Raw genomic sequence first — 60,948 nt, forward strand, 5'->3', positions numbered from 1 at the left:
TAACAACGCTAATGAACTAGCCTAACTAGCTCCTGGCACGCAACTCATGGGGGCGAGATGAGCAAGACTATATCAATAGAGAAACATTTATACCCAGCTCTGGTTAATCAGCAAGTGCTCAAGCATAAATGAGTAATCAGAACCACAACCATATCCACACTTTCTTTAGAGGAAAAAAGGGTCGCAATCCATATCTGTACCAACCAAGTAAAACCACCAGATTGGAAAGGGCTAATAATGTTATATCTCGACAATCGTGGGGGCAAGCATGACAAGAAAATCAAGTATCATGCTAGAAAATAAGTAGTGTATTAAAATGACCTTTATCGAAAGGGTGAAGATGACGTTTTATTATTATGTCTTGGCCCAGAAGAAGTTGCTCATATCATTAAAAAAGTACATGAAGGGATTTACGGTGCTCACCAATTAGGGCGAAAAATGTGGTTGATTCGGCGTCATGGTTATTTTTGGCTAACTATTCTAAAAAATTGCATTGAATACGTAAAGGACTGTTTGCAGTGCTAGTTACATGGTCCCATACAACGCATTCCAATCGAAGAACTCCATTAGGTAGTGAAACCATAGCCGTTCAGAGGATGGGCCATGGACATTGTCAGTAAAATATTGCCGACCTCAGGCTTGGCAAAGCATGCATGGATCTTGGTAGCCATAGACTACTTTACAAAATGGGTCGAGGCCAAATCTTACACAGAGTTAACGGCAAAGAATGTATGCGATTTCGTTGAGGAAAGTATTGTCACCAGGTTTGGCATTCTAGAAACGATCTTCATGGATAACAACATCGTTTTCACAGCTGACCGTTTCAGGAACTACATGTCAAATCTTAAAATCAGATTAGAGCAGTCAACACCGTATTATCCTCAGGCCAATGGACAAGTCGAAGTGAGCAATAAATTTTGATAGGCATCCTAGAAAAGATGGTAAAAACAAAGCCAGGTATGTGACATTGAACCTCAATGAAGCATTATGGGCATACCGAAAAACACAGCGTTCGGCGACCAGAACTACTCTTTACGCATTAACATATGGGCATGATGCGATCCTTTTAATGAAAATAAGCATTAATTCTTTGAGGGTCATCGAACAGAGTAATTTAATCGACAATGATACAGGAGTTGAAAGACTTAGAAGATATACGCCTCTATGCGTGTAATTTGCTCATAACTCAAAAGACAATCGGTGAAAGAGCTTATAATAAAAGAGTAAAACAGAAGACTTTTGGCAAAGGTGATTTAGTATGGCAAATCATTTTACCTGTTACAACAAATGATCCCAGATATGGGAAATGGTTGCTGAATTGGGAAGGTCCTTTCATCGTATATAAAGTCCTCGACAAGGGGGCATATTACCTTAAGGATCTTAAAGGACAAATACATAGGTCACTGAGTAACAGCAAGTTTTTGAACAAATATTATCTAGTGACTTGGGAAATGAGAGAATGATTTTTTTGCAAACAAGAAAAAAAAAAAAGGGGGAATTCTATTAAAAGAGAGGAGAAGTACAAATATCACTTAGCTATGCCACAATTTGGCGCCAGATTACAATATGTAAGTTAGGCATGAATGGCCATTTTGCCTTCCTGATTGAGATCTTGGCCTGCCGAGTTCACCTATCAGCCCTTAATTGCTAAATCTTCTGCATGCTCAGAGCGTACTCCAACAGTTGAGGTTTATGGGTCTCATAACCCTGTTCCAATTCTAAAGAAAGCACATTACGACGGTTCTCGATTATTTCATTTTTCTGCATTTTTATCACCTCAAGGATTGGCTTGATGGCCCCCTGAGCAACCGCCACCTCTTCTAAATTCTTTTCAGCCTGCAACACTTCTTCAAAGATACAAAAATGATGTTATGTGAGTGATGCCCTCGTTGCTAATTAAGCCTTCAGCTGCGAGATCATTGTTACCTTCACAAATCAGCCGAATGCATCATGTTTCAATATTTCTTAGGTTGAGAAGGACATCAGCTATTGGAGTTTAGCAAGAGCAGGCAATAACACCATGCAGCCTGTAGAATTAATGATGATAAGATTGCCCCCTCACTTGATAGGTTTATTTGGTCGGTTTTAGTTTCGCATCATATAAGAAATGATACAAGTAGAAGAAAGAGGTAACTCAAATAAGCTGAAGTGACATCCTGTTTTGAGATGCCAAGGTCTTGCTCTTAAAGGTGAGGTTTTGTCTTAGTAGTAGCTTCTGGGGCCTCGTTTTCAGCCAAGACGGGAACATAACCGATAGGTAAGTCCACTTTCCCTTTTCCTTTATCCTGTGGGGGTAGTGTCGTCTCTTTCTCAGCCCTGAGTTGAGGATGATGTTGTAGAGGAATTTCATCCTCGTCTTTGTCCTAAAAGTTTGACGTTAGTACAAGGGGAAAATAGAGTTTCAAAGAAAAAAGTGATCGAGATTCATCTCATCCTCCAAAATAATCACACGGCGCGTAGGGGTAGTTGGGTTTAGAGGAGTTGATGTCATGATAGGGTCTGCTGGTGAAACTGGTGTGCTCGCCACAGGATTCCCCTTCGGCAACCAAAAGGGTAGTGGCTGGACAATGGGGAGCCACCGATATAGGTTTGAGTCTACCGACCTGAATTACTGGAGCTGTTGAAGATTTCACCTTATCAGCTTTAAGAGAAGTCGCCAGGGTTCCTTGACTTGTCGAGGGATTCAGGATTTGGCGCTTCCCTTTTTCAGCCAATTTTTTAACTCGCTTTGGAGTGGGCTTGGTTTGAGCCAAAGGGCTTCTTATTCGGTAAGAAGGAGCGAGCTCTTTTTACTCCTGTTTGGGTGAGCTCCACCGAAACAGTAGCAGCCGTTGAAGGCTGGAAGGTTTTCTTCTTTTGCAGAGTCTTTTTCTTTGCTGTTAGAACTGCTACCACCTTTGAACTCTTCATAGTTCAGCCACCTAAATGAGGAAGGATAAATTAAAACAATAGAGTTTGGAAAAGGAAGATATAAGGACAGCTTACAATAAAAAGGCCTTGGCAGAAAGGTACAAGGACAACTTACATTAAGAAAGCCTTGGCGTAGGTATTCTAGGATGATCGTCGAAGATTGTTTTGACTTCTGCAGAGTACGGCCAAAATCAAAATTGGGAGCAACGTTCGCCATGTTTGTTTTTGGCGGTGTTGCATTCTTGTTCGATGACCCTGGTTTTTCTGTTATGCTCAAGGTGAGAAAAAGAAGTTGCCAAGATTGAGAAAGCCTTGGGGTGCAAAGAAGTTCGGCTGGTAAACTTCGAAACTTGCGCGACGCGATTCACAGCCAAATTGAAGATCTCAAGAGAGTAAGAATGATCCCAGTTCGGCCGGATTCTATTTTCTGTGGCTTTATCCTAGTCAATCGTAGGGAGCACTAAAGTCGACGGGTAGGATCTTTGGCAGCAGATCATAAATTCATCTTCGGTTAAAGTTTTTAAGCCGAATAAGAACTGGAAAAATTCTACCGCTGAATGATCTAGCGCAGTGAGGGAAGCCAATTGAAAACCCATGGCTTCGGTGTTCTTGAAGGGAATATTGTCAGCTCTCAACGGTGTGAAGTAGATTTGGAGCCACAGGTGAAACACCTAGAGAGGACCACCTTGTTGGGGGTCCATACAACTTGAGGCTTGGTGACCTCCTATATGGACCAGTCTTGGTTCTTGAATAAAGGAGATAGACGATGCGTTTTCATCAGGGAGAAAACGGACTCAGGAATTTTGGTCTTGAAAAGTGGATCAAGAACTTTGTGCATTGATTTTTCTTCATCTAGGAAGCGGAAGTTCTTGATGACATGCTAGTCCATGATTTCGGGAGTCTTTTCAAATTCTTCAAGGAGTTGTTGGCCAAGAGTAGTGGAAGCCATTGTTGGAAAATTATAAGGTATGCTGTTGCAAATGATTTGGAAGCTAGGGATTCTGAGAGTTTGTTTCTAAGCGTAAAATACTGATTAAGAGGAGCTGGGATTTTATAGGCAGAAGGACAAGATGGTTTCGAGAATAAGATCTTAAAGATATTGTGTTTAATCAGTTAAATTCAAAAGATGTAAGGTTTAGCCGTTTTCACGATGTTCCATGTAAGCACGATGGTGTTAAACCTGATTTTCAAGGCACGATCTTTGAGACGTGGCGATTCCGTGTCTACGTGCTTGGAGCATGGGATAAATGAGATAGCCGAACATGGAGGAGATTCAAACTTGCGTGAAGCATTGTCATAAATTACTCTAAAATATGAAGAGGAAGAATCGAACTTGCGTGAAGCATTATCCATACATCAATCCCGAAACTATCGATCACCGGTTGATTTTATATTTTTAGGGACCCACCGAAGGATTCACGTTGAGGCATCCCTGTTGAAGCACAAGAATTTTGCTCCAACCAGGAGGCCAATCACAGTGCAACACGTTTCAACATTAGAATAAAGCTCCTAGAGTCCCACATCGATTGCGGACGAAAGAATGTGACCCTCCTCAACTATAAAAAAGGATCATTTTCTACAATTAATCCTAATGCCATTACTATACTTAAACTCGTCATTAGAACTCACTAATGATGATTGTGCTTGAACCTATGTATTGTGTAAACTCTTCACTATTAATGACCCTCGTGGACATAGCCCAACTTAGGAGGAACCACATATATCTTATGTTTGCTTTTCTATCACTATCTCTTTATCCTCACTAGATGACCAGAGCAACCTTACAAAGATCTTGATACTTTACGTTATTTCAAAGTTTCACTGATTTTGCCATCAAACAAATTCCAAACCAAATAAACTCTGAAACCCAATAAACCTGATTATTATTCAGTTTAGTTTCGAGGGTAAAGCGAACTAGACTGGACCGCGGCCACCCCTAGGTGGACCCGGTGGTTAAAACAAAAATATACCGCTATGTTAGTCATCTAAAAGGAATGGAACCATATTTGCCAAGCACGTACCTTACACTGCTAGACTAGTAGTTTATGCCAAATGCAAGACATATATTTGTCTTGTAACAAATTGTATATCACTTGTATGGTGAGGGACACAAGAGATATACAACCGAATAAATTATAGGTAAGAATTTTCCCAAGGTGTGATTAATATTACATGCCAAAAATGAAGAAGAACAATGTGGACCCAATTGAGGAGGATAAACAGTACAACTTGTGCTATAGTAGTTCATCAAGCATTTCCAGTGTGTAAAGGCTCCCTTTGGTAATAGGCAATTCAATCTCCTCAAGTGAATAGTAACTGTCTTTAATGAACAGTAATTGTCTTTTGCATCTCCACCCGTAAACTGAATAGCCATGATAATAGGTAATAAAATATTAGTAATTTTTATCTTCTAAAATAATAAAAATAAATTTATTTTTAATTTCGGATAGGATAAACGATCTCGTCACGTCACGTGTCATTATCCGAAACCAAAGTACAATTTTTATGGATAGATTTCAATAAAAAATTTAACCAATTCCGTCGCGCAATGTGTCCTTCCATGTTTAGAATCGTTGAAAATATTGAAATGTAGTGTAAGGTGGGAGAAAATGGTAAGGTATTTATAGAAAAAAAAATATATATATATATATATATTTTTTTTTTTTTTTTTGAATTTTTTTTTCGAATTTTTAATTATTTTTAAACTTTTTTATTAACTTGATTAATCTAAACTGTTGATTACAAAACTTTTTGAAATCCAACAGTCCAGATTGTGACACGTAGCCCACCATAACATTCGTGTTTTTTTCTTATTTTTCTTATTTTTTTTAATTTTTGAAGCAAAAAAAACCTGGACCATTGATCTGGAAATTTAACGGTCCAGATTCAACAGCTACTGAGTGGGCTGCCACGCGGGCCCTACCGCCTGAAATATCGTCGGTAAAGTACCCCCACACGCGCATGTTATGCATGCGCCTAACACAAAAATTTTTATAACGTGGCTGACGTCATACTGATGTTAGCCTTGCATCACTCCCCCTCAGGCGTTCTGGCCTTGGACTTACGCCTGAGCTCTCCCACGGGCTCCCCCTTAGCCCAATTGTCCATATGGACTCGCGCCACTTTGGCAGGGGATTGGATTGCAAATGGGGCGGGTCCACAGGGCAAAAGAGCACGTTGGAAGTGCTCTCAAAAGAAAAGTGTTTGATTTCGTAAGAAACAAAGTATACAAAATTGCAGAACAATTCATACAACGTTTGTAGCATCACAAACAGATTGCCAAACTCACTTATTAATAATGGTAAAACTCAATTACTCGGTAACAATGTAATTAGAAAAAAGTCATGATACTAATCGGATATTAACCAACGACTAATGTTGTTATTAATCGTTAGATTCCCATGTCCTTGTTCAAATTAAACGCTTTTAGTTGATGTATCCCCAGGTGGGGCCAGGGCTAGAAGCAGCATTCTCTTTCTGGTAGCTGTATGATCTGTATCCCCAGGTGGGACTAGGGCTAGGAGCAAAGGATGATGGAAACACAGTTATAGCAAGCTTCTGGCCAGCATCTAAACAGTGCTGAGAAACACCACAAATGTACCATTTTCTTCCTGGGGTTGCAAGGTTGATCGCATCCTTTCCACTTGTTAATGGCACAGAGTCTAATGGAGAGCATTCTTAAAAGCCTGTGCCGTTCAACTTGAACACATTGTGGGCGCCTTTTGGATGGTTAAAAACTGCATAAGATCAAAGATATAAAAAAAACTCTTCGATGAGTTCCCAAACCACTATTTATAATAATAAAATTAAACAAATATACGTGGACCTAAATCTCCACAACTGAAACTATATGGACTGAAGCTGAACTTCGCTCATCCAAAGCACAAGGACCATAATAATTTGGCCTAAATTTATTGTATGATATAACTTTTAATGTATGATATAACTTAGAGATAAGTTAGTGTCTTTGGAATTTACCCAGGTTGTCACCAACATAGAACATCTTTCCCCGAGCCCCAGCTTGGTAATCAAAATTAATCGTCCACCCTTTGTAGTCGCCAAAAACATAATCTGTTGCTAAAATTGAAGGTGCAAAAATTGCTAGAATGGCTAGGATTAGGAAGAGCTGGGAAGTGGCCATCACAACTAACTAGTATTGAGCTACTTTTAGGTTCACTCTCTAAAGTTGGTTGTTGTTTAGATGATGAGCTCGATCGATTTGGTTGCCAAAATGAGTTGAAAGTTTGCAAATTTATAGGGCTGTAATTGACATGAGTACTCTAGTCCAGCATTGGGTGTACGAAAAGATTTGAGAGTTAAATACAACATAATAAACAAATTATACTCTCTAGCACATCAATCTTGTTTTTGTTGGACAAATTTAAAAAATTGGTTGCTTTGTGTGACCAGGAACCTTCCATGAAGTTATATGTGGCGTGCCCTACGAATTGGTTTTCCTGCACTATTATGGATGCCTAATGAAAAAGAAATATCGTAAAAAATTTGTAGGTCAATTGGTTAATAGCATTTATCAATATACCTTTTTTTAACAAACGATATTATCTATACTAAAAGGGTGAGAGAGTGTACTTAGCCTCACAATGGGCTACCAATAATATGGTGGCGAGAATATCACTACTTACATTTTGCTAAGAGTGTTATTAATTGTCCAAATTCTCATGTTTGGTTTTGATTACAAGACTATATCATAAATTATTCTAATATATGAAGAAGGAGATTCGAACTTGCGTGAAGCATTATCCATTTGCATTATATGAATGTATTGTAAAACTTATGATCGTGGTATATAGACATGGCTATTTCTTGGACGATCTGTTAACTCAAACCGAAATGACACAAAACTAATGGGTTCATGGAAGGTTTATCCCACGAAAAACCCCACCTTGTTTGGTGGATTGGGTTGGCCATTTAAACTGGTACACTGAACCAGAACAAACTAAGAAAAACCAAAAAACTCAGTGTTGGCCTGACCCGAATGGGGATTGTTGATTTTGACTAAACTAATTCGATTCTTGGATTTGTCACATGATGTTTTGTATACATCTAATACTTGAAAGAAGTTGGGGCTTCACTATAAAAGTAATTGGTAATAGGATGATATCCCAACTAACTTATAAACTCATGTAAGATTCCCTCTCCCATGAATGTGAGATTCATTTTCAACAATACCTAAGTAGCCCTCCTCATTTCTTTTCCTCCCTCATCTCCCTTGTGGTCTCATATTCTCTCGTCTCCATTGCAACCTCAACCTTCATCATATCTCTCATGATCTCCCAACCTCATGCACCTTCAAAACCGTCATCCACTATATTATTGTTGTCCTTCTTTAGATTCATTGATAGATTTGTGTAGGAAGTTGATTACTAGGTTTGGAGTTTAAGTGAGGATGGAAGGAGTCCAACAAAAAGAGTAAAATGGGTTTAATTCCGTTTTTACCATATACCGGTCAACGTCATATCTTCAAGGACCCACTAAAGAATTCGTTTTGAGGCACCCTTGCCGAAGTCACAGAGCTTCACTCTAACCAGGAGGCCAATCATAATGCAGCACGTGTCAACATTAGAATAAAGCTCCTAAAATTCCACATCGACCGCGAATGAAAGCTTGCGACTTTCATCAACTATAAAAAGAGATCATTATTCTACAATTATCCCTAATGTCATTGTCGTACTTAAACTCGTTAATAAAACTCACTAATTAATGATAATTGTGCTTGAACCTATGTATTGTGTAAACTCTTCACTACTAAATAGAACTCTTTTACCCTCATAGACATAGCCTGACTTAGGCTGAACCATTGATAACTTGTGTTTGCTTCTCTATCTCTATCTCTTTACATATTATCCTCACTAGATGACTAGAGCAACCTTGCGAAGGTAACAAACTTGACACTTTACGTTATTCCAAAGTCTCACTGATTTTAGTATCAACACACTACTATGATTAACAGTTTGTGTGACGAAGCACAGTTTGTCACGCAAAGACAAAAACATCGCCTAAGAATTAGCACGACAAAACCTTCGCACAAAGGTATTGTTATTTGTTTTATTTTCTTCTAAAAATATATATATATATATATATATATAATATTTAACTATAAAATATATGAAAATGAACGTACAAGCTATCCGAATAAAAAAAAAAAAAAAAAAAAAAAACTACAACAAATAGTTGTTCAGGTTTGATGCATCAAGATACTGGCTATCGGCTGGGTGAAACAATTGGGATGTTGAAGGTGGAGCAGGATCAGGTGGTGGCATCGGGATTTGGAGGCCTGACAACTTGAAGGCCTGTAAGATCATGTTCATCTTCTGGTCCTGGGCCGCAATTTGGGCTTTTAGGGTTGCCACTTCCTCCATTAGGGCAACAACCTGTCCCATGGTTAGTCTGGAAAAGGTGGCACCCGTCTCACAAACCCGCACTTTCCTCATCTCCCTAACAACTTTGCCATGACGATGACCGAATGTCTGATTTAGGGTCTCAGTCAGGATTTGAAGACTCGCGTCCTTGGGTACAGTGACGTCCTCGATTGGGGTATCCGGGGGAAGCTGTGATTTCGCTTGTTAAGAGACTGTTCTCCACCATAGTAGCCTGTAATAATAAGAAAAAATATTAATATTTAATAAAAATGTAGTTAATATTTGAACGATTCATAAATACAAGAATAATAACAATTACATATACTTAGATGGAGCTGCTCAGTGGCCTCATTGACAGGTCGAACATAAACGTCCTTGAAAATGTCGAGCTCTGGGAATTTAGAACCCTCCTGAAGAAAAAAAAAATTAAGAAAATGTTATTAATCATAATAAAAAAAATTAAATTGTATAAAATTTAAAATCAATATACTTTACCTAACGTCGCACTTCAACCCTATAAGAGAAGGGCATCTAATCGAAATGGTGGAGAAGTGTCTTTGACTCCTGAGCTTTCTTGCCAGCAATAGATTTCTTTTGTTAAACACACAATATACATGTTAGTGCGACTATTTGAAAGAAATTAGTAAAAAAGTTTTTTTTAAAAAAAAACTAAAACAATAATAAATTATTATTAACATATTATGTACATACTTACCATAAATCTTGTGTCCGTAAAATGTTTGCAGAGCCACTCCCAATCCTTCAACCGCTCCAACAACTCCGTTGGGCAACCCTCTAGGCAAGTAATCTTTGGATCATCCCATTTCTTAAAATGCGCGTGGAGTTTGCAATTCCAATGTTTGTACCGGGTTGCTATGTTCTCCTCTAAGTATGTGGTGGCCTCGAGGGATATGTCCTTAAGATTATAATTGAACTACAAATATAAAAATAATAAAGTAATAGTAAGAAATTTAATAATATTAAGATAATATACTTTTGTTTATAATATTTGAAATCAAAATTAAAAAATAATAAAGGCTAAAAATGAAAATACAAACCGACAACTCATGCCGCACCAATTTCTCGTCTCCTCAAGAATTTCTGCCCAAGACTCCCACTGTATAGCACAATGCCAATTGTCCACCGAATAACAAACCACAGCTGGTAACGATGCTGCTATGTTGCTGTGAGGTAACCGCTCCACGATGTCACGAGTCATACGCTATCTTCATCAATTCGTTGGAGTAAGTTATGTTCCTGCCTTCAAACAGCTACGATTAGATTATGCTAGCCCATTCAGTGCTCATCAACCCTGCAGCCTCCGACTACTTTTTCATCAATTAAACTCTCAAGAAGGAAACACAACGAACAAAAAAACTTTCTATTTGTAAAATCTGAAGGTCTACCTCCAGGAAACACAGCACACGGACACCCATGTGTCCACACTCAAAATTCCAGTATACAAAGGCATCAACCATAACTATTTTTTAGGTGATCCACAACACTTAATTACTAATCTAAACCTCGCTTAGACTCTAAAGAAGCTGCCCCAAGAAAGGATCGACTTTGTTACAAATACAATTAGCATCTGTCCAGAAAAAAGTCTGAAGATTATGTTAAAAAAAAAAAAAATTAGACTCCTAAATTTCTTGTTGGGCTTTATCAGAAAATTGTCAACAAAAATCAAATTCCAATCCAAACTCAAAAGCCAAAATTTGCCAAAATCCCATAATAATATGAAATTACCCAAACCCATACACCCTTCCAAAACCTAGCAATCAATATAAATTTGAAACCAACAAAAAAAATTGAGGGAAATTGATAGATAATCAAATTTACTTGAGGAGATGAAGAGGGTAACCTACTTTCGATTAACTTCAGTGAATAGGAATTTGGAAAACGGAGTGCTGAGGTGCGAGTGAATTGAAATTAATTTGAGTGAGAATGAAATGGTGGAGTAGGGAAGAGAGAGACTGAGAGTGAAACATTGCGAGAGGGAAGAGAGAGACGGAGTGAGTGAGAGGGCGAGAAAGGGAGGGGGACTTTGATATTAAAAAGACCTTGCGCGACGCACCAGTGTCGCGCAATAATTTGGAAATTTTTTTTAAAAAAAGGCCCATATTTTCTAATTGAACTACCAAAATTTTAACAAATTGTGTGACACATGTATATGTTATGACGTCACACTATAGGTGTTTGCACAACGGCCTCATTGTGGCGTCGCGCCAGTTATATTTGAAAAAAAAAAAATTTATTATACATACAAATTAAATAAAATTTAATGCTACTTAATAACTAAATAATAATTATAAAATGTATTTTACGTACAAATTAAATAAAATTTAAAGCTCCTTAATAAAAATATACCATTAAATTTAACAAGTTTACATTAAACCTCATTCGAACTACAATAATAACTATTGCTACCCTCACTACTATCATTTTCGGATTCCCATTCATCCTAATCTTCGTTTGCCTCTTCTGGTGCATTGTATTGTGGCAGATCACCAAGGTCAATTGTAATTGACTCTATTGGTATTTCAATTTCGGGAACTCTAGCTACTTGAAATGGTTCTTGGACAACATTAGTATCTCAGAGTGTTTCTTCACCAATTTCTATCAAAGATGTTAACTATTGGTCAGCGATGTTGTCGTTGTCATCATGATCTAGTTCAGGAATATCATATAGCCCTCTTTGATCAATCTTTTGAACAACTTTCCAACCCCTGTTGGCCTTTGGGTTGTCTAGATAGAATATTTGTTTCGCCATAGTTGCCAAAATTTATGGGTCTTCATAGTACCAACGCCTGGTAGTGCTTACTGATAGTAAACCATGGTCTCGCTTATCACTTATTCGGTTACGTGGGTTTGCATCAAACCAAGGCACTTAAACAATATTACTTGACGCATGTCTTTGTAAAGCAATAGTACTACACTAGTTAGTTTGCCATAAAAATCAATGTCTTCACTGTTGTCGACACCTGGGACAAGTACACCACTATTTTGAGTAGATGACTTGTCATCATGTGCTGCCCCCAAGAACTTGATCCCGTTGACATGACAAATAGTTTTTCTTTTGTAACACCACCATCATTATTACGTTAAGGACGATTGAAAGCCGTCTCAACATCTTCAAGATACATTGTACAAAAAGTAAGCGACTCATATGCAACCCATGCCTCCCTCCATAAGTGTTTCTTTGGGCTTTGCCTAGTTTCAGACACTTTTTCAACTCACCAAGAAATCTGCACAAATAAAAAGTATGATAGAAATGATTCGAAGCGTTTGTTGATCATTGAATTTATTATATATACGGACGCTTAATTAAGTACCATTTTATTGGATACATCCATAGACAGTTGACTAGTCCAGCAACTAATGCCTCATATGGCAAGTGAATCATCACGTGAATCATACTTGTAAAGAAAGCTAAAGGAAATATCTATTTGAACTTGCATACAACTTTCATAATGTCGTTCTGCAATTGTTTAACATCTAACTTCCACAAACACCTTGCAGTCAATTGCAAAAAAAATCTTGACAACAACATGATTGGTTTCACCACATCAAGAGGCAATAGGTGTCGAATACCAACCGGAAGAAGGCATTGCAGTATCAGATGATAGTTATGACTCTTCATTTTAAAAAATTTACATCCCCTCACATTCACCCAAAGCAAGATATTGGAAGCATACCCATCTAGAAACTTTACAAAAGAAAGAAAGTTGAAAAACTCTTTCTTCCCATTCGGATGAATTGTAAAAAGCAGATGACCTTTTTTTAGTGTACTACCGACTCTGTTCCTCAACAAGGATGACCTAATGCCCATTCATTCCAAATCGAGGCAAGCTTTGATTGTGTCCTTCACTTTTCCTTCAATGCTTAGAATTGTCCTGACCAAAGTATTAAACACATTTTTCTTAATATGCATAACATCGAGGTTGTGTCTCATTTTTAACTTTGACCAGTACGGGAGCTCAAATAACATACTTTTGTGCGTCCAGTTCAAATGTGTAGTTGGTCTGGTCATACTGACCCATTTACAGAAATGACCAAATTCCAAACGGTTTAACTCATCCAAAATCTCATATCTAGACAATTCTCTTGGTCTTGGACGAGTGTCTGTTATGCCATGGAAGGCTTTCTCGTTCTGATGCCATGCGTTGTCCTAAGAGAGCCATCTACAATGACCAAGATAACAAACTTTTTTGGCATGCCAAGATGATGTTACGTTCTCTTTGCATATTGTACATGCCAAATAACCCTTCATCATCCACCTGAAAACAAATGCATACGCGAGAAAATCGTTTCCAGTCCACATCACTGCTGCTCACATGGTGAACTTCTGCCCAGTATACTTATTGTATGTACAAACACCATTTTCCCATAAATCTTTTAGCTCATTAACCAATGGTCGTAAATGAACATTAATGAACTTTTTGGATCTTCAGTAATTAATAGAGTCAACATCATGTATTCTTTTTTCATGCATTTCCAAGGCAACAAATTATAAAGAAACACGATGACTGCCCAAGTGTTATGGGTTTGGTTTAGAACCTTGAACAGATTAAATCTGTTAATGGCAAGTCCCAATCTGATGGTGCGCCGATCAGCTGCAAAATCAGGTTGCATTCGATCAAATTCTTTCCATGCCTTTCCGTTTGCATGATGCCTCATGACATTGTCATTTACTCGTCCTTATATTATCTCATGTCACTTGTGATATACATCGACATGTACAATTGTTGCAACCTAGGCTTTAATGGAACATAGCTCATTACTTTTTGTGGAATCTTGGTCTTTCTATTTTGTGATGTCATTTTAAACCTCAGCTCATTGCATACAGGGAATTTATCTAACTGTTTGTTCACCTTATAGAATAATATACAATTATTTACACATGCGTGAATTTTTCGTACCCCAATCCGAGACCATTCAACACTTTTTGGGCCCTTTTATGATCTTAAGGTAAACAATTGTCCTTTGGAAGCATCCTCTTGACAACTCCCCAAAAAGTAATCAAAACAATTGTTTGACATAAGAAACTTGATCTTGCCATGCATCAACTCTACAATTACCATGAGCACCGAAAAGTTTTCACAACTCGGATATAATTCTTGCTTGGCATTTTTCAATAGTTTTTCATAATTTTTGAATGCCTCATTGTCCATGATTGGAGGGAGGTCATCTCCCCTTTCCTGATTGGTGTTGGTTGAGGTGTATGGATAAATGTCATTTAGAATATCCATAGCTTGTTTGTTAGGATCCACATTAAATTTAACAGTCTCTACTCGTGTCATGTATGAAGATGAAACATGGTCTAATTGTTCCCCATGATGATTCCAAGTAGTGTAGGTCTTCATCACCCATTTCTTACTAAATGAAATCGAACATTTTTTTTAATGTCTCCCTCATTGAGTTGTTACACCTCTTACACAGACACTAGTTATGAGTTGAACCCAGGTTGTGTCTACTTGCAAATTCAATGAGCTCATCCATTTCATCCAAGTACGTAGCAACACATCTGTTCTGATTATGTATCTATTGTCTGTCCATTTTGTTTGCAATCACAATAAAATACAAGAATTACAATAACTTCAACTACTATCTTGTCACCTTATGCCTCCAATAAGGGCCCTACCCATTTAGGAATGCACAATTATTTGCCGTAATTTACGGTTCCATCGGATTAAACTTTGACGTGGGCAAATTTTGACAGCATATCCTTACAGTTCTTCAATTACACACCGTAGATATATAATATCTACCGTGCACTCAAAGAACATTAGGAAATGTTACCAAAATTGCCACTATCGAAACCTAATCTATGAACTGCAAACTACGACACATAACTATGCATTCCCAAATTGTCCAAAAAATGGGACAATTCAAGAATTAATTGGACTGCAGTCATGCTTTCGCATCCATGCACGAAATCCAACTAATTCTCAAACAGGAAACTAAAAATTTCTTGAGAAAAGCGTATGAAGTTAAGTAGTATTAACTCCGTACAACACTAAACAATTGTGTACATGATGTACAAAAATATGTGCATACAAATAAATTAAATCACAATAATTAAAATAGATAAAATTAAAGAGTAATATAGCAAAGAAAATACATTCAAATTCGTTCTTCAATGATATTCGTATACAAAAATTCTGTACAAAACAAATTTAATTGTTTTAGTTTGAATTCTCAATTCAAAGTTACATATGCAAAATCAAATCGCTTACTGGATAGGGATAGATCGAGGAAGGGAAAGGAGATGGAGGAGAAGAAAGATGAAATATTGGTATGAAAAATTTAAGACCAAGGGAGGGCTTAGAGAAGGTTTTGAAGCTATAAGTGAGGGAGGCAGCTGTTGCAATTTGGTTTGCAGTTTCTACCTTCCAAACAGCTTTTGTGATCTAGAAAAGCCCGTGGACTTTGCGCGACGAAGGTACACATTCATCGTGCAATGTTTGGGAAAAAAAAAAAAGCGGTAATTTTTCTGGCACAATTTTTGGCACCAAACCAGGATTTTACCATCTTTTTTCCAAACATTGCGCGACAAATGTGTACCTTCATTGCGCTAAACAGTTTTGCTAGACAAAAAGCTTCATCCCCTAAGAGCAACTCCACCGTGGGAGTTTGCTCTGGGGACAGGCCAGGAAAAAGAGCCCGAGAGCCTGACGTGATTGCTCCAACGTGAGAAGCCCGATGGATATTGGAGGATCGAGCACCAGACCTATGAGGAATTGCCAGCCCGCAAGCTCGAAGTGGATCTGATGCAGGGCTAACGTCATCTAAGCGTCAGCCTAATTTTTTATTTTTTTTTTCTGTCAGGCGCGTGCACCTTACCCACGCGTGGGGGTGCGTCACTAGACACGGTTTCAGCACCTGGGGCCCGTGGTGCAGTTTCAAAATGTTACCATTTGGGAGCCATGTGGCTTCCTATGGTCTGTTGGATCTCAACGGCTATATAATGTGGATTGTCCGATTTGCAACGGTAAAAAAAAATAAAAAAAAATCTTATTTAATATCAACCGTTGGATCTGAGATCAACGGTTGATATTATTCTCCTTTATAAATAAAAAAAATGAAAAAATAGTTTTAAAATTCAGAAATGTTACCGTTGTGCCACGTAGCACAATATGGAGTGTTGGAATTCAATTTTTTTTAAATCCAACAGAAGAGATTAATTACTTGAATAAAGAAATTTAAAAAATTGTAAAAAATGAATAAAAATCCAACAAAAAAATTTGAATTTTTTTTTAAAATATTGTTTTTACTTTTCTATAAATACCTTCTCATTATCATCTACCTTACACCACAATTTCATATTTTCTCAACTACTTTCAACCACATTCCTATCTTTCTCTCAAAGTTTCAATCCAATTTTTTTTCAACAAAATGACTACTGATGCAGGTACGAATTGGATGCTTCTTGAAGATATTGCGTTGTGTACTAGTTGGGTTGAAGTTACTCATAGTTTGCTTACGGGTAATGAGATGTAGTTGGGAGAAATGTGGAGTTTTATTCATACCAATTATCTTGAGAAAATGGATGGGAAAAGAACCAAAGAATCGATGTCTAATCATTGGAAATTACTTAGCCAATCGTTTAGTACGTGGAGAGACGCCTTGGCACAAGCTAGTACTAATATTCGAAGTGGGGAAAATTATGTGAATTAGGTAACAATATATTATTTAATTTTTTGTACTATACCCAAATTTACATTATAATTATTTGTTTGTATTATTTATTTGTTACCTACTTTCATTATAATTATTTGTTTGTATTATTTATTTGTTACCTACTTGCATTATAATTACTTTTTTGTATTATTTATTTGTTATTTGTTACCTACTTTCATTATAATTATTTGCTTGTATTATTTATTTGTTATTTGTTACCTACTTCCATTATAATTATTTGTTTGTATTATTTATTTGTTACCTACTTTCATTATAATTATTTCTTATCCCGCATTGTGTTGCAACTTCAAGCACAAGCTTGGTATGGTGCCAAAACAAAAACAAAAAATAAATCATTCAACCGATGGGAATGTTGGAATATTGTCAAAGATTGTCCTAAATTCAAAGTTGTGCATGTTGGTCCAAAAGTTTTCATGAACAACACCCATCTACACTCTACACCTGATCATGGCTCACATGTTCATGATGATAAAGCAAAAGAAGTGTCTAAAGCGCCCCCTTGAACAAGCGTCGGGATCGACCCATTATCCAATTAGGCCTCAAGGTATGAAGGCTTCAAAGAGAAAAGGGAGTGCTTCTAAGAATGATTATGCAAAGTATATGGAACCACTTGCTTTCCAATGTGAATTGACTTTGGCACGGGAAATGGCAAAATTTGAGGCTGATAAGGCTAGAGACGAGGCAAATGTTGCAGCTATTGAGAGAGCATTTCAAGCTAATAAGAGAGAAAGAGAGCTACTTAGGCAAGAAAGGGAACAAGTTAGAGAAGAAAGAATGGCTCAACAAGATCGTGACATTATGAACACACCTTTAGAAGGGAAGTCTCCAAATTCTAAATATTTTTGGAAGTCAGAGAAAACGGAAGTGGTGCGAAGAATGTGTGCAAGAGAAGCGAGAGCAAGAGGAGATGGTCCTAGCACGACAAGAGAAGATCACCCTAGCACCACAAATTGGTTAAGTGATGATGAATAAAGTACTTTTTGTAATCGGAGCCCATAATTTTCCAATCACTTTGGGTTGTAATTTCTTATTTATTAAATAGAGTACTTTATGTTGTTTCCAATTTATTGATTTTAGTACTTTATTTAATTTGGTAATTTATTTATACTAAGAGAATCTTTATTCAAAAGACATTTAAACACACCAAATAAAATTACATAAACATACCAAATAACAAAAAACTCACTAAATGAACTAAAAGAAACACACCAAATAAAATTAAATAAACACACCAAAAAAAAAAAAAAAACAAACACACTAAATGAACTTAAGTATCTTGAGCTCGTTTCAATTCCCACTACTGCTCTATCAAATCAATTTGCTGAGCATTGTGCATATATGACCTTTGAAGTGCAGTATATTGTTCAATGATCAATTCATTGTAACGTCAATCCCTTTCTAATGGCTCATATTGCACGGGTTCTTCGGTGGCGTCATGAGCACAATATATACATGTTCTTGAATTGTTCATCATGTCTGGCTCATATTCATCAACGACATCATAATCGTACTCATCTTCAACAATCATGTTGTGAAGATTGATGCACGTCATCATGATGGATCAAAGCGACTCTACATCAAAAAATCTGGCAGCACCCCTGACGATCGCCAGTGAGCTTGGAGGATACCAAAACAACGCTCTACATCCTTCATGCACCCCTCTTGACAGCTTGCAAAGTGTTTTTCCTTTGCACTTCGCGGACGTGGCACTGTTTTGACAAATGTTGACAACCTTGGGTAAATTTCGTCTGCTAGGTAGTATGGCCCGTCGTACATACGTCCGTTGACATAGTACGTGACTTTTGGTGCCTTTCCTTGCAGGACATCGTTGAACACTGGGGATTAAGCAAGGACGTTGAGGTCATTTTGAGCTCCTGGAATCCCGAAAAAGGCGTGCCAAATCCATGTATCAAAAATGCCACCGCCTCCAAAATGATACTTTTTGCTCATTTTCTGTCCCTATAAGCGCCTTGCCATGCACTTGGACAATTTTCCATGTCCAGTGCATACAATCGATGCTTCTAATCATCCCAGGAAAACCTCACATCTCGCCCTTCTTCAAAAACCTTTGCAAGTCCATGTCAGTAGGTTTCCGGAGGTACTCTGCAGTGTAGATATATTCGATTGCTTCGCAAAACCTCATTAGGGACTCAAGAATGGTTGATTTCCCCATCCTCGTTATCCACTTGCTCTGCAAATGCTCCATATATAAGCATCCGCAAGGCAGCAGTAATTTTTTGCTGGGGAAGGAGACTCATAGCACCAAAAGCATCATTCTTTTGCACAAAGTAAGAATCATGGTTGCAAACAGCAATCATGATTTTGTTGAACAAATGTCGTTCCATTCTAAAACGACGTCTAAAGTACGTATCAGGGAATGCACTATTACAGACAAAATAATCATCGAAGAGTTCTGTACCTCGTTGTTGCCTGCTTCCATCAAGGTTTCCGGAATGGCTAGGCCTGGAGATCTGACCCACAGCTTGGATGACTTGACGAGAATGTGAGTCTCTTGCCATTCTTGCTTCATCATCTCTTTTTCTACGATCCTCATCCTCTTCCCTCTCATTTTGGGCCACCTAGAGATTGAACATTCCGTCTAATTGGTTAAACAATTCTTCCTCTTGCTGATTGATTTCCCACAACATCCTTGAAGAAGAAGACATTGTAAAAGTGAAGCAGAAACTAAGAATAATGATAGAGATATTGAGAAAATTGGTGTGAGATTTGTGAGGATGGATGGTGGATTATATGGAGGATTCAGAAAGGATTAGGTTGTAGATAATGCCACGTGGCATGTCATCATTCGTTAAAAATCTGATGGAAATCTATCCTCGAAGATTGTAAACAGATTATGACACGTGGTGCGACGTGATTGGTTAATAATCTTATCGGAAATCCATCACCAATAATTGTATTTTCGGATATTTACACATGGCGCAACGAGTACGATTAAAAACCTTATCGGAAATCCATCACCAATAATTGTCTTTTTGGATTTTATGACAAGTGGCGTAATGAGAACAATTAAAAATCTTATCCGAAATTACAAATAAAATTAGTTTGTATTATTTTATAACTTTTTGGATAATGACACGTGACGCAACGAGAACGATTAAAAATCTTATCCGAAATTACAAATAAAATTATTTTATATTATTTTATAAATAAATAAAATACTAATATTTTATTGCCTATTGTCAGGGCTATTGAAGTGCAATGGTGGAGATGCAAAAGGCGATTACTATTCATTAAGGGTAGTTACTGTTCACTGGGTGGATAGCATAGTGTATTGCCTGGGGGGGGGGGAAGGAGGGTTCCCATGCTGGAACTGCTCTAAGGGCTCATCATGCAAAACGTCATTGCGTGACGCTTCTTTGTCAATGTTGCGCCAAACGTTTTTTACGCAACATAATATGCTTCATCACGCAAGTGTGCTTTTGTACTAGTGACAATTTCCAAGCCAAATAAACTCTGAAACTCAATAAAACTGAATATTATTCAGTTTAGTTTTGAGGGTAAAGCGAACTAGATTGGACCGCAGCCATCCCTAGGTGGACCCGGCGGTTGAAACAAATTGTATCGCTCTATTATTCATCTAAAAGGAACGGAATAACCATATCGGCCAAGCATGTTGTACCTTTCATTGTTACACTAGTAGTTTACGCCAAATGCAGGAGATATATTTGTCTTGTAACAAATTGTGCATCACTTGTATCTCGTAATATGACTTATGTAACATAATGATAGACACAAGAGATATACAACCGAAGAAATTAAAGGTAAGAATTTTCCCAAGGTGAGTGATTAATATTACATGCCAAAAGTGGGGATGAACAATGTGGATTCAATTAAGGAGGATATAAAACTATTTTGAGAACAGTACACCACGTGCTATAGTAGTTTATCAAAAGAAAATTGTTTGATTTCGCAAGAAACAAAGATACAAAATTGGAGAACAATGTATACAATGTAGCATCACAAACATATTGCCAAACTCACTTATTAATAATAGGAAAAATCAATTACTCTGTAACAATGTAATTAGAAAATAATCATGATACCAATCGGATATTAATCAAAGACTAATGTTGATATTAATCGTTAGATTCCCATGTCTTTGGTTAAACTAAACGCTTTTAGTTGATGTATCCCCAGGTGAGGCTAGGGCTAGGAGTAGCATTCACTTTCTGGTCTCTGTATCCCCAGGTGGGGCTAGGGCTAGGAGCAAAGGATGATGGAAACATAGTTATGGCAAAGCTTCTGGCCAGCATCTAAACAGTGCTGAGAAACACCGCAAATGTACCATTTTCTTCCTGGGCTTGCAAGGTTTATCACATCCTTTCCACTTGTTAATGGTGCAGAGTCTAATGGAGCTGAGCATTCTTGAAAGCCTGTGCCGTTCACTTTGAACACATTGTGGGCGCCTTTTGGATAGTTAAAAACTGCATAAGATTCAAGATAAAAAAAAACACTTCGATGAGTTCCCAACCACTATCTAAATCTCCACAACTGAAACTATATGGACTAAAGTTGAACTTCGCTCATCCAAACTACAAGGACCATAATAATTTGGCCTAAATTTAATGTATGAGATAAATTTAAAGAAAAGTTAGCGTTTTTGGAATTTACCAAGGTTGTCGCCAACATAGAACGTCATTCCCCGAGCCCAAGCTTGGTAATCAAAATTAATCGTCCACCCTTTGTCATCGCCAACAACATAATCTGTTGCTAAAATTGAAGGTGCAAAAATTGCTAGAATGGCTAGGATTAGGAAGAGCTGGGAAGTGGCCATCACAACTTGCTTGTATTGAGTTACTTTTAGGTTCACTCTAAACTTGGTTGTTATTTAGATGATGAGCTCGATAGATTTGGTTACCAAAATGCGTGGAAACTTTGCAAATTTTTAGCGTTGTAGATCGACATGAGTACTCTAGTCTAGCATTGGGTTTGTTCACGGACGGCATTGTCCTGCCGAATGGAACGAAAGGATTTGAGGGTTAAATACAAGATGATAAACAAATGATACCCTCTAGCAGATCAATCTTGTTTTTGTTGGAGCTATTAAAAAAATGGTTGCTTTGTGTGGCTAGGAATCTTCCATGAAGTTATATGAGGCGTGCCCTACCAATTGGTGTTTCTACACTATGATGGACGTCTAGTAAAAAGAAATATTGTAAAAAATTCGTGGGTCAATTGGTTAAAAGTATTTATCAATATATTTTTTTTTAACAAAAAATATTATCTATCTAAGGGAGTGAGGAAGTGGGCTGAACCTCACAATAGGCTTGCAATAATGTGATTCAAATTTTGCCTTTGACGAGAATATCACTAATTAGCTAAGAGTATTATGAATTGTCTAAATTCTCATGTTTGGTTTTGGTAAACAAATTCTCTTCTACTTCTTTTGTTTTTTTTTTTACAAGACTATACCATAAAATACTCTAAATGAATAAGGAGATTCAAACTTGCGTGGAGTATTATCCATTTGCATTGTATGATTGTATTGTAAAAGTTATCATCGTGGTATATGTATCTAGCAATTTCTTACACGACTTGTTAACCTAAACTAAAATGACACGAAAATATTGAGTTTCAAGTGAACATATTAACTAATTGGTTATTAACAAGTTTACCCGCTGGTAACTCATTTCAACTCGATAGGAAAAAGGTTAGTTTGATCATTTTAAACTAGTAAAAAAAAACTTTGCTACAATAGCCGTAGTATTTAATCTCACATAAGAGAGTTCAAAAATTCCAAAGGGCATTAAAAATACCAAAGCAATTTAAAAATATCAAAGCACATTGAAAAATTCATAATAATCCATTTATAAGTGTGAAAAATATGCAAACGTAGGGATAAAAATACTTGCAAGAGTAAAAGTTTATCGCAGTATAGCAACCCAAACAAGGTTGTTTTCCACAGGAATTGTATGAATAATTTGTATTTAAACTAAATGTTAGCTAATTATTGGAAACAAAGTTTTGAAAAGGTTGATTTTGGAATTTATAATAATAAAAACGAATTTAAATAAAAACAACTAAATAATTAGCAAAATAAAGAAAACGAAAGAAAGCAATTTTGGAAAGCAATTTAAACAATAAGGTTTCGTCATCACCACTAACAATCCTATGCAATTTTACCAATTAATTATGAATTTCCACATACATGCTTTGAAGGTTAGGTTTTCCTAATACATATTTTGCTCGTGATGTTCAAGCGAAAATGTACATCTAACGTGCAACCTGTTTGTGATGTTCAGATCAAATATAAACATGCAAGACTCAAGAAGTTTTGTGAAAACCCTTTGAAAAATCAGCAACCCTTAAGAGCGTGGTGTGTGCCTCAAGTGAACTTACAATTACTAATCACAATAAGCCCTCCTCAATTTCAAGATGATGTTCCAACAGAAATTGCATCCAATTACTTGTCTAAACACCTTAATGGTCGTGAATCACTAAGACAATTAGATAGTTTAAACACGATGATTAATAATTGAAAGCAAGCATGCATCCATTCTTAAGAAAATTAATAAAATCACATATTCATGCTAAGGCTTGTGACCTCACCCTAGCAAAAGGACTAGTTATGAACAATCATAATAAAAACTAAAGAAAATATCATTAACTAGAAAAAGGATTGAAAACACCTTGTAGGTAAAAAGTCTAAAATTATCCAAAATAATGTATCTCGTCCACTCAAAATAAAACCCTACCTAGAAAAGGTCTTAGAATAAAACTAGGAAACATAATAAAATAATAAACTAGCAAATAAAAGGTTTCCTATTTGAACTGAAATTCGGACTTCTCAGAAAATCAAACTTTGGACCGACCAAATCGACTTTGATTTGGTCCCAAAAGGTCTCTTTTGAAAGCTTAATTAAGTCGTCCCCAACAAATCCTCAGAAGGAATCTTCCTCAAAATATGTCATCTTGACCTCCAAAATGCCCAAAATGTCCATAAATGTCAATTTGAGAAAGCTATGCATTGGGTCTTTATTTCATTGCCACGATAAAACGTCTCAATAGAAAAATCTAAAACTTTGATACAGTCATCTTGACAGACTCACAAACATCGTCTAATTTGAATCACTCTAAAATTCGTCTATTTTTTTTACTTTATGCTCAAGATGAAGTTGATATGATTCAAAGTATCAAAATTCTAACAAAATACCAATAAATTAATACTAAGATTAGGGTAAAATATATAGTATAATATTGACTCATCACTCGCATCCTCTACGCTTTGACAATAGGTACATTGTTGTATGGATTTTAAAACCCTACAAACCCTCTTGAACAGTGTTTTTAGGGGAGTTCAAAATCACAAAATTCACAACAATTAAAAGTGTGAAAAATGAGAAAAAATATGCTTAGATAATGGTTACATTGTCATTTTCATTTTTAAAACCCTTCAAACCCTCATGAATAGTGTTTATTGTTTGAGTGCAAAATCAATTAAAATTCATAATAGTAATGTAGAAGTGTGAAAATGTTAAAAAAAATATATACAATCACTCGTAATGATAAGCTTTACAACTTTCGTGAAGGGGTAAACTCCGACACTCGACACCATAATCCACAAACCCTAAATTATATTTAACTATCGATTGTCATTTACACTCTATTCTTCCCACCAAATTTCATTTTTCAGGCTTTATGTTTGAAAATATGATCTTTTAGCAGATGCAGAAAATGAAAGGTTTTGATCCTTGATATCACGTTCTAATGTTTAAGGTTAACTCAAATACGAGTCGATGTGATATAGTTTATAGAGACTTCATAAACTCCGAGCAATATTCTCACTAATCGTAAAAATCTGAACGTGATATCAACAATCCAAACTAAATTTAGTGAGAAAAATGCTTGTCGATGAATAGTTTTATCCTAAGGCGGGTAAACAAATAGAGCAAAAGGGTTGGATCAAATAGCAGCATCTTACAAATAATGTGCCTGAATATTATTTCATATAAATGTTTGTAGAACGTTATCAAACTGATTTCATAGCAAACCAGAGGTGTTTATTAAAAACATGAAAGAATCACTAATGGCAAGAATTAAAAAGGAAAGAATTAGTCAAATGACAAAAAACAATGACGACGGATACAATCTATGTACTGAAATATTTAAGCCGTCAGCATCACGAGCAGGCCAAATATAACCATCATCTACCCATATCTTGTTCCAACACTTATTGCTGCAGAGGTGTAGGGGATTCAGGTGCTAGGGCTTGAGGCAGTGTAACTGGGACTTGGGCTAGGAGCAGATGATGGCATCACAGTTATAAGAAGCTTCTAGTTCCCCGCTTTACAATGCTGAACAACACCGCAAATGTACCATTTTCTTCCCGGGGTTGCAAGGGTGACCACTGTCTAATGGAGCTGCACATTGTTTTCAAATCCAGTGCCATATTCACTTTGTACACATTGTGGACTCCTTTTGGATATTTAAAAACTGCATAAAACAAATCACATAAATCTTTGAATTAGCTCCCATATCCAAAGATAAAAAGAAACAAGGAGAAGAAAATGCAAGTTTGTATAGGGATAGTCAGTTTAATTACCAAGTTTGTCGCCAACATAGAATTGTTTTCCTTGTGCCCAAGTTTGGTAATCGAAATTAATGGTCCAACCTTTATCGTCACCAACAACAAAATCTGTGTTGGAAATTAAATAATATTGTGAAATATTGTAATATATAATTTTAATAATTGAATGTAAAATAGTGTTAACCGTATTTCTTAGAAAGGTTATGTTATTTAGGTACATTCCCCTGCTAAATGATATATGCTTATAGATGAAAAATTACATCTCTTTAATAAGTAGTAATTGGGTCCTATATAAACCCATGAAACTATTTGGTATTATATGATAGAAAATTAGAGTAAATGTTTACTCTTGAAAAATAGGGTTTCCCTACTTTGTTTCTCTCATTCTTCATTTGTCAAATTTTGAGTCGCGTCTTCAGAGTACAGAATATATAAAGTTTGCCAGAGTTCGAAGGTTGAAGTGCTTTGACTTCGGATTATAGATTTTTGAATCCTGGAAGATAGATGCCTACCAAACTACAAGCACAAGAGTATGGGCAAAATTCTGTCTTTTTTTTTTCTTTTTTCTTTTTTTGTCAAACGAAATTTTGTCTTTAGGACATTGCATTTATGCAAGCCTCAATCTCCAAGTTTGTCAGTTTTTCTAACTTTCTCTTTAGTTGTTTATATTAATCTCATATATAATTGATGTTGTGAATTTCTTTATGATTATTATCATTGGAATTATTGTAGACATGCAAATTTCGTTGTATACAAATGATGCATCACAAACCTCCACGTGGCATATGACTCATCACAAATGGACAAGTCATCAATGACATATGGCATAAATCAAGCAAGGAAATTATAAAACATTCCCAAAATTCGGCTCAAGGGAGAAAACTCCCTTAAATTCGGCAAAAGGGTCTAAAGTGATCCTAAAACCAGAAAGAAAGCTTAGGCATCTTCACAAAACATGCAAGAATTGAAGATTGTTCACAAAATAGGCAATAAAGCCTCTAAATTTCGGCCAAGGGAGTAAAGGTGGCTAAAATTAAGACACAAAATATGCCTAAATTATCCCATGCACGAATCAGGACACAAATCAAAATGAAATACATCCAAAGGCAAGCTTTGAGAAGTCTATAAATACAAGTTCCTCCCACAAGCATAAGGGTCGAAAAAATTACACATTGAGAAGAACCTCTGCATAAAGATTTGAAGACAAATGCTTTGCCAAAACTCTCTTCGAAGAACGCACAACCAAAGCCGAAGCTTTCTGTGGACCAAAGCCGAAGCACTCCTTGAAGAATCAATAAACACTTGTGCCGATTCCGTCAAGACTTTATTGTAAGCTCAAAACTTGTAATGACGTTCGTTTCAAGATTAAGTCGCCAAGACCCTTGAATCAACGAAGTCTTACATCAACATCACCTTTGCCGCAACCCTAAACCAAGGGTAAAGATCATCCACGCATTGTTTCAAGCTCAAAACTTGAAGCAATCGTTCAATTGTTCGTCCGAGATCAAGTCATAACAACCCTTGGATCAATAACCTATGCATCAACATCAAATTTAAAGACTGAATCGGTGGAAAATTGTAAATAGAGATTGTAACCTACAAATTCATCAATACAAATCTACTTTGTACATGTGTTCTCATTTCATTCGTTACAGAATTTTTGTGTTTACAAATTTGGCACGCCCGGTGGGATAATTCTGCCTCTCATCTTTATCTTCAAATCCGTAAAAATAAATGGCACCAAGAAATGATCAAATTGTTCGTACTACCAACACGAAGAACAAGGGCATCCTTGCCGCAAATGGTGGAACTTTGGGCTTCACAACCCGAAGCAAGGCAAGAACTCTCCCTGCCGTGCCTTCCACCCCTGCATCAACTTCGGGACACAAAAGCGTTTTGGTCTACAAGGCACATAAGGTTTAAGTTGTGTGACGACTAAAACAAAATGGGGCAATTAACCCACTAAAAATAGGGAGGCCGGCCATGCTTAGGGAGGGAGTGGGTTTTGGACTTATTACAAGTTTGCCACTCCAATGAAGGTAGGTATTAATGTGACCTTATAGCCTTTTCTTCATTAGGGTTTTCTTGAGAAAATTGGAGAGAACAAAAGCTCTCCTTTTTCTCTTTAGGTGGCCGGCCACCATGGGGGAATTTACTACCATCTAATTCTTCCATGGTCACTCATCTTCTTCCTTAATCATCCTTGGTGTCGAAACTTAGAGGTCTCCAACTTTGGGGACTTTTGGAGAACCCAATTCTTCCATCCACATCCATGGAGCCAAGGAGCAGGGTAACAAAGGAAAGAAGGCCCTCACATGGGTGATTAACCTTTGCTAAGCAAAGAGGTGCTTCAAAGGTATAAAGAAATCTCAACTCTTTTTCTTAGATCTTGAGTTGAGTATTGGTTCATCATAACTACTAGGCTTTGAATTTCACGAGTAAAGTTTTGTTTTGAGTGCATACAAGCATGATTCCACCTTTTAATTGTTAATTGCAAGCATAGATGTTGCTCAAATGAACTTGTTTTCACAAATATTTCCTTCATTTGTAGCAATTGATTGGACACCTTCCACAAAGAAACCACATATCATTAGCTGATGTTTTCAGTGAAACAATTTGATTGATGCAAAAACCAAAATGGAATACCTCATAAAAGTAAAATACCAATCAAACATTCAAGAGAAAGGAGGAGACACAAAGAGGGAGAATTCCCGACTTTAACAGTGTGCTTGAAATGTTGTAAAGCCCTAAAACTAGTACAATTTAAAGTTTAAGTTCGTATGATTATATTTGTATACAATAGCATAAAAAATGGACTAAAGTGTAGAATATCAATTTCAATTTAATTATTAACCAAATCTCAATAACTATAAAAGTAAATCAAACAAGAAAGAGCACATATCATGCCTATGCATGTACGTTAGAAGCACATGAAAAAGAATACACATATGAATAAAATTAGACATCTATAAACCTTTACCATCCTAACCACTATGAAAAATCTTCATCGTAGCCTGAATCATAGATTGCAAAACCACGCTTCTTCAAACATTTTTTTAACAATAATTAGGGGCTATGGTCATAAGAAAAATTAGAATGTTCAAAAGACATAAAAGTGGAGAATTACCTTTTAGAATTGAAAAATCAGTGCAAAAGGTTTGAAAATTACCCAATTAGATACTGAAAAAGAGAAAGATGAGATGGAGTGTGCAGGTAAAATTAAGATCAGCAACGGTTAACAAATTCCTCCATTCAATCTTTGGACAATGTTCCTTGTTGGATTGTTTTTTCTAAGAGACAAAGAAAACAATAATTGTCATAGGCGTTTGAAATTTACCAAATCTCCTCATTTGCCTAGCATTTAGAAAGGAATTCATAAATCAAAACATAACTGACTTACATCTTACATCAGTAACTCGTGGGTTTTTTCAAATCTGGTTAAGCAAACTATGTCAGTCTAAATCTAATTAAACTATGTCAATCTTCTCGCAAGAATTAGGCATGGATGCAATGTAATTGTGTTTCCATGAATTTTACACATAGTATAGCCTATATATGTTGGGGTTTAAAAATGCTTCACTACTTTGGAGATGTTTATCTCACAAAGGAGAATGTAATGCAGCGGAATTTGATAGGCAAGAGAAAGAAAGAATACTCAAAGTATTACACAAGATTTTTATTCACTCACAAACTTAGTACAAGAAGAAACACTCAAACACTCTTAGAAGCTTTGTTGCTTCTTCTTACTTCTTACTTGACAATCTCACTTCTTACTACTTGCTATCTTGGTTGTTACAAATGGTGTGGATGCCTTCTCCTTTTATATGCATGGATGGAACCTTGGAGAAGCATGGTAGCATCATGCTAGAGATATCTAGATAATTCCACTACCTTCCTAAGCTAGAATTATCTACACTAATCTTGCATGTTGGTGGAATCCTCACCATTCTTCTAGACTCTTCCACCAACTTGAACCTTGCTAGAATTCTCTAGCATGTGCATGGATCTTTCTTTGTGTATGGGCCGGATCAATTATCTTTGGGCCAAGACAAGATTACAATTCAACATCCCTCTTTAATCTTGTCTTGTGACGCCGATTGAGTTTCTTAGTCTAACAAAGTCTTCTTGTTTGAGTGGCTTGGTGAATATATCAGCGATTTGATCTTAAGACTTCATGTATTCCACTTGCACATCCTTTATTGCAATGTACTCTCTTATGTAGTGATAACGAGTATCTACATGCTTGCTCCTGTCATGGAACACCGGATTCTTTGCTAAAGCTATTGCAGACTTGTTGTAGACATAGATCTCTGTTGGCTCTTCTTGTGGCATGTTTAATTCTTTCAACAAGTTTCTTAGCCAGATTGCATGACAGACGCATACAGTAGCAGCTACGTATTCAGCTTCGCAAGTAAATAGTGTGACAATCGGTTGCTTCTTCAACATCCATGTGAATGCAATGTCTCTCATAAAGAACACAAATCCAATAGTGCTTATCTATCATCAGAATCTCCTGCCCAATCCATGTCGCTATATCCAGCAAGTTTGTAGTTATTAATACTTGAATAGAACAGGCCAAAGTTAACAGTACCTTTGAGGTATTGAAGAATTCTTTTGGCGGTCTTCAAGTGTGTAGTTGTGGGATTCTCCATGTGGCAACTGACTAATCCAACGGCATAGAGAATATCTGGTCTTGTGCAAGTCAAGTAGCACAAGCTTCCAACTAGACTTTTGAAAAATGTTGGATCTACGCTTTCTCCTTTGTCATGTTTGGTTAGTTTAACTCCACACTCCATTGGCGTGCTCACGAGCTTGCAGTCTTCCATTTTGAACTTTTTCAGTATCTCATTTATGTAGCTTTCTTGGGGGATGAAAATGCCTTCTTCGTTCTACTTGACTTCAATGCCTAGGTAGTATGCCATCAACCGGATGTCGGTCATCTCAAATTCTTTGGTCATCACTCTCTTGAACTCTTCAAACATGCTTAGATTACTCCTGGTGAAGATTAGATCATCCACATATAAGCACACAATCAAAATATCTCCATCTTTGACTTTGACGTAGAGAGCATGTTCATGAGGGCACTTGATGAAGTTATTCTCCTGAAAGTACTTGTCGATGCCACTATTCCATGCTCGTGGTGCTTGTTTTAACCCATAGAGGGCTTTTTTCAGCTTCAGAACTTTGTCTTCATGCCCTTTGATTTCATAGCCTAACGGTTGCTGAATGTAGACTTCTTCTTCAAGGACTCCATTTAGGAAGGCAGACTTCACATCCATTTGTTGAATCTTCCAACTGTTTTGAGCTGCCAAAGATATTAGTAATCGTATAGTTTCCAACCGAGCAACGGGTGCAAATTCTTCATCATAGTCGATTTCGGCTCTTTGACTATAATCCTTCGCCACTAGTCTTGCCTTATATCTTTCGACCTCTCCATTGGCATTTTTCTTTGTCTTGTACACCCACTTGACTCCGATGGCTTTGTGTCTTTTTGGAAGAATAGGGAGTTCCCATGTATTATTTTTCTGGATTGCTTCGATTTCTTCATCCATTGCTTTCCTCCACTTAGTATCTTGCACTGCTTCTTGGAAGTCGACTGGTTCACAATCAGTAAAGAGACAGAAAAGTGTAGGATTATCAAGTCTTTCAACTACCTCATAGAGATCTCGTATACTTTTTGTGCGTGGTATTTCTCTTTCATTTAGACTCCCACTTGAGGATGCTAATGCTGGTGAATTACCATGATTGGTTGATGTTGGTGAAGTAGGTGGAGTAGTGGATTCTTGTTGAACCTCTCTTGCTTTCTCCATCATCCCTTGTTCATTCTCTTCTTCAAACTGAGGAAAGAAGTGAAGATCACCTGCATGCGGGCCAAAATCCCATTCTCCTTCTTCATCGAACGTCACGTCTCGACTGATCACCGTCTTCCCATTGTTCGGATTATACAACTTATATCCTTTGAATTTGTGTCATAACTGATGAAGATGAACTTCTCACTTTTGTCGTCGAGTTTGGTTCTCCTCTCGTCTGGTACATGTACATGGGCTATGCTTCCAAAAACTCTTAGATGAGAGATACCTGGTTTTCTTCCACTCCATGCTTCTTGTGGAGTTTTTCCCCCACACATTTCTTGTTGAAGACCAATTGGATAGGTAGACAGCATATGCTGCAGCTTCTGCCCACAATTCCTTAGGCAATTTCTTGCTTTTGAGCATGCTTCGAGCCATGTCGAAGATGGTTCGATTTTTTCTTTCCGCCACACCATTTTGTTGAGGGGATCTTGGAACTATCAAAGGTCGACGAATTCCATTTGCTTCACAAAACTCTTGGAATTCCTACGAAGTTAATTCTCCTCCTCGATCAGATTTCATGGCTTTGATCTTGCAACCACTCTCCTTTTCTACAGTGACTTTGAACTTCTTGAATGCTCCAAAGACTTCTGATTTCTGCTTCAAGAAATACACCCAGGTTTTCCTTGAAAAATCATCAATGAAGAGAAGGAAATAATTATTTTTACCCAAAGAGCTTGGTTTTATTGGACTGCACACATCGGTGTGAATGAGCTCTAGTGGCTTCTGGGCTCTTGTGGTCGACTCCTTTGGAAAGCTTTTCCTGAACTGTTTCCCAAGTAAACATCTTTCATAAACTTGATCAGGGTGGCTAACACACGGTAAGCCTCTCTGGATAATAACTCCAATCCCCCAAAGTTAAGATGCCCAAAACAAAGATGCCAAAGCTAAGATATGTCTTTGTAACATATCTTGAGACACTTTGCAACATCGTTTTGAATGTTCATGGGAAACATCCTATTCTTTGACATTTTCACCTTGGCAATTAATCTTCCTTTGTCATCTCTAAGAAAAAGGATTTAATTTTTCGTATGAAAATCATAACCTTTTTCTAAGAGTTGACCCAAACTCAAAATGTTGCTTTTCATATTAGGCACGTAGTAGACATTTGAAATTAATTGGTGACTGCCATTTTTCAAGGGAATAAGGATGTTACCTTTTCCTTTTACGGATATTTTGGATTCGTTTCCAAAAGAAACGTTGCCACTCACTGATTCATTGAGCTCTACGAAGATGCTTCTTCTTCCACACATGTGGTTGCTGGCGCCGGTGTCAAGGTACCATGTATAGTCTTGGTCTCCATCCTTATTCTTGCATGCTAGTAGCACAACGCCATTCTCTTCTATCTCTTCTTTCACATAATTGACCTTTTCATCAAGTCTGCTATTTAAGGCTCTACATTCCTAAGCATAATGCCCGAACTTTTGACAATTATAGCATTGAACTTGAGATTTTTCATACCTCGAATTTGAGCATCCTCTTCCACGACCTTTTGTTGAACTTTTTCCTCTTTCGTAGTTGCTATAGTTGTTGAAGTTCCAACCACTCCACGTCTATGTCCACATCCGCGACCTTGACCACGACTTCTTTCGTACTGGCTTCTCTCGTTGTCAAAGCTTTCTTCTTTCTTCTTTGGCTGGACATGTGTCTTTGAGGAGCTACTCATCATTCCCTTGCCTCTTCTTATGCTTCTCTTCATATGCTTGTAGTGAACCCATTAATTGCTCTATACTAATTTCTTCCAAGTTTTTAGTTTCTTCAATCGTCACAACAATGTGCTCGAACTTAGGGTCCAACGAGTGTAGTATCTTTTCCATAATTCTAACATCTTCTAACTTTTCTCCATTTCTTTTTAATTGATTGGAGACAGCTAAGACTCTTGAGAAATAATCAGAGATTGATTCAGACCCTTTCATTTGTAAAGATTCGAACTCACCTCTTAATACTTGAAGAGAACCTTTTTCACTTGTTCGGCTCCCTTGTAAGAGGTTTGAAGCTTCTCCCATGCTTTCTTGGCAGAGGTTGTACTCGAGACCTTCTCAAGGCCATTTTCATCTAATGCTTGGTAGATGAGGTAAAGAGCCTTCTTGTCTCTCTTTCTTGAATCTTTCAAACTCTCCTTCTGTGGTTGAGACAGAGTAGCTTCATCCTCTGGCTCAGTGTAGCCTTTCTCCACGACTTCCTAAACATCATGTGCTCCCAAAAGGGCCTTCATTTTGATACTCCAATTATCGAAGTTGTTGTTATCGAGCACTAGAACTTGGAAGGCTACCATAGCGTTGCTAGCCATAGCTCTGGTACCACTTTGTTGGGGTTTAAAAATGCTTCACTACTTTGGAGATGTTTATCTCACAAAGGAGAATGTAATGCAGCGGAACTTGATAGGCAAGAGAAAGAAAGAATACTCAAAGTATTACACAAAATTTTTATTCACTCACAAACCTAGTACAAGAGGAAACACTCAAACACTCTTAGAAGCTTTGTTGCTTCTTCTTACTTCTTACTACTTGCTCTCTTGGTTGTTACAAATGGTGTGGATGCCTTCTCCTTTTATAGGCATGGATGGAACCTTGGAGAAGCATGGTAGCATCATGCTAGAGATATCTAGATAATTCCACTACCTTCCTAAACTAAAATTATCTACACTAATCTTGTATGTTGGTGGAATCCTCACCATTCTTCTAAACTTCCACCAACTTGAACTTTACTAGAATTCTCTAGCATGTGCATGGATCTTTCTTTGTGTATGGGCCAAATCAATTATCTTTGGGCCAAGACAAGATTACAATTCAACAATATCTGATTTCCTTGGAAGCCCGATCGCCTTTGCTGACTAAATCTCTGTCGTCAGCACAATCGTCGTCGGCGTAAGCCAATCTAGGCTATTTATTTAGAGGCTTGTCTACATCTTTGTCGTAGAGCGTCAACTACTTCTTCAAGTCCCTTGTATATGACAGAAAAGCAAAGTGGTACGACTAAAAGGGGAGAAATAAAAATTAAAAATAAATAAAAATAAAAATAAAAAAAACCTGTACGTGCACAATTTTTTGCTGCAATTAAAGGATTGACAGAACAATTGGAAAAATCACAAAAAGAGAGAATGAAAGGTACATGTTAGAAGTGGGGTTAGACTCCTCCGTTGAAAAGTTTAAAAAAAAAAAAAAATATATATATATATATATATATATCAGAAATACATCTGATTTTAAGATCATACACCAACAAAGGAAAATAAGGTGAGAGATTTGATTTTCTTGTTATGCAATTTGTTAATTTGTTGGGAAAATTGACTGATGAAGGTAGAAGAGCCTTTTGGAGTTGTAGAAAACAACTCACCAAAACAACATCTCTTACAATGAAGCAAAAGCAAAAATGGAGTTTTTGTAGTAGAGGCAGAGGATTACGGTGCCGAACTTCCGATGGGTGAATATTGGGGGTGGATGGAGAAGCAAATCTGAAAAGGTTGAATTTGAACATTCCAATCTCCTTTTCAGAACATGGGTCGTACATGGAGACAGCAATTTCCATCGTCAAATCCTTGCAACTGCTATTTTCCTCATCCAATCCTTTTTTTTTTTTTTAATATATCATGTTTGGGATCACTAATCTAAGGGGCCAAATTCATTGATGAAATTTATGATGAATCTGCGAGGGTGGGTGTGATTCATCCAACCAATAGTAACATTCGTTGCTGAGTATGCGTAAACAGTATCACTCAGGCAACCATTTCCCATCAGTCATTTTTATTATTTTACCCCTATTACAAGCGGTTAGTTTTGAGTTATCTCTCTTATTAAATGAGGACATTTTTGGCATTTTTGAATGCTTCACCAAACTGAGGCTCTCACTTTATATATATATATATATATATATAGAAGATTACCAAGTTTGTCGCCAACATAGAATTGTTTTCCTTGTGCCCAAGTTTAGTAATCAAAATTAATGGTCCAACCTTTGTCTTCGCCAACAACAAAATTTGTGGCCAAAATACAAGGGGCAACAATAGCTAGAGTGGCAAGGATAATGAATAGGTGGGAAGAGGGCATTGCAACTAATATTGAGGGAGCTAACTTTGTTTCTATGAAGTTGCTTGTTTTGAAAAGATGAGCTCAATCAATTTGGTTGCAGAAATGAGTCGAAATGGTCTCATTTTATAGTAGGGTTGTAAGAACTAGGGCTGGGCACGGGCCGGGCCGTGCCTAATTTTGAAGGAACCAAACCTTACCCGTTTTAAACAGTAACGGGACGGGCCAGACAGGGTAGAGGGTTTTTAAGTTTGGGAACCGACCCTAACCCGACCCGTTTCAAACGGACCAGTTTGAGGCAAGTCCACGGGTCCAATTAACTTTTTTTTTTTCTTTTCTGGTTTTGATACAAAGCTCCAAAACGTTCCACAATTCCAAATTGCTCCCATTGCCAACGAAATCGACGAGTTGAAAGCTACCCACACCAGCAGCTGAACCACCGATGGTGAATCGGTGAAGCTGGTGGTCCCATCTCTCTTGCTCATCTCTCCCAATCCCAAATCAAGGTCTCTGTCTCTCGACTCTGATTGACGACTATGGCGCGAGGCTCCAATCTGACTCAAATCGAAAATGGCAGTCTTCTGTATGTACTCCATGAACTGAACCCTGTTGGTGGACACGCCGCTAGCTGCGATGAGCTTTTGGGTGTCAAGCACCATGATTTTGTATGTTTTGCAAGACGGCAAAGCCATCGCCTACCAAACCGAAGATGAATTCCATATCCTTCTGATAAAAGGCATAAAGTCTTAATTTTTAATTATTTTTTCCACTAAGATGAAACCTTTTGTCAAAAAATGTGCACAATCCAGATCGGTTTTTTTAATAGGTATTTCAAAATCTGATTAATCTCCTAGGTTTTTTTGAATTTTGATGCTTCATCCAGATCGGTTCTGTAGAAATCTCAAAGCAATCGGCGCAATGAATTCGAGGGTGGGAGGGAGAAGAGAATGAGGAATAGGTGGTGCCATCGAGGGAGCTGAGCCGTCGTGGTGGTGGAGGAGATGACTCAAGTAGGAGTCTGGTTTAAGTCCAGGAAGGAAAGGGATGATGGGATGGAATGGATAATGGATTAGGTTTCGAGAATTATTAAATGGGTTATAGTTAGAAACGGGCCGTCCGGGGACCCGTTATTCCAAATCCTAGGACTCGACCTGCCCTTTAAATACTATGGACCCGTCCTGCCCCTCCCCATTTCTATTCTCAAAAAATTGGAACCGACCCATACCTGCCCCGAACCTTGATTACCCACCCTAACCCGCGGTTCCTGTACCCGTTTGCCAACCCCTAGAAAGAACAAGAAGAGAGAGTCTAAGCATGGGGTCTGGCTAGGGAAGGCAATGCCGCTGCCAAACGGCATAAAAGACTAGAGAGTTAAAAATACAAGATAAATAGAAAGTGTAATATCGAACGTAGGAGTGGGGGTTTTTTATATTTTACACACACACACACATAAAGAAATTAAGAGTGGAAGTTGGGTTAAGCCATAAAATAAGCAAACAATAATTTAATATCAAACTTGTATTTTATGGAGTACAAACCTAAAATCTCCAACTTACTAATAACGAGACTTAATGCCACTAAACCGTCTTGTAGTGGCTGTGCTTACAGGGTCCTATAAGTACATACTGGCAAAAGAAGACTTAAAAACTGGACCCTTTTGGGTCTCACTCTCATATAATTGGGCTACCAACCTCACCATTAAGCCTTAAGTTACATTGTCCAAACGTATATTACAAATTTCCAAACCCAAAATATAGATTCGAATTTTAGATTTGAACCCATGTTACACTCCAAATCTATGGAGCTCTTAAGCCCACCAAATACTTCAAAGCTCTCTCTTTGCATGCCATAGTTATTGGTCTCAATCTCATCAAAAAATTATATGCCGTTTAGCCAACTTAACTAGAACAGTATGCTCTCTGCAATCAAATTCAAATTTTTCTTCCCTTAATTTAAAAAAAAAAATATTATGTAAATATCCTATTTGTCAACAAAAATCTCATTACGAAATTAAAATCTTAAGCCACAAAACCGTCGATTTTTTTCTCTCACGGGATACCCCTCCGAAAACTCACTTTTTTGTCTTAAGAAAGTATTGGCTCCCATTTCATTACCAACAACCCACCACCTGCTTAACCCACGTACCTCAAAAGTTTCCCCCTTTTACATAGTACACAAGAAACAAGCTTGCAACACATGATGATCATATATAAAGCACTTCTGAGGGTTAACAAACCCAAGAAATAAATCTAGTTTCATCATAGCTTAGCTTTATTGTTTGCTTCGGAAAAGGAAACATGGATAAAAGACCAGTTACTTGTCCGAGTTTCCGTAACTCACATTTCGTCGATATCCATGAAGTTCTGCCAGAAGAAGAGGAAGAGGAGGAGGAGGGAATTGCAAGAGAGGCCGAGAAAGCGGATAACTCATTTAGCAGAAACACTAAAATTAATAGACAGATGAAGAGAAGTGACGGGAGTTTCAATAGGCAACTTTCACTTGAAACTGGTTTTTCAGTTCTTAGAAGTGAGTCCAAGGCTAAAGATGGGAGGAAGGTTAATCTTCCGAGAAGTGGAAGAAGTTTCGGAGGTTTCGATTCGGTTACTAGGGTTGGCATGGAAGGAAGGAGAGGAGACTTCAGTATCTTCAAGACCAAGTCATCAAATCTGAGTAAGCAGAACTCTTTGTTGCCTACGAGAAAGGAAAGAGATATGGAGTTTCAGAGGACTAATGATGGCTATGGAGGAGTTGATGAATTTGCTGATGAAAGTGTTCCTGCTGGGAGATACTTTGCTGCCCTTAGAGGACCTGAGCTCGACCAAGTCAAGGTAATTAACACACTGATCAAAGCAGGTTTTGTTGTCTAATGTTGAACTAATTCTTCCAAATGAGTATTATATAAGGCAGACGACGTGTTGTCAGAATGTCAATCTAACACTATTCATTAAAATAAGTATTTATCTAATCAATGATTTAGATTGACGGTCTGGTAACTTTAACACGTCAGATTGTTTGACGAGAGAGCGTTTATCTTACGTATATCATTAGCGGGTGGGAAAAATTAGAAGTATGAAGCCGTATATGAATCCAAACTGATAGGTTACTATCTGCCCTGCAGGACTATGAGGATATACTCCTCCCAAAAGATGAGAAATGGCCCTTTCTCCTCAGGTTTCCAATTGGATGCTTTGGTATTTGTCTTGGCCTTAGTAGCCAAGTTGTCTTATGGCATGCTCTTGCCACTAGCCCAGCGACCAAGTTTCTCAACATTTCACCCTTCATAAATCTTGCACTTTGGCTATTAGCAGTGTCAGTCCTGTCCTGTGTCTCCTTCACCTACATCTTCAAATGCATTTTCTACTTTGAAGCAGTGAAAAGAGAGTTTTTCCACCCCGTTCGGGTCAACTTCTTCTTCGCCCCTTGGGTTGTCTGCATGTTCTTAGTCCTCGGACTACCACCTGCACTAGCCCCAGGCAAACTTCACCCAGCCATTTGCATCTTCATGGCACCCTATTTTCTTCTTGAGCTCAAGATCTACGGACAGTGGCTTTCGGGCGGGAAAAGAAGGCTCTGTAAGGTGGCCAATCCATCTTCTCATCTCTCAGTAGTTGGCAACTTTGTAGGGGCAATTTTAGCTGCCAAGGTTGGGTGGGATGAGGCTGCCAAGTTTTTGTGGGCAGTTGGCTTTGCACATTATCTTGTGGTTTTTGTTACTTTGTATCAGAGACTACCAACAAGTGAAGCATTGCCTAAGGAGCTCCACCCTGTGTATTCCATGTTTATTGCAGCCCCATCGGCCGCAAGCATTGCTTGGGAAACCATTTATGGGGGGTTTGACGGGTTGTCGAGGACCTGCTACTTCATTGCATTGTTTCTCTATGTTTCACTGGTTGTGAGGATCAACTTCTTCACAGGGTTTAGGTAAGCTATTCTTTGTCTGAGGCAACTCATATCCTCAATAATTCAGTATTTGACAGGGAATGATATCTGACATGTTATGTAATCAAACTAAGAATTATGAACGAAAAACTCTTTAGTTGCCACTATGTTCTGACAAACGGTTTATACTTTTGTAGATTTTCAGTGGCTTGGTGGTCGTACACCTTTCCAATGACAACTTTCTCAGTAGCCACCATCAAGTACGCAGAACAAGTACCATCAGTTCCAAGCAAGGGACTTGCAGTCACTCTTTCTCTCCTGTCGTCTGCAATGGTGTCCGTATTGTTTGTCTCCACTCTTCTGCATGCCTTCGTTTGGCAAACGTTGTTTCCAAACGATCTTGCCATTGCCATAACAAAGACAAGACTTGGCAAGGAGAAGAAACCCTTCAAAAGAGCCTATGATATAAAGCGTTGGACAAAGCAGGCCCTAACCAAGAACAATCTGGTAACCAAGGATACAGGTGGAGCTAAAGAAGAGGACTAACAGTCTCCACTGCACAGAGAGAGAGAGAGAGAGAGAGAGAGTTAAACGTTGCAAGGAGTCAAGAACATATCCGTATTTAAACTAGAGATTATGTATAACATCTGTAACAGTATTTAAACATATGATGCACATTACTGCAGATTGTGTACAATTACATGTGTTGGTGCCACCGAAAATTAACATTGTAAGAGGTGGCTTTAACAGCTATACAATACCGGCCCTTCGACATATTTATTGGATTTCAAATTTTCAACTGAAACCTACAAATTGTGGAACTGAAAAGAAAAAAGAGCTGGGTTTTACATATATTTGAAAGAACACCAGCCACGAAAGGGCTTGGTAATCTTTTTGAAGAGTTGTATAACCATCAATGCTAGACATTTCTCCGACCTTTCGTTTTGATAGCAGATATTCAAATCTGATTCCCATGTAGATGCCACCTTTAATGTCAACGAACGCCCAACCTACTGTAGCAATTTCAGGGACAAGATAAGTGAAAAAGAAAACATATAGAAACTAAAATAGCGCCTATTATCCATCGCTCAGTTAGTGTACCTCATCCTCAATTTCTTATCAACATCGGTCGTGCACCTGTCTTGAGCCTGCTTTCCACTAAACAGAGAAGGTTTTTCTTTTATCTACAAGAGGACGTGCGAAATTACATGGATATCATATGAGAGAAGAAATGGGAAAAAGAAAGATCAAGCACTCAAAGAAAATCAAAGATAAATGAATGATCAAGACTATCTATAGCCACTCCTATACAGTACCTTACCTTATGTTCTTGTTGGAAAACAGTCGATCTATTTTCTTTTGAGTCCTTAAGCCAAAGAAAAAAAAAACAAATAACTCAATAGAATACTAGGGAAAGTGAAATCAAATCAATAATATATGTGATGTGAGTGATAAGAAAGTACAGGGGACAAGGATAACCTTCGTAAACAAAGATGTAGGCTGGGATAGTTTCACCTGTGATCCATTATTTGGCTGGCGCTCAGTGGTTAAAGAGAGCTAGGATTCAACAGGAGAACAAATGAGATTACAGGTATATGCAAACTGTAATGGTTACAAAGGAACAACAAGAGATAAGCACAAATTTGTAAAATAACTTATCATATAAACTTGTTGATACCTTACTAAAAAGTTCGGTTGGCGGAAATTGCTGTACTCTTCTGTCTGTCTGAAAATTAAATTCCTTTACATGAAATAAAAACATGGTGTTAGCTAAGTTGATTCTGCCAATTGGGAAACAAATACGATTTACGGTCACTAAGCGAGAGAATAACATCTATGAAGTACCATTGGTACAGTGGTTTCTCGCTTGCTATTCCAGAAAACACCAATATTCCCTTTGCTAGAAAATATCTGCATTTAGATAGGAAATAATTCCATAGTTGGCATCAGCTAGAATGAATTTCAACTGAATGATGTAGAGCAGGAAAATATTACCTTTTTGTTAAGAGGACGAGCTTTAAATGTTTGCATTCCTGCATTTCCATCCTGCTTAGGACATTCCACTGTATTTGGTCTAATAAAACAAGATCAAACCGAGAGTAAGAGCTATATTTCTAGTATGAATACAAAATTGGAAAATGTGAACTGAGCATTTCTATTAATCATGTTCATTTAGTTATATATGATTCTTTCTGCTATTACCTTCTGGATTCTCCTTTTCTGTTTTCCGCAACGGTAGAAATGCTAGGTTTTTCCAAACCCTACAAAATGCAGAATAATAGTTAAACGTACACGAGAAACTTTTGAGCACAACGTTTCACATGACTCAAGGGACCACTGTGAATTAAGATAACAGTGAAAACTACTTAATGAAATTCACAGCTAACCTTATCGTGATCATTGAGATGATGTGAGGATGATGAAACAGCCGATGCATTTTGCATAGCCCTTTCCATTGTCTTGAGGTGAAATTCCTAAGAAGCGAAATTAACAAAGGGACTCAGAACCACAAAACTTCAAAAGACACTTACTTTTAGAAAGCATTTATTTTTCAAATCAGTTTGAGGGTACAATTATCTTTATCCTCCAAGCCACTAACGAAAAGAGTTATAATAGGTTAAAAAGAAAAAAATTATAAATATCAAGCACTCACTTGAAATTCCGGCAACTTTGGAGTGCTCCTTGTTGGAAGTGGCAATGAAGGAGCCTCGAAAATCTGCAGTATAAATGCAAAAAAAAAAAAAATGTGGAGTAATCACAGATAAAACACTATTGAAAATCCACATCTAATAACTTGAAGTACCAACTTTTCGGTTCAATGGACGAGCTTTGAATTTTCGATGAGTTGATGTCACTTGTTCTAACATAGATCCATGGTTAGGCCTGAAATATAAACATATAATAACTACCTGCAGATTGGTAAACAAAACTATGTGACTTCTGCCCTGAAAGCCAGAACTCACCTAATCCTGTGTGCCCTATGTGCCGTTTCAAAGTCAGGCTCTCTTGGAATGGTAAGTCTCAACTTAGGGTGTGCAGTAGTTTTGTCGAAATTTTCATCCTGCAATATCACCCGTAATAAGATAGTTTTAGAAACTTAACTGATGACTCGAGCACATCTCTTATTTGAAACATTATCATATTACAATAGAACAATACTATGAGCCATCTCAGTTCCCTCATGTATTACTCCAGACACCTAAGAACAAAATCACAAGTAAAAAATCTGGGAAGCTCTCTATTACACACAGAATAACTTCTCTATATAGATACCAGTTGTTGATTAATAAACCCATCCAGAAGGTATTATTGATCTAAAGTAGAAATTTTAGACAACTTTTGAAACACTAACTTATTTGTGTTATTAGATAATTCAGATGAAATAATAGCATGGCTTTAAGTGACAGTTAACCAGATCATACAAAAACTGTTGCAATAAGTTATTGTTTCAAAAGTAAGAGCGGAGAAAATGAAGAATGCTCAATCCATAGGTACTAGTTCAAAAACCTTTTTCGGTAGGAAATTCAGTCATCAAGCAATAGCTAGAATACCTTTTTAGGTACCTTGTGGACAAAATTAGCTTGCTGCTTTGCATCAGTAACCTGTCACGGAGAAAATGAAGAATGCTCAATCCATAGGTACTAGTTCAAAAACCAATTGTAAATTTCCTTAAACAAAGAAAATGATAAATGACTTTGACTATGCTCAGAACCAATTGCAGTTTATAAAACTTCTGTACCTTACGCAAGTGCCCTCCATCTAGCTTCTGTCTCTTGGGAGCTTGACTTTCAACCCCAGAAGAACTACACAAGCTCTTCTCATTGTTTTGAACATGCAGTATTTGGAATCTAACAATTTAGATATAAAACATCATAATACAGTCAGTATGGGACTGAATGGTAGTACGGTGTCCACATTTTACACTTTCTCTGGTTACAGGACATAGAATGCAGGTATTACTGTCTCACATATAATTACTTTATTGGACATAGTAATGCCAAATTACAATATCTGGGGAATTTAAATCAGTGTGCATAAGAAACAGAAAACATAATAGTTATTTGAACTAACCATGTGAGCAACTGAGCGGTGATGATAAAGTTACATGAACATAATAGTTATTTGAACTAACCACATCTGTACTTACGCAATGCAAAAAACGTATTACACATAGACGAAAGGCAGAACATTCTGAAGTACCTGGAACCACCATTTTGAGGCTTCAGATTTTGCTTAGCGAGCTGACTTGCTGTGGGCTTCATCAAAGTTGAGCTCCTGGGGAACGATGGCTTTACAGAAGCATTACTCTGACCTTTAAGCTTATCACCGGCTAGGTGACTGTTGAATGTCAGTCCTGGAAAATAAAAACATAAATTAAAAGAGAAAAAGTTCTAAAAAAATATACATTATGCTAGACCAATTGAAATAGTTTATTATAGTTCATTAGTAATGTGTCTGTGATGACTTGTTTAAAAATCTAATTCCATCTGAAAATATTCAGATTTTAACTGCGTATAGTTTATATCCCGCTCTTAATTTATTCGGAAATCATCTGGGAAATCCATTAGCAAACACATTAATCATCAAGGTACAGAAAATGATCACCTGTACCAGCTCCATTCGGTTGATTTAGAACTTTTTGTAAATTTCCAAAGATCCCTCTATTCATTCCTTCATCTAGAACATGAAACATTGCACTTAAAGATTTAGGCTTCAAACCAAGACAAAGACGCTGAAAACAAAAGAATAATCTTTTCTAAATCCTGCTTCTCTACAAGGCAAAAATCAAGGGGATTTGATCCATACCCCTGCTGTTTACATCCATTGCACATGATTCTGTGCCCACACCGATATCAGAATTTCCGTCATTTGCATTCTCCACATCGGATTTTGGGGAGGTGTTTACGTTTTCCAGGAGGATTTCCGGTCCAAGTATTAACCTTGTCACAACAGCTGCAACAGACCAAAACATTATCAACATATAACTTCATACATTGCTCTAATTCTTAAAACCGCAGATTTTTATTCAGAATATAAAACAAGAACAATCATTTTTCACAGTAAAATTAAAAATTGAGGCGAAGTATCATAATCCTAATCTTTCAAATGCTTGAAAATCAGTCAAGCCAAAGATAACTATTCCTGAAACCAAAAAGAATCGAAAACGCAAATGTCAAGAAACGGCGTCATTGGAGGGAGAAAGGCTTACGAGACGGCGGGTAGCTCTTGGCGGACTCGAACCAGAGCTCGGCGCGGCGAGCCTCAGCCGGCGTCTCCTCCCTCGTGAAGTCAAAGTACCGAGCTGCATCGAACTCGTAGTCAACGTCCACTTCCTGTACCATAAACACTTCCTCAACCTCCATATCGTCCTCCATTTCCATCCTCTCTCTCTCTCTGTCCTCCACTTTCTCTCTCCAAAATGCACCGCCTAGCAGAGCCAAAATAGCTCTGATTTGGGATTCGGAGCTCCGAACCCGACCGGCTAAAACCCTAAATCCGGAGTTTTCAGCTCCGCGTTGTATAGCAGTCTGAGAGAGAGCAAAGGTTGGCTCTAGGCGCACTGTAGCACCGCCTCGTGTAAATACTGTGACCGAAATTTAAGCGCGAGGTACAAGCGGTCAAAAGCGCTGATGGCGCAGGGTCCAAGCGCTTCAAAGCAGGGAGGGGTTGGTTTCGCAGGAGCGTTTGGATTTTGGACAGACGCCCAGGTTTCGTTTTTGTTTTGTAGCGTCGGGGTTCGCAACGATCCGGAAATTTGAATTTATGGCTCTGGAGAATTTTATATTAATATTTATGGGATGAATTGCCGGATTTACCCCTGGGTTTTGGGGAATGGAGTTAAAATTTGAATAGAATGGTGGGGTAAGAGGGTCATTTAGTGGGTGTCCTTCGACTGAGGGGCAGTGGTATCGGTGTTCGAGCTCTGTTTCGGGTGGCGAAATCCTGTCTACGACTGTGAAATTTCGGCGGGTCTTCAGTAATACCCCTTGGGTTTGGAAGAATTGCAAGATTGGCCCTAACGGTTGGATTTGTTTGTAAAGGTCATGAAAGGGGGAAGAGATTGGGGCCCTCCTAGCTGGCCCTAGGAGGCTAGGCTAGTTCAAAAATGAGATGTTGATCCAGGGGCAATGGAGCAAACATGACAAGTTACAGTGTCTCCAAAGGAGAAGCAAAAACTTCGCAAATAACAGTAAAAGAAGGTAATAAGGGCGTTTTTCAATTGAAACGTCAATTTTTATGTTGCATGACATGAAATGGTAGTAGGGGTGGTTCGGTATGGGATCCCATACCAAAACCCTTGTCCCGATTCCTAAACCGAAATTTTCGGGAATCCCAAATTCAATACCAATCCCAAATCAAATTTTCGGGAATCCCGAAATAATTTCGGGATTTCGGGATAAATCGGGAATCCTGAAATGCTTTTGGGCTTTTGGGCTTTTGGACTAAAATTTGACATATTATGCTTTTAGGCTAAAATTTGACATATTACGCTTTTGGGCCCGAACTGCCAATTTGTTATTTCTACTAATTTGCCCACTGCCCACTGCACAAATTTGACATAGTTTCATAAATTAAGTTTCAATCTACCCACTGCCCATTTGTGCACAAAGTTTCAATAATAACAAAGTTTCAATCTGCCCACTACACATGCATCATGCATGCAATAAAAATAAATTAGGTACCAAACCCAAAAGCAAAAATAATAGTTACAAGCCAAGGTTTTAAAATAAATAAAGTAACAAACTCAAAAGCAAAAATAATAGTTATAAGCCAAGCTGGGTGGTGATTCTGGTGAAGAAAGGCTGGTGGCACAGTGGCTGCGCTTCAAGCTCTTGATGGAACGGAAGTGAAAATTGAAATGGGGGATCTGACCTAAAAACAAATGAACGGCACAGATTAAATATAAAACAATGAACGGTTGAAATAATTCTCTTATAATTAAAAAATAATATATATATATATATAATATTTATTTCGGTTCGGTATGGGAATACCGAAAAAATGGAGATGCAATACCGAATCCCGTACCAAAAATTTCGGGAATTTTGGTTTGGGATCGGGATTTTTTCGGTTTGGTTTGAGATTTTTGGGATTTTTTTCCAGCCCTAAATGGTAGTAGAGAAAGTTACTATCAAATTTGACAGCAGTTTTAAATTTATATTTAGTTAGTAATAAATGCTTTTATAATTTTTATTATTATCTTTTCTTTTAAAAATACTAATTACACTTATGAAAAATAAATAATTGTTTAAATTTACATATCGTGAAGAATAAAATTTATAAAAGATCCATACGCCACATAAGCCTTTAAATTTAAATTTTATGTTTAAAATCATCTCTTTTAGGGATGGTTTTAGGGTTCTACATACCAAAATATTTAAGAGATATTGAAGATTAATTGTTGCGCTAATCATATGGTAAGAAAGGAAATAGTAATTAAAGGAGTGAAATAAAGGATGATGGAGGAGAATATGGCATAACAGATGTTGAAAGTGTTGACAAAGGTAATGGAGTGAATTCAGACCAGTTAACACTACAAATTTCTCCTAATGCTGTAGCTCGTCAAATTTTCTTTTACACTAAGGTGTAAGAGATTTGGGCTAAACCACATAATGAATTTGTTATAATAATTTGGTATAGAACTCGTTATTCATAAAACCTAAAATCTCCTACTTACAAATGAATAAAAAATCACTAAATTGTAGATTACAAAACTCACAAATTGAACCATATGTATATTTATGAATATTCAAAAATATCATGATTAAGGGCGTGTTACTCTTTTTTATTTAGTTGTGGGCTTAACTACTACAGTGGTCTCTAAATTTTACTCCTCTTTTAATTTTAGTCATGAATTCTAATATTAGTTTCTTTAGTCCTCAAAGTTAACAATTTATTGCACCATTAGCCCTTTTCACTAAGATCATCCTTTTTTTGTTAAATCTACGGGTATATTAAGAACTTTAACTTAAAACTTTAAAAAACAATAGAAGAAGCTAAAAAAACAAATAAAAATTTATAAATTAATATCTAAGGGAATTGTTATTAGCACTCCAAAATTATCATTTTACACTCCTAACTTTCCATATTTGGAAAGAAAAATACACTTGTGAGGAGTGTAGAATAAGATTTTTGGAGTGTCAATAACACTTCCTATATCTAAAACTTCAAATCAAATGAAATTTGAACTATAAAAATACAAAATGAAAATGGTTGGAGTTTAGCAACTTGTAAATAATAGGCAATGCTATTTCAAAATTGGTAGGAGATTGAACTGTGGCTGGATTTAAATAACTACCAAATCACATATTGAACTACGAAAAAATTTCCTATGTATTCAATTTCTTACATTCAAAAAAATTGACTATTTTAGGTTTTTTTTCTTTTTCATTTTTCATTTTTAAATTCATTTTTAGTGATGTAGGATGAAGTTCCTAATATACCCCTAACAAAAAAATACTCGGCGTTAGTGAAAAAGACCAATGATACAACATATTATTAAGTTCGAGAGTTAAAGAAACTACTCGAGAAATCAGCGAGTAAAATTAAATTAAGGATAATGTTTAGGGACCATTATCATAATTAAGCCTTAGTTGTATTAATAATTTGTGTCTCTTTGATATCTATTCCTCAATTAAATTTATGAGTTTTTATTTTTTAACGTGGTGCAAATGTTACACATTAGTCCATTTAAAGATCTCATGCTCCCCATATTATCAATTTAAGGAAGTTTCTAAGTTGACATATCTTCTGCCACTTAGTACTATTGTCTAGTGGTGTTCCTCTTCACTTCTAAATAAGAGGTCTAAGGTTTGATTCTCGCTAAAGATGAATTCGAACTATATTATTGCTAGCCCATTGTGAGAATTAACCCACTCCCCCACCCCCTTAGTGTAAATAATATCGTTTGTTCAAAAAAAAAAATGTAGACACCTTTTCTATTATTAAATAGAAAAATCATTGGTCGAACCTGGTAGTATGGGCTTATAATTAACCAAGGTATTGAAGTGATTGGTTGTATAGAAAATAATTAAATGGATGAGAGATTCATTATCACCTCATATTGAGGCCACAATAAGCACGCTCTAAGCCCTTAGGTAAGTAGGGTATAATGCCCTACCTCTAACAGACGAGTAGCAAATCACCTAAAAACGAAAACTTATTGAAATACTAATGAACTAATAGTTTTCACTTATTTAGAAGTTGTGTGTTGCTTCAATTCTACGAGTGTTTTAGCAGGTCAATGATCTCCACAACTGTTTAGATCTTCGATTTTCAATCTCAATCATTCATTCCCATATCATTCAATGTTACGTAATATTAATAAAATTTCTTTAAAAGTAAAAGAATTTGGAGGTATTTGTCAATTTTCCTCTCAAACTTGTAAGGATCTGCCAATTTTTTTCATGAACTTTAATTTTAGCCAATCACCCCTCTTAAATTTTATCACGGGCCAATTGTAACAACCCGTCCCAATTTTGGCAAGTCAAAAGGGTAGAATAGTAATCTCACACTCAAGAGAGTTATTTTTCTTATTTTATCTTTTATGGGATTGGTTGGTGAGCCACGTGGGGTCCACCTTGTTTTTGTGTCTCCCGGTCTCTTGGATCTCTCATCTCTCTCTCTCTCCCCCATGAGACTCTCATCCTCAAAACTCTCTTAGCTTGCTTTCTGTGTCCTTTCTCTCCCTCCTCTCCCTTATCCCTCTTGGACTTCATCACTATCACTCATCACTCTCACCCCTACTACTCACCAACGCGGTAGAGTCGCTGTCCCCGATGAATCTCTGGACGAACCTCGCACTCTCGACTTTGGGTAAAGACCGTATCACCTCGATTCATTTTAGTTTTCAATTTCTTATACGATCTCGAGCTTACATGCGAGTTTGGGTAGGTTCTATATAGAAACCAACATGGTCAAACTATTTCCCAACTTTGCTGGCAAGGTCTGATAGCCTTCAAGCCCTTTTCCGGTGAGATCCGCCCACGGCCAAGGAAACTAAGGGTAAGATTCAAATCCTTATTTCCTTAGCTTTACTTTGGTATTTAAATCACAAAAAAGGTGAGTTTTAGAGGAGAATCGAAACTGGGAAGATTTGCTGACCAAAAGGTTTGGCTTTCTCCTTCATTGGTCCGGCGAACCGCGAATAGAAACCGAGCCAAGCCCAAAACCCCAGCCTCTGGGCCATGGAACCCAGCCCATTTAGGCAGCCTAACCCCATAACCTGTTAACCCAAAACCCAATTTATAACCGGCCCAACCCTTGGGCCTTGTATAATGCATGTTTTAATAATAGAAATGCATACATGAAAAGCATGATTTAATGATTACGTTTTATGAGATATTATGCTTACTGAGAATATTTTGAATTATCATATTTTATCAAATGTTCTTTGTAGTATAGATGATAGATGAATTGACACTATGAAGATGTTTTTGAGATATATATACCTATGTTTGGAAAGTCTATGTTCAATGGTTTTGTGCTTATCTAGTGGTCATTATACCACCATGGGCGAGGATTATGGTTGTTGGATGCGAGCTAGGAGAAATAATCTCTAGCTTCAACCCAAGAGACATGGAGCTGGTATTGGGCTGGGAGAAATAATCTCTAGCTACGGGCGCGGAGACATAGAAGCTAGCATTGGGCCGGGAGATATTATTATTGGATACCACTATTTATCACATTATATATGAGATATGTTTCTAGAAAGATTTTATGGCATGCTAGGGTTTCGGAAACCAATTACATATATGCTATTAGTTTTCATAAAACTTTAAGGGTTAGTATGTTGAATAACTGGTTTATTATATATATATATATATATATATATATCAACTTGGTCCACTCATGTTTGTTTTACGCCCCCTCAGGATTTAGAATCGAGGCGTACAATCCCGGCGTCAAGACACTTCCGTATCGGCATCTTCGAGTCCTCTCGGTGTATGACCCATTCCTTTGTTCATTCAATTTTGTATTATTTCCTGTTAATGTCGTAGATTAGTCGTATGCTCTGAACACATTCCTCATATGCATAAGCATTGTATTTAAATTAATACTATTTATTCATATTCATTCTACACATGCATGTTAGTATGGCTTCGTCACCTTTGAGTGTCAAGCAGCACGTGCCTACCCTAGTGTTTGGGAGAATATCAGGGTCAAGCGTGTCACCAATTTACTCCTGAACTTTGATTTTAACCGATTATCCCCTGAACTTTAATTTTATAATTGCAAAAGGTAATTTTATCCCTAATGTGGACAACATATTGTTTTTTTCTTCTTCTTCTCTTCTGGTAGTTTACCATGTATACTTCGTGTTTGAATTTTAGGAGTCAGGGTTTAGGGGAAAATTGGTCAATTATAAAAGTTCAGAGGGTAATCGGCTAAAATTAAAATTCACAGGAAAAATTAGTTAATTATAAAAATAAAATAAGATAATTGACTCAAATTCACGTTCATAATTAATAGCTCCTTACAAGTTTAGGAATAAAATCGGTCAATACCTCAAAAATTTATGTAACCTATATCTATGTCTTATTTTCCACCATGCTGGTATACTAAACTAATAGATTATGTTGTACAGAAATATAACGATTGAAAAACAAAATCTAAGATGGCAATTATGTGATTGTGACAGTTTCTCTTTCACAAAAAGCATAGCCACTCTTTGTCAAGGAGGAGATCATAAATGTGGACTTTTTCGTGATTATGAAGTGTCTCTATAATTCATTTCGTAAAGATCTGAAAAGGTCAAGACAATCAACCATAAAAATTAGACATGACAATTTTTTACATGACATCAAAACAATATAAAAATAATAGATGTCAAATTAACACAATAACTAATCAGATCGTTATTTGATGACTCGTTAAGAACATGTTAATAATGGATCTTTAATGGGTACTGTTGACCCTAAAAATTACAAAGCCTATGTGGCGTGCAAGCCGAGTAACTAATGAGCTAACTACAGTCCTTCGATTGAATGTGGGGCGTGCCAACTCGTCAGCCAAGGAGTAAAATTTGTTGATGTTGCGTTGAGCGTGTTGCTGACTTCTTGATCTTGCAACTGTAGCCAAGGAAGGAACACGTCTCGGCCTTCGGATTCTCGAGCCTGAAGACAAGGCTGCTAAATTCTGCGAAGTTCACGAATCGTCGCTGCCTGGATTCGATCACGGTGATTATATTTGTAAGAGTATAAGCACGTTAAATCAACACCAGACTATATAGACATAAGTACTCAAAGGAGATGTATGTCTTGATGGTCAATGTGGTTCGGCCATCAGAATGCCGAACTTTGAAACTCACTTGTGATTATCCAATCATAAAATCACTCGGCGTTTAATGCACCGAATATAGTAACTTGTAATACCTTACTTCACCGGGAAGGCTAATAAGATGACCTCTGTCAATAAGGATTCGGAAACCCTTCTCGACCGAGACTTGGATAGGTAACCAGTCGGCCTCGACGCAGTGCCATTTATCCAAACTGAAGATGCTCCATAGTCGGCTGATTCTACGGTAACAATGTTGTTTATCCAAACTGAAGATGTTCGCCGATTGCCTTCACAGTGCTGTTTATCCAAACTGAAGATGTGTTGGTGGAAAAAGGAAATAAAAAAAAAACTTAAGATGTTTAAGAGGTTTGCGCAGGGCAATTGTCTGTTGAATTGGATGGGGCTTATTCCGTTGCCACTGCCTCTGTATTTATAGTGCCAGTACGCTTCATTGCTTGTTGCTTGCCGTGAATATCCCGCGTGCATAATAATAGTGAATTATCATGCCGTGACCTAATCCAAACGGATTTGATGTTATCTTGATGCCAGTTATTACCATGCACGACTCTTCACTTGTGGCTTCTCCTGATGTGGTATATCTCAAGTAGACCCGCATAAATAGAGGAAGAAGTCCTCCTTTGTTTCAACTTTTCCTCCACGCATGCATTAATCTTTCTGCCAATTAATATCTATTTGCCAACCCAAAAAACATGCATTAGGATAAAATCTAAACTGAGCCTTATCTTCGATCTTTTAATCCGACAACATTTCGGTTTTTTGGACTCCTTAATTATCTTTGCACTTTAGAAATAATTAAAATCATAATAATATCTAGACAAATTATTAATCAATCATCTCAATCTTCTTTCAATCCAACAGCTAAGAATTTTACTTATTCTATGGCCTTGATTACTCTAGTCGATAGTGTAAAATCAAGTCCAAACAGGTACATACGTGGATAACCCATGGATAACACTTATTTTGATAATTATAAAATTTAACTACTAAAAAATTTTATTATAAAATACAATAGCCCTAGTCTATATATTGTATATTAAATATGTATTATTGTATTACTATTCTATATAAGTAAAAAACATTAAGTTTTATTTTATTTTTATTATGAGAGTTTCTTATTATCATTACTAAGATATGTTTTACTTGACCTCTTGTCCAAAATTAAGATCAACTAGTATAGTATTAGTATAGGTAAGAAGACAAACCTACAAGTATGAAAAATGTGAAAGAACATATAAATGGATAGAGGAATGGTTTGGAATGTGACAATATGGTATGTGTATACTAATTTAGTACTATGTTTTTCATTTGATTTTTATGGGTTTAAAATATATTTTCTTTAATAGGTAATGGCTAGGTCATATTACCCTTTAATATTAAAGGGTTGATTTCAGGTTGGGTCATATTACCCTTTTATTATAATGGGTGTTACACGACACTGACTTGTTAAGATATCAGATATGACACAAAAATAAAACGAACACAAAAGTACGATACGAATGTCAGGTCTAATAAAAATCGTTCCACTAAAAAAATGGTTGTTATAAAGATAAGATTGCTTGCAGTCCTATCGGATTAGGAATGTGATTGTGTAAATCCTAGTATATCTATGAGTATCTTGTAGTTACCTATTAGGAGTTGATTACCTATTAAGAGATGTAATCCTATAAGGGTAAGGATTCTACCCTTCCTACTACCATAAATAAAGGCATAAGGGGGTGATACAACACACACCTCATAATTAAATCTCTATCTTTCTCTCTTGTTGCCGTGACCCCCTCTCCCTCTTTATCTTTATACAGTTTAGTCAAATAAGCCTACAACACGTTATCATCACACTCTTGTCAGAAGCTAAGGAACTGAAGGATCGTAAAAGGAGGCTATCTTCTACAAATTCAAAGGCTTTCAATTCTTTTCTACCAATCAGGTTCTTCTAAAAAAAAAAAAAAACAAAAACAAAAACCAAAAATTGGGATTTTTGCAGCATCACCATGCTGACCTGAAGCCTAACCATGTGGCGACAAACTCTGGGACGGTGTCTCCGATGCCTTAGACCTTACACACAGCCTTCTGGGCTTGCTACTTCCTCTCGGACCCAACCAAGCCTCGGCTTGGGTTGCCTTATACACGGGCTTGTCCCTGACACGAGCCTGGAGCCCCGGCCCTTCTACAACAACCTTCTTGGCTTGCTGGACTGGTTCCCTATCTTGGCCCAAGCCAGCAACTTTGTTGCTAGGCTTTGTTTTATCCCCGGCCTGCGAAACCAGAAGCCAACCCATACGGCTGGGCTTGTCCCTACGGCCCACAACTGAAACCCATCTATGACTGGGGTTTCTTTGCAAACCTGCATGCCAAGTATCATTCCCATCGTGAGTCTAACTTTGCACATGTTGAAATCCCCGAAGCGGCTACTACATCCATGGAGGTTTGAGATTTTCAGAAGGCATCTGCTCCTATGGAAGAATAAATTTTAGACATGTTTTAGAGTGTTTAACCCCTAGTGGCCGAATCCACTAGGAGTGGCCGAACACCCCCTCCCTATTTTCTAGGTTTAAGGTTTAATTTTTGGAAATTTTTCTAAGTCTTTGGAATTATATGTTTGGTTTTAATTTGTTTTGAACTTATGGACAATTATTTTTTGGATATTATTTCTCGAATTGATTTATTGAATGAATGGAATTATACTTATGCATGTGACCGATTCAATTAATTTATTTCTAGGTATGACTAGTGGGGAAATTAGTTGTCTGGTTGATAGTGCAACTACGCACATCATATTAGGTGAGAAACACTATTTCACTAACTTCGTACCTAAGAATGCACCTCTGACAACCTTCTCAGGCTCATCCAACTTGATAGAAGGATACGGAAAGGCCTATATAATGTTGTTCAATGGTACTAAATTAACCATTAAAGAGACATTATATTCTCCACGTTCCAGAAGAACGTTGCTGAGTTTTAGAGATATTCGAGATAATCAATATCATGTCGAAACCACTGAAGAGAATGGTTTTGAATTTCTTTGTGTCACTTCTTATGAATATGGCTGGAAGCGTATTCACAAGAAGCTGGAACGTTTCCCGAGTGGGTTGTACATAATAGCCATTCGAGCCGTAGTGACACACCATATGGCCGGCCTAGTGCTGGGTTCCAAGACACTATCTTGCTTTGGCATGATCGAATGAGACATGCCGAACGAGATATGATGCGCTGTATCCTCAAAGTATCTTATGGGCATCACTTTAAATCTTATCCCGACCATCAGTTTTGCAAAGCATGTTCCTTGGGGAAGTTGACCATTCAACCCTCAATTACAAAGATTATTCACGACCCCCATAAATTTCTCCAAATGATTCAAGGGGATATTTGTGGACTATCCAACCAACATGCAGACCATTTAGATACTGTATGGTGTTGGTTGATGCATCTACACAATGGTCACATGTCTGCTTATTGTCCACACACAATGCTACACTTACGAAACTCTTAGCACAAATTATTAACCTTAAGGCTCACCACCCTGATTATTCGATCAAGTCGATTCAACTGGATAATGCTAGAGAGTTTACGTCACAGACCTTTGACGATTACTACATGTCTGTTGGGATTGAAGTTGAACATCCTGTACCCCATGTTCACACCCAAAACGGCCTGGCAGAAGCTTTCATAAAGCGCCTTCAAATGATAGTTCGAATTTTGGTTATGAGAACCAATTTGCCGGTATCTGCCTAGGGCCATGCAATATTACACGCAGCTTTGTTGGTCCGCCAGAGGCCCACTGCTACCTAACCTCATTCACCATTATAGTTGGTTACTGGATACGACCCTGACGTCTCGCATTTACATGTGTTTGGGTATTGCAGTCTATGTGCCAATAGCGCCGCCACTAAGTACCAAAATGGGTCCTCAAAGAAAAAATGGGAATTTATGTCAGTTATGATTCACCATAAATTATTCATTACTTAGAGCCTTTGACAGGAGATCTCTTTACCGCACGTTTTGTGGATTGTCACTTCGATGCGACAGTATTCTCGTCGTTAGGGGGAGATAAGAATAATAACGTTCCTGTAGAACGCCACGAATTATCATGGATTTCCCACTATGTCTCATTTAGATCCCCGCACGCCTCAGTCTGAAACTGAAGTGAGACGCATTCTAGATCTTCAAAGCATTGCTCAAAGCATGTCGGATGCTTTTACTAATTTAGCAAAGGTGACGAGATCACATATACTTGCTGCAAACCTTCCTGCAAGGATGGACGTACCCAAAACAACCGTCATGGAAGGTCGACCCCGAAGGTGGGGTGGCCGCACCTTCCACACAACAAGGTACACTAGCGGCTAGCCAATTATCTGCTTTTATCCTGAAGCGTGGCAGGCCTCCTAGTTCAAAGGATTCATAACCCCGGAAAAGAAAACAACACAAACTAGTGACCCTAGTCTGAATCCGACCATTGCTTACTCATCTGTTCCAACGCATGAGGTTATTTTAGATTAAGGTGATGCTTCAGATGATACTTGACAGCCTTCCGAGAATCGTGAGATTTTGATCCATCACGCCGTATTAAATGAGGTTTGGAATAGGATTGAGATGATAGTCGATGATGCATTCGTGTATACCATTACTTCCGAAATCATGCTTAGCAATAACATTGAACCACGCTCCATTGATGAATGTCAACGTAGAATGGATTGGTCAAACTAAAAACAAGCAATCTATGTTGAATTCGATTTGTTTGCGAAACGAAAGGTGTTTAGGCCTGTAGCTCCTACTCCACCACATGTGAAGCAATGTGATACAAAGCACACCTCGTAGCACAAGGCTTCTCTCAATGCCCTGGGATTGATTACGAGGAGACGTATCCCCCCGTAATAGATGTCATAACATTCCGCTACCTTATCAGTTCGGTAGTTTCCGAAAAACTAAATATGCTGCTTATGGACGTGGTAACCGACGTATCTTTATGGGGATCTAGATACGAAATGTACATGAAAGTTCCAGAATGATTTCCATTGATTGGTTCAAATAGTTCTAGGTCACTAAACACTCTCTCTATTAGATTGAGGAAGTCACTCTACGGATTCAAAGAATCCGGACGGATGTGGTATAACCGTCTGAGTGAATATTTGAGAAGTCGGGATTATGTGAACAACTGAACTATGCCCATACGTGTTCATTAAGAAGTCACATTTCAGATTTGTGATCGTTGCAGTTTATGTCGATGATATGAATCTCATCGGAACTTCTGCAGAGCTTGAGGAAATTGCCACGCACTTGAAACCATAATTTGAGATGAAAGATCTTGGGAAAACTTGATATTTCTCGGCCTGGAGATTGAGCATTGTTCGGATGGAATCCTAGTACATCAATCGAACTACACCTAAAAGGTGTTGCGATGTTTTAATGAAGATAAAGTGAAGCCTTCGAGTACTCTTTTGGTTGTTCGGACTTTAGATGCTAAAGAAGATTTTGGAGCCTAAAGTTCCATACCGAAGTGCAATTGGTGCTTTATTATACTTGGCTCAATGCACTAAATGCAACATCTCCTTCGCTGTTAATCTTTTGGCTAGATACAACAATGTGCCTACACGCAGACACTGGAATGGTGGTAAAGACATTTTCCGCTACCTTGAGAATACGACGGATTTGGGCTTGTTTTACACCCTCGAGTTGATTCTAGCCTTGTTGGTTACGCAGAGGTTGGTTGTCTGTCTAACCCACATAGGGCACGTTCTCAAACGGGTTATGTCTTTACCGTTGGAGACACCGCTATATCTTGGAGGTCTACCAAGCAAATGCTAGTTGCAACTTCTTTGAACCATGTTGAGATTCTCGCCCTGCATGAAGCCTCACAAAAGTGCTTTTGGTTAAGAGCAGTTATGGAACATATTCGAAGCACTAGTGGTCTTACTTCCGTCGTTAACCTTCCTATGACGATCTTTGAAAACAATGCAGCATGTATCGAGCAGTTAAAGAAAGGATACATCAAGGGAGACAACACCAAGCATATAGCGCCAAAGTTCTTTTACTCTCACCAGCAACAAAAACATCAGAACATTGAAGTCAAGCAAATCCGTTCCCAGGATAACCTGATTGACCTCTTCACGAAGTCACTACCTAAGTCTACTTTTCAGAAACTCGTCCAAGGAATCGGTATGCGTAAATTATTTGAATTGAATCGCTTGTAGTCTTATTCGTAATTTATGTCTAACTCAGAGGGAGTATCCTAAAGCATACTCACTTGATCTTAACGTACTCTTTTTCCTATGATTAAGAGCATTTTTCCCACTATGTTTTTGCTACCTAACGAGGTTTTGATGAGGCACCTACCCTGAGATGATCATACTCTGTTGAGTTCATTACTTTCGTCTTGTTTGATATTTGTTTTAGACATTATGCATACTTTTCACATTTCTCCTTAGTCTATGGGTTTTCCCCATGCCTTGGATTTTACCATAGCGAGGTTTTATGAATTTTACTACCAATGCATACTTACTTACTTGTGTTTAAGACTCGTGTTCACCCTTTATACCGACAACTTCATCAATTGTTCTACCTCATCTGCTGAAGATTTGATGTGACGTTTTGTTTGAGTATTTACACACTTAAGGGATAGTGTTGCAGTCTTATCGGATTAGGAATGTGATTGTGTAAATCCTAGTATATCTAGGAGTATCTTGTAGTTACCTATTAGGAGTTGATTACCTATTAAGAGATGTAATAATATAATGCATAAGGATTCTACCCTTCTTACTGCTATAAATAAAGGCATAAGGGGGTGATACAACACACAACTCAAAGTTAAATCTCTTTCTTTCTCTCTTGTTGCCGCTGGCCCTTCTCCCTCTCTGTCCTTATACAGTTCAGTCAAATAAGCCTACAACAAGGATAGGATTTTGAAGAAGGAAACACAATTTGTGCATATTAATTTATTAAGAAGATTCAAAAAATATTTTTGATGACAATAAAAATATGATCACTCTCTTTTAGATATCAATGTAGAAGAATAAACAGATACACTCATAATGTTTTAACCTTGATCATTGATATCAAATTTAAGAGTGGGTGATCTTTTATCACCAAGTGACTAAGAAACGGACTAAAATAATATTGTACAAATAATCAATAACATTTATTTTTATTTTTGTGTAAAAGATTATGAATGCAAAACAAGCAAGACAAGTTGAACAATTTTGTAGTCATAGTTTGTACATATAGTTTATGGAAGCCTTTAAGGGAAGAGATCTTTTATTATTATTATTTTTTATAAAAATGGGAATTAGTTATTTGGCCCACACTACATCGAGGTTTAGCAATCAGAATTGTCTATTTTTCAAGCTGCACCTCATAGATCATCCTTACAAAATATTAGCCAATTCGGAAATATTTGAGGCATCTAATTAAGCTCAAAGAAATTAACGAACATTTTTTATTCTTTAAGAAACAATGAAATTTTAACATGATAATTAAATAGGCAAATAGTTTCAGATTAAACTTAATGTTTGCAATGATGATCTATGAATCGAGACTTATAAAATAGACAATTCGGTTCGTTGAAACTCAACGTGGAGTGATAACAAGTCTCCATTTTTACCCAAAAATAGAGATTCTTTAGGACAAGGGGCTGTATAGTTTATATACATAAAAACGAAAATCCTCCAGGAAAGAAATAATGAATAATTGAGCATTTGGTGAGGTTTTTGTGATTGAATGAGAGAAAGAGTAGTTGGTAGCCTAAAGTTTCAGACGTGACAGAAAACATAAATGATCGATTATTCATTTATTCCATTTTTTTTTCCGGTGATTCATTTATTCTACTTAGGTATGAGGAGTACATGGATTCATTAATGTGGTATTAATTTGTTCAAACATCGGAATATCGGATACCTTTCCCTCACCTACCGCGACCTACTATATACTACTATGCATGCATGCATAATATTACAGCACATGAAGCAATGGTCCTGAATGTGATCGCGAAATGGGAAGACGATCAATGTCGTGTCGTGTCGTGTCGTGAGGAAGTATACAGCTATGTTTCCTTTTTGTTCATACGAAAGTTCTACTATGCAGCGGGCTAAAGTCATGCACCGGAATAGGAAGAATTCGTTTTAGGTGGTCTTCCGGTGACGAATATTGGATCAGATTTTTAACTGTTTATTATGAAGGTTAGGGAGAGGAATGTTTGAGGTTGGTTGTGGTGACTTAGGGATATGCTTTTCTCTACATGGTTTGAAGTCCCATCGGATTTGCGATTCTAGTTTTGGTGAACTAGGAGTGGTTAACGGATGATATTCTTATCATCTATTTGTATTATTATCAGTACGATCTCTTTAATAAAGATGAGACTTATATGTGTTGATGAGGTTTATCTCTATTAAAAAAATAGTACAAATAGATCGTAAGTGTAACATTACTCTTCGTTCATCAACATAAGCGTGTTTTGTTTGTCTTTTTCTGATTTTCGGTTTCTAGTGGCGTGTACTACTTTAGAATTTTATTTAATTTAATTTTTTTTACTTTGTGCCTGGGCGACCTTTTAAGTCTAGGCTAGTGTTGTAATTCTTATGAAAGTTTCATTTTCTAAAAAAAAAAAAAAAAAAAAGGTTCAACAGCGACTAGTCAAGAATTCAACGGTCACAGAAGTCAATGCATAATAGATGTGACATTGTTGAATGAATAATATTTATCTACTTCAAAAATGAGGATGAGTTCCTATTTAAAACGACTTGTTTTCAATTCATAGAATTTTGTGTTTATGATCAGATCTGTTCATATTATAAATTATTCTATTGAAATATTAGTATTTGATTGATCTAAATTCATGTAATTTAGAAAAGATCGCCTCTGCCAAAAAATGAATTAAAATTAAGGTCGTTTAATCATTGAATTATATAAAAACAGATAAACGAATTGGTAAAAATATTACGAACTGTCTATATATTTGCCACAGTAAATTGACTAAACAGCCTTAGTTTTAATTTATTTTTTTGCAAAGATGATCTTTATATAGTGATTCATAATATGAATGGTTCTGATAATAAGCACAAAACTCTGTGATTCGAATACGAAAAGTTTTGAGTAGAAATTTATGTTCATTGTTGAGTAGCCAAGCATTCAAAATCTTTTGAATATAATACATATGAGATGATGACCTTTCTTTGGTTACATGAATACAACCTCGAAAATAGAAATTGTTAGTGAGCTGTGTAGTAATTAACTGCACTGAACTAGAAGGATTATCACTTCGTAGTTTATGTGCAAAGAGTTACCTAAGGAAGAAAGAAAATATGGAAGTGGTCATGTAAATTGCAATTATCATATTGGCAATTTTTAGGTTGTCAATTGTATATTGGCAC

General features: G+C 37.2%; 3 protein-coding genes across 11 annotated transcripts; 1 reads left to right on the forward strand and 2 right to left on the reverse strand.

Moving 5' to 3' along the window:
• Positions 1–6,336: 6,336 nt before the first annotated feature.
• Positions 6,337–7,051, reverse strand: LOC108868312 (blue copper protein-like). Its single transcript, XM_048579528.1, has 2 exons — positions 6,889–7,051; positions 6,337–6,572 (listed from the first exon to the last, which is right to left on the reverse strand). Exons 1-2 carry the CDS (start codon positions 7,049–7,051, stop codon positions 6,337–6,339), a joined length of 399 nt encoding a protein of 132 aa, XP_048435485.1.
• Positions 7,052–37,628: 30,577 nt separating this feature from the next.
• On the forward strand, positions 37,629–39,838 carry LOC103962362 (guard cell S-type anion channel SLAC1). Its single transcript, XM_009375062.3, has 3 exons — positions 37,629–38,241; positions 38,532–39,334; positions 39,490–39,838. Exons 1-3 carry the CDS (start codon positions 37,711–37,713, stop codon positions 39,836–39,838), a joined length of 1,683 nt encoding a protein of 560 aa, XP_009373337.2. The 5' UTR covers positions 37,629–37,710.
• LOC103962361 (protein TPX2) lies at positions 39,706–45,026 on the reverse strand. 9 transcript variants are annotated; one of them, XR_007256710.1, is made up of 19 exons: positions 44,502–45,026; positions 44,099–44,245; positions 43,898–43,969; positions 43,493–43,646; positions 43,032–43,140; positions 42,844–42,894; positions 42,256–42,353; positions 42,100–42,175; positions 41,946–42,008; positions 41,680–41,766; positions 41,495–41,553; positions 41,288–41,366; positions 41,138–41,203; positions 40,971–41,033; positions 40,772–40,849; positions 40,614–40,658; positions 40,394–40,476; positions 40,142–40,305; positions 39,706–39,847 (listed from the first exon to the last, which is right to left on the reverse strand). XR_007256710.1 is itself a non-coding variant. In XM_048579967.1 (18 exons), exons 1-18 carry the CDS (start codon positions 44,671–44,673, stop codon positions 40,287–40,289), a joined length of 1,509 nt encoding a protein of 502 aa, XP_048435924.1. In that variant the 5' UTR covers positions 44,674–45,026; the 3' UTR covers positions 39,992–40,286. The 9 variants fall into 9 exon arrangements, 5 of the variants coding, with proteins under 5 accessions (XP_048435924.1, XP_048435926.1, XP_048435923.1 ...); XR_007256713.1 differs by having other exon boundaries at positions 39,710–39,847; positions 40,229–40,305; positions 40,400–40,476; XR_007256712.1 differs by having other exon boundaries at positions 39,710–39,847; positions 40,229–40,302.
• Positions 45,027–60,948: the final 15,922 nt, after the last annotated feature.

This window comes from the organism of the source record quoted next, unplaced genomic scaffold (assembly GCF_019419815.1).
Source record: "Pyrus x bretschneideri cultivar Hongxiangsu unplaced genomic scaffold, Pyrus_bretschneideri_v1 Contig14, whole genome shotgun sequence".
NCBI lineage: Eukaryota > Viridiplantae > Streptophyta > Magnoliopsida > Rosales > Rosaceae > Pyrus > Pyrus x bretschneideri.

What these genes read in the sequence shown, in the direction of transcription:
- LOC103962362 (XM_009375062.3), top strand. Translation starts at nt 37,711, where the DNA reads ATGGATAAAAGACCAGTTACTTGTCCGAGTTTCCGTAACTCACATTTC. An exon ending in CTGAGCTCGACCAAGTCAAG is followed by an intron (nt 38,242 to 38,531) that starts GTAATTAACACA and finishes TCTGCCCTGCAG; the next exon opens with GACTATGAGGATATACTCCT. An exon ending in AACTTCTTCACAGGGTTTAG is followed by an intron (nt 39,335 to 39,489) that starts GTAAGCTATTCT and finishes ATACTTTTGTAG; the next exon opens with ATTTTCAGTGGCTTGGTGGT.
- LOC108868312 (XM_048579528.1), bottom strand. Translation starts at nt 7,051, where the DNA reads ATGGCCACTTCCCAGCTCTTCCTAATCCTAGCCATTCTAGCAATTTTT. An exon ending in CTATGTTGGTGACAACCTGG is followed by an intron (nt 6,573 to 6,888) that starts GTAAATTCCAAA and finishes GCTCTCCATTAG; the next exon opens with ACTCTGTGCCATTAACAAGT.
- LOC103962361 (XM_048579964.1), bottom strand. Translation starts at nt 44,673, where the DNA reads ATGGAAATGGAGGACGATATGGAGGTTGAGGAAGTGTTTATGGTACAG. An exon ending in ATGGAGGGCACTTGCGTAAG is followed by an intron (nt 42,895 to 43,031) that starts GTACAGAAGTTT and finishes TCTCCGTGACAG; the next exon opens with GTTACTGATGCAAAGCAGCA. An exon ending in TCCACAAGGTACCTAAAAAG is followed by an intron (nt 42,354 to 42,843) that starts GTATTCTAGCTA and finishes GTGATATTGCAG; the next exon opens with GATGAAAATTTCGACAAAAC.